The sequence below is a fragment of the Impatiens glandulifera genome, chromosome 1, assembly GCF_907164915.1.
Source record: "Impatiens glandulifera chromosome 1, dImpGla2.1, whole genome shotgun sequence".
In the NCBI taxonomy this organism is placed as follows: domain Eukaryota; kingdom Viridiplantae; phylum Streptophyta; class Magnoliopsida; order Ericales; family Balsaminaceae; genus Impatiens; species Impatiens glandulifera.
In genome coordinates, this window is record NC_061862.1 from 124,563,477 (window position 1) to 124,635,565 (window position 72,089).

Genomic DNA, 72,089 nt, shown 5'->3' on the forward strand with positions numbered 1-72,089 from the left:
GTCTAATAGTTATTAGATAATTAGACGTGTAGTCTAACTAAGTGAAAGTTAGACATAAGTCTAATTCTATTAGACTAGGCGGTCTAATGGACTCTGTTATTAGACGGGGATGTTTAATTTCTTAGACTGATTTTCACAATCCGTCTAACTAAAATACGTCTAATGCTCAGCTTAAGCAGTATGCTTGAAGCTAGTACCCGCCTACCCACGTGCTATAGCTGTACCCTATTTCTGCTCCACTTTCTAGTGAAGATCAGTACAACAACTATATGCAACCAACCAACGAATGCCACGTAAGAGAATTTTCCTGACATTACTTGTTTTGTAGGTACATCTCTGATGGAATATTCGGCGCACTACCAGTGGTGTACGGCCACAATCCTTGTGCTCAGAACCTGCTGTGTACAATGGAGGCTTTCCAATGGAAGAGTGCCACGTATCATTCTAAAAGATTCGACCGTTAGCTCCTGCTCAGTATTTAACAAATCTCAAGGACAACGGACAATCTGCCTTACAAACTGCCAGATTTTAAGAAGAGTTAATCTATATTTTCTCTTTGCTATTCCAGAGAGAGAAATTAAGCCTTTTACTGTGAAGCTACTTTCTGATTGTACTGTGTGTGAATCAAGAGAGAGCTAAAATCCAAAACACCTTTAGCTGAGTGATATTCTTCATCTTGTAAATTGAATAGAGTGTGTTATGTTCAATAGTGAGCTAAGTGTGTGTAAACTGTATTTGATTCGAATCATATTATAGTGAATCCTTCCGGTGGTTGGAAGAAGGGGTGACGTAGGAGAGTTTCTCCGAACATCCATAAACAAACTGTTGTGTTCTTCATTTCTGTCATCTTTTCATCTTTCATCTTGAGCTTCAAACCCAAGTAAACAATTTCGCCTTGAATCTGTTTCAAGTGTTTACAAGTGTTTGCGTAGAATAGAAAGTGAATTAAATCCCTAACAGGATTTCTTTCAAAACGTTTTTCATAAGCCTTCATCAATAGCCAGACCCCCGTCTCTATCAATAAAGCCGATCCTATCAATTGGTATCAGAGCCCTGTTTCTATTCTCAAACCTTTCCTGAAATATGTCGACCATAACCAAAGATGCCAGTGCTACAACCATTCCAACTTTCTCTCGAGAAAACTACATTGTTTGGAAGAAAAGAGTTCGTGCTCATTTTTCTTCTCTTCATGACGACATGTGGAGTGTTGTCATAGAAGGTCCTATCAAGATTGATAAGGAGAAGGCTGACTGGAACGCTGATGAAAAGAGGCAGAACAACCTCAACAACATGGATCTTGATGTTCTGTACAGATCTCTCGATGACAGCATGTTCAACTACATTATCGAATGCAATACTGCCAAAGAGGTCTGGGACAGACTCACCCAATTGTGTGAGGACAACAAGATAATGGTTGACACTCAACAGTTTGACAGCTTCAAGATGCGTCCTGGTGAAATAATGAATGATTTCGACACCAGATTTAGCAAGATCGTTTCATCTCTGTCTATCCTAGGCAAGACCTATAGCAACCGGGAGCTTGCTATCAAGGTCATGCGTGCTCTTCTAAGGAAATGGGACATAAAGACAATGGCGATGAGAGAATCTAAAGATCTTAACAAGATCTCTCTCTTTGATCTCTTTGTTGATCTCAAGGTCTATGAGTTCGAGTTGAACTGTAGGATGGAAGAAGATCAACCCACATCCGTTATCATTGCCAAGGCGCTGGTGACTTCTGAAGAGCCACCAACCGCTCAGGATGTGAAGATGGCAGCTCAGTAGCTGAGCAGCGATGCCATGTCTCTCTTTGTGAAGAAGTTTGGGGACTACATGAAGAAGAGCAACTCTAACTCAAACTCTTCAAATTCTAATGACAATAAAAAATCTAAAGCTAATGTTACTTGTTTTAACTGTGGTAGTAAAGGTCATTATGCATCGGAATGCCGGAAGCCGAAACGTGAAGATGCCAAGGATGATGGAAAAGAGATGAAGGCTCTTATGGTAGGTGACGGGAAGAACAGAGGAAGTAGCCATGGTTTTTTTTACTTTTCATCCAGTAAAAGTGATGAAGAAGAGGTGTCCTGCTTCATTGATAGAGAAGATGAAGAAAGAACTCAGAAGACTGAGGTATTTGACTTCTCTTCCGAAAGGTTTTCAAGGGAACAATTGGTAGATGCACTAGATGACATGGTCATCGAGTACAGAAAGCTAGCATAATCCCTAAATAAAACTAAATCTTCACCAGATATAAACAAACCAAATCTGTTTCAATTTTAAGAATCAAATGTTTTTGAAAAGAAGATTGAAGATATCTCATCTGAAAATGAGATGCTCAAAAAACAGATTCAAACCCTTTCATCTGAAAACAAAAGGTTAAACTATATTTTCTGTGCATGGACAAGGTCTGGAGAGGCTGTCAAACATCAGATCAGTATGTTGAAACCTGCTGGATCTAGATCCGGATTGGGATTTGATAGCAATGACCAAAACCTGTCATGCAAAAAGTCCAACTCATCTGACAAGCTTAAGTCAATAAGTTTTGTCAAAGGGAGTATGACTGACATTGAATCTGATCCTATTCATGAAGAAGTTGTTTTAAAAAATGAAATAGCTTATGTTCCGCCTACTATTAGCTAGCTTAAGAATAAGCTAGAAGCAGCTAACAAGCCTGGCAATTTAAAACCTGACTCTAAGTCAAGGAATTTAAAAAAAAATCTTCTTCAAAAGCTAAAGGATCAGTGGCTAGCAAGAAGTCATCTGCTAAGTCAAAATCTTATGCATTAATCACAACACAAAACGGGAAATCCATAAGAATAACTCAAATATGGATTCCTAAGGGACTAATTGATCGAGGACCCAATTGAGTATGTGTACCAAAATGTGTAAAAAGTTTTTTTGTAGGTGATGTAGGAGGACTGCAGGAAGGAAGCAAAAAGAATACTCTTTTGAGTACACAGTCTGGAAGATTAACAATGGCCTTTTCCATTCTAGTAGATAAATGTTTTTATTTGTTAAAAATGTTTTTGGTCTTTGGACCACAAAAACTGTCTATTTTACCCTTCGGTTCATATACATAATGAGAGGAAAAATTACTTTGGAAGTAAGGATACCCTCTAGAAGAATATTCTTAATCGGTCTATTAGACAAGTGTGTCTAAAAGAAACGGTTTGTACTTAGACGTATTTTTGCTCAAAATCTATACATCTAAGTCTATATGTTGAGGTGTTAAACCTACGCGATTAGACGGACACGTCTAATAGACGTTAGACGTTTTTACGTCATGAGCAAGAGGATGCTCACGTCTAATCAAACACACGTCTAATACGTGGTTTTTATGCGGAATTAGATGTACACGTCTAATAGACATTAGACGTATTGCTTTACAACACAGAATTAGACGTATGCGTCTAATAGACCCATCCGTCTAATAGACGTTTAGTTATATGGATTTTTGACTGTAAGAAAAACGTCTAACTACGTGCCGATTAAACTGATCAAGGACAGCTGTCCCACGTGAGGATATATCCGTTTTCCCGCTCAAAACATTAAACAGTCATCTTTTATCAACATGAAGACACGTGTCTTTCAAGTTTAGAGAAAATGACTGATATACCCTCATTTTTAATGATGACTCCTTGAAAAAGGACGTCTAACATTTATTGATGGGCCATACCCTTAAGAAAAAAGTGACGGTTATTCTGCGTATCTCTTCTCTGTCTATATAAGGACATTAGTGCATGAGTTTGAAAGTTTTTCATCTCTCGAAATCCTTAAGAACCCTAGTTTTCTTTGCATTTCTCTCTCTAAATCTCTCTGAAATCTTGTGTCGGTTCATATTCTTTCGAAAATGGTGAACAAGAAAATCACTTTGGGTCATTGTACTTTGTAGGTGGATTTTCCATCGGTGTACACTTTTGATCAACCGGAAGTGGTGGATATGTTTAGAACCCCAGAGTATTTTGGGTTGAGGAAGTATCTCGGTGGTCCGTTCATATTCTATGAGAAAGAAGTTCGCGAGTTCTTCAAATCTGCAACTATGGTGGGTGAATCCATCGTAGCAACCGTCAACAGCGTGGAGTTTTCTTTTGATGAAATCGTATATGCGGAGTTCTTTGAACTTCCGATGGAGGGGCACACTTTCGACTTGGTTCTTTCATCATAAGTCATGCAAGAGATGAAGAAGACCTTTTCTGTTGATGGTTCGATGATTCATGTTAATGGAAATAAGAAGGTACTCAAACCCCACTTCATCTTGCTGAACGACATGGTAGCAAAAGCGCTACAAGGGAAATCTGGCTCCTTCCATCTCTATAGTCAAGACCGTTTTGACTATATGTGCGCTATTTCAAAGGGAATCCAAGTAAACTGGGCATCTACCCTTTTCCAGAATCTCTGCTTTTCGATCTATCAATCAAACAAGGAAAGCATAACGTATACGGCTCAACTGAGTCGATTGATGGAGCATTTGGGGGTTCCCGTGGGTGAACCAGAGCAGATCAACTCTCCAAGGGTATTCCCTTCCCTTATAGTCGCTAGTACCCTAATAAGGATGAAGAACAACATATAATGTGTCTCTAGTGCATCTAGTTATCAAACAGGTGGCAAGCCATCTACCCGATCCAAACAACCGTCTGCTTCTATTATGTCTACAGGGGCAAAAAGATCGAAAACAGTGAATGAATCGGAGGCCAGTTCCTCCAGTCTGAAAAATTCAACCAAGAATGACTCCGAATCAGTCGATTCAAGGTTAAGGCAAGGTCCAGGCGTACTTGCTGCAACTCCTATGTCCTCTCTATCTACTCCATCAACTATTTTGAGAAAGCCTTCGAGATCCGGTGTCTCAAAGGAAAAGAAGACGAAGGCGCCCCGCGCGTCTAAATCATTGAAGGTAACCTCTTCTAAATCTTTGGCCGTTGTGCCTAAGTTTGATGTTCCTGTAGTGGAACAAGATGAATCCATTTTTCTCCCTTAAGAGAATCTGTTGAAGGGCCCGTTGTTGAGTCAGCTGGTCCAAATGATGAAAATGCTAACATGACTGTCTCTTGTTGTTCAACCTGATCATGTAGCCGCCGGTGCTACAGAAAGTGCTCAACCAGAACAAGGTGTTGTTCTCACCCTTGTTGATGGTGAATCTTTTGTAAAAGACTCTTTAGTAGCCGGAAAAGTTACTCGAGTAGAGCTCCTTGCGAGCTATGTAAGAAACCCCAAACGACATACGAACTGATGCGTTCCGCAAGACAGACATGTGGAATTGTGTTCAGTGAACTCAGACCTGCTCCAAAACCCGTCGAGGTTGTTGGAAAATGTAAAGATATTGCGACTCCAGTTCCTGAAGAAGTATCGGAGGCAACAAGCATTGTTGACCTCGTGTTGGATCAAGTTAAGGCCATTGCGGCTGAAAATTTGTAAATTTTTGAATCATGGTCCCTGGAAAGATTGTCTTCCAAGTACAATGAAACCATGTCAAATTCTGCGATAACCCGAGAGTGGAAGAAGTGTGTAGCCAATGAGAAGAAAGTTCTCAAGTGGGCTAAAACTTCAGAGGTAGCTGAGGCTTTGAAAAGAAAAGATCTCGTTGAAGCATGTCTATGTGGAAGAGTCCTTTTCCCAATTCTTGAAGCCAGAAAGGCTAATTTCAACCCTGTTGAGAAATGTTCTGAAATTGAAGTGAAAGTGTTAAAGAGGCTGGATGATATCATGGACAATTACGTCTCGGTTGCTTCCCGATACGTTCATGGCGCTAATTGCTCTGGTGCAAAGCCATTTGATGATGATGAACCGATGGACATCCTTGATGCTGATAATGATGCCGATGAGCTAGACGCTGCTCTTTAGATCGAATTCGAGAATCTTTCTGCTGAAGAGAGACGCATTCTAGATCAACCAATTCAAGAGAATCCTCATGAAGAAGAAGAGGAAGTGATTGTTCAAGAGCCGAACAAGCTCTTATAACAAATGAAGAAGAAGTTCTTGAAGAAGACGTGATTGAGGAGACTACTAAAGCTCCTTTTGAAGAAAATGTTGTGATATCCTCTGTTGTGAGAACAGAGGAAGCCCAAGAGAAAGTGGCTGAGGTAACTCAGCCAGAGATTATCAGATTTGAGGGGGGAACCTTCCAAAGATAAGAATGCTGAAGAAGAAAGTTCCTCATCTGAGGAGGAACATGATCAACACGCAAGTTTTGTAAAGCCCCGTTTATTTCCCAACACTATTGTGGGAAATGTTCATGAAAACATCAACATTCCTCTTCACTATTCTGGAAATCTGCTTGAGAGATTTCAAAGATCTGAAGATGAACTGTTAGAAGAGGAGCAGAATGAAGCTGCTAAGGTAGCTGAGAAGGATCAACCGGAGCAATCCATGCAGATTCATACAAACTTTGAGCCGATTCAGAGTATGGCAGCAGAGTCTCAAGAGAATTCATCAAATGAAGAATCCTCTACTGAAGGAAACAAACTGTTAAAGTCTATGAAGTATGTGCTCTCATCTCTTCAGAAGAGCATGATAAAGGCCTTGAACACCCAGGAAGAAGAAAGAAGGGATTTTGCCGAGGTTATCAAAGTCCTTACTGAATTGGATAACACCCTGAAGAAGAACACATATGAGACTCATGTCTCAAATTTAAACTTCTCCAAGTTTGAAAAGAAACTCTTCAGCCGTCAATCTGAAATGATGGACCTTGAAAGGCACATCAATGATGATCGTCATAGAGAGACTTTAGATGAATTCAGTCTGGTAAAGAATCATATGGTGGAAATTCAGGGCTGTTTAAGGAGAAATGATAGTGAACGACAGGAATTTGCTGACTCCATTGCAAGGAAGTTTCAAGCAAAAGAGAACGCAAAGGCTAATGCTGAAAGAGATCAACCTCGAATAACCCAAGGCGAGTAAAGTAGAAGAAGTGACGGTGTGTCAATCGGCACTAGATCCAGACGAGCTCCAAGCAACGATGATAATCCTAGACCAACCAAGAGAGGTGGAGGTCGAAGCGGTGGTGATCGTGGAGGCAGAAATAGTGGTGGTTGCCGTAGTAGGCTATCTGGTGTTGATCAATGAGGTCGTGCCAATGGTGGTGATCGTGGTGGTAGATCAAGTGGAAGTGGTCATGGTGGACGCAACTTTCCTCTTTTTCTCAACATGTTAACCGGCCAAGACATGAGCCCAACCGATCCTCGAGTTAAAAGGGAAGAACAATAATCTCTTTTCTTCTACTCTGTTTAAGTCCTTCAAACAATGTTTCTTTGATAATTTTCTGAATATTGGTGTTTGGAAGTTTGATGTAAGTGAACAAGGGTTTGTTTTATTTATATGATGAATGCATATTTTGGTATATATATGCAGGTTTTCAATTTCTTCATCAAAAAGGGGGAAATTATTGGGTCAAATTATTTTAACTAAGTGTTGAAATAATTTAACCATTGAGATTTTGATGATGAAATAACTTATGAGTTTTGATGCAGGTGTATCGAAATCACATTTCATAAGACTTGGCTCTAATGAGAGTCATTAGACCGATTTTGGCATTAGATGCAAAGAATTAGACGTGTAGTCTAACTCAGCGGAGTTAGATATGCAGTCTAATGAATGCACAGAATTAGACGTGCAGTCTAACTCAATGGAGTTAGACGTACAGTCTAATGAATTCCCGAATTAGACGTGCAGTCTAACTCAGCGGAGTTAGACGTGTAGTCTAATATATTTGCAATTAGACGGATATTCTAATGTATATGAAATTAGACGGATAGTCTAATATATTTGGAATTAGACGTGCAGTCTAGCTCAGCGGAGTTAGACGTGCAGTCTAATATGTGCGGAATTAGACGTGTGCAGTCTAACTCAGTGGAGTTAGACGTGCAGTCTAATATATTTACGGAATTAGACGTGCAGTCTAACTCAGTGGAGTTAGACGTGCAGTCTAATGGATTGTGAAAGTTAGACGTAAGTCTAACTCCTTCAAACAAGTCTGAGGTAGAACCAGAATTAAACGTGCAGTCTAACTCAGTGAAGTTAGACGTGCAGTCTAATGGTTATTGGATAATTAGACGTGTAGTCTAATTAAGTGAAAGTTAGACGTAAGTCTAACTCCTTTATACAAGTTTGAGGTAGAACCGGAATTAGACGTGCAGTTTAACTCAGTGGAGTTAGACGTGCAGTCTAATGGTTATTGGATAATTAGACGTGTAGTCTAATTAAGTGAAAGTTAAACGTAAGTCTAACTCCTTCAGATTAGTCTAAAGTGATTGTAATTAGACGTAAGTCTAATTCTATTTAGACCAGGCGGTCTAATGGACTCTGTTATTAGACGGGGAAATTTAATTTCATTAGACTGATTTTCACAATCCGTCTAACTAAAATACGTATAATGCTCAGCTTAAGAAGTATGCTTGAAGCTAGCACCCGCCTACCCACGTGCTATAGCTGTACCCTACTCTTGCTCCACTTTCTAGTGAAGATCAGTACAACAGCTATATGCAACCAACCAACGAATGCCACGTAAGAGAATTTTCCTCACATTACTTGTTTTGCAGGTACATCTCTGATGAAATATTCGGCGCACTACTAGTGGTGTACGACCACGATCCTTGTGCTCATAACATGTTGTGTACAATGGAGGCTTTCCAATGGAAGAGTGCCACGTATCATTATAAAAGATTCGACTGTTAGCTCATGCTCAGTATTTAACAAATCTAAAAGACAACAGACAATCTGTCTTACAAACTGCCAGATTTTAAAAGGAGTTAATCTACATTTTCTGCTTGCTATTCCAGAGAGAGAAATCAAGCCTTTTACTGTGAAGATTCTTTCTGATTGTATTGTGTGTGAATCAAGAGAGAGCTAGAATAAAAAACACATTTAGCTGAGTGATATTTTTCATCTTGTAAATTGAACAGAGTGTGTTCTGTTCAATAGTGATCTAAGTGTGTGTAAACTGTATTTGATTCGAATCATATTATAGTGAATCCTTCCGGTGGTTGGAAGAAGGGGTGACGTAGGAGAGTTTCTCCGAACATCCATAAACAAACTGTTGTGTTCTTCATTTCTGTCATCTTTTCATCTTTCATCTTGAGTTTCAAACCCAAGTAAACAATTCCGCCTTGAATCTGTTTCAAGTGTTTACAAGTGTTTGCGTATAATAGAAAGTGAATTAAATCCCTAACAGGATTTCTTTCAAACCGTTTTTCATAAGCCTTCATCAATAGCCAAACCACCGTCTCTATCGATAAAGACGATCCTATCAATAGCTCTCTGCAGTCTCTCTAGAATATCAGTCGGTTTCTTCTTCATCTAAACTCTAAGATGTCTAAGATAATTTTTTTCTCTCAAAACACAATGTAGGTAGATTTCGAATCGGTGTATTCGTCAGGTCTGTTGGCGATGGTGGAGATGTTCATATCTCTAGAGGCTTCTGACCTTAGAAAGTTCTTAGGCGGTCCTTTCATTCTTCACGAACGGGAAGTTCGTGAGTTCTTTGCATCCGCAAATCTGGTCGAAGACTCCATTATAGCAAAGGTGAAGAGTGTTGGAATATTTATCTCTAAAGATCTATTTTCCCAGATCCTTGGGCTTCCGACGGAAGGTCTTACCTCTTTTGACGAGATTTCATCTGGGGATATCTCGGAAATACAAGCTATCTTTTCAGACATCTCTGGTCCCGTCGCGGTTCATGGGAAGAAGAAGCATTTCAAGTCGGAATATTGTCTTCTTAGTGATATTGTCTCCAAGTCCCTTAGGGAGGGTAGGGTCGTTCGACGCCTACACCCAGGAGAGATTTGGGATTATGGTGGCCATATTAATGGGGATGGTTATCAACTGGGCGTACATCTTGTTTTCTATGTTTTGATTGATGGTTTCTGTGCCTAAGAAGTAAAGAGTGGGCTTCTCAGTCCAACTCAACTAAGTTCTTTGACACCTGCAGGTGCCTTTGAGCAAGGACTCCCATATCAACATCAACAGGGTGATGAACTGCAGCACATTAGGAAATTATATCTTATGGATGAAGGTGGTTAAATAAGCCAGGTCCACCACATCCGTCCCACAGTCGAGTGGACAGTCGACCACTCAGTCTAAACGCCTAACTACCTCTGGTCGTAAAACTCCAGCGAAGAGGAGAAAGTTGTAGTTGTAGGAGTCGACTGCAAGTACCACCAGACAGAAGCACACTTCTGTCGGAGAAACTGTTGAGGTTGCCTCCGTAGCAAAGAAGGCTAAACTGGCGGACTCATATTATGTAGAGCTTCCTCCCTTGGTAGTCTCCATCTTACCTTCGGACATAGCGCCTGCTGAGACGTCTACTGAGAAGTAATCTGAAGAACCTACATATGTCGAGCCTACTGGTCAGACGGTTGAAATTCCTACAGCAGAAGCATCTCCTAAGGTAACACCTACTCTTTTGGCCGTAATCCTTCTATTGTTCCCGTTGTGGAACCGACTGTTGAACCAACTGTTGATTCAGTTGGTGCTAATGAAGAAAGACCTACAGGGGACGTTGTTGTCTCTCCTACAGCTCCAACGACTTATAAAGCTGTTAGTCTAGTTACCGAGATAATGGTTGTTTAGTCTCCTGTTATAGAACCGACTACTGCCCCTCAGCCTAAAGCGGCTATCCCAACAGCATCAGTTCCTTTCTCCGACTTTTCTCTAGAAACTATTTTGAGAGAAATTCGAGTTGCACAGGGTATCGTCTTCAGAGAACATGCTCCTGCTCCCAAGCCTGTTGAAGTTGTTAGTAAGGGTAAAAGACCCTTGGTCATTAATGAAATTCCCGAATCTTTATCGGATGTGCAGCAATCTCCTAACCTCATCATGGAGGAGGTTAAGATCACTGCCTCTGAGAGAATAGAAGCTTTTGACCAATGGTGCAACATAAGACTTCTTACAAAGTTCAATGAAGTTATTTAGGGTGCCAATGTGAGTAAGCAGTGGAAGGCATTGCTCAAGTTGGAGAAACCGGTCCTCGCTTGGACCCACACCCAGGATGTTAATGAGGCTTTCAAGCGAAGAGAGCTCGTTGCTGCAGTCGCCAAAGGACGTGCCTTATTTCCAATCCTCAACCAAAGGGAGGCCAAATATAACAAAGTCAACAACCGTCTACAGTTAATCATGGACTCTTACAGCTCAACAGCTCTGCGATTTCTTTATGGCACAGAGTCGTCCAAGGCTGAAGAACTGCGTAAGAGGGTGTCCGATGCTGAGCTGAATAGCTCAGATGCTGAAGAGCTGTTCATTGAGAAATTACAACCTCCTCCTGCTCGGTCTGTTGAGGAGATTCATCTTTTAGATCTTCTCAATGTTGAGCAGCAACGGTCTTCTCTAGTTGAAGAGCAGACAACTCTTCACATTGCTAAGCAACAGACTCCTCTAGTTGAAGAGCAGGCGGCTCTTCACAATGCTGAGCAGCAGCCTCCTATCACAGCTGAGCAGCAGCAACTGTCCTCCATTGTTGAGGAGCTAGTCTCAAAAGATGCAGAGAAGGAGCCTTCCTTTGCTCCTGAGCAGTTCAACTGTTGAGCAACACTCAACTCTTGTCTCTAAGAAGGCCTCATTTGTTCAAGTTATCTCATCAAATAAGAAGACGTCGAGAGTGAAGCGATCTTCTCCTTCTTCATCCAAGAAATCCCACTCTAATAAAACTCTCAATTCTGAAGAGGTGTCGGGATTTATAAATGATATGCACGACGAAATTGAAGGTGCAAACGACGAGTCTCGAGCTATGATAAATATGCCTCGAGCCTCATTTTCAGATAAAGAACCAGAGTCGTCTGCCATTCAAGTAAGCCTTCGTCCCTCCCCTCTCTGCTATGTCCCTTCTGGTTCTCACATCGTTTTTTCGGCCCCCAATTCCCTTGAGGAGTCTTCTCGGGGAACCATCAATCTCCGCCACCTCATTATGGAAGCTCTTGTGCCTATGCAGCATAGCATCAATACAATCTTTAATAAGTTGGAGATTCTAGAAGAGCAAACTTCCTAGAACGCAAATACTACTATTGATGTAGTCATAGCTTAAGGAAATGCAATCAAAGAGTTATCGAGGATTTCAGGTGAAGTTTTGATGATCATAAACCAGATGACCAGGATGTATTTAACTTTGATCTCGACCGCCTTCGATTTGCACAATGAGACAAAGTCTTTAATGGGTATATTCGCCCATCAACTGCTCGAAATTTCTAAATCCCTCAAGATAGTAGAAGCTGAGCGAATCGAAGACGCTGATGCAGTCGCTCAACGCTTCCAAGATGAAGAAGATGTTGATGTTGAAGCTGCCAAAGTTGGAGCAAAAAGCGGACTCCCTATGGGTCAAATGGGTGCATACAAGATTTATGAAAGAAGAACATAGTATCTGGACACGAAGCATCAATGAAAGAATGATATGTTCATTGAAGAAAATCCTAAAACAAGAAAAGATGTCTTTCAAATGGTGAAAACCACAATTGGAAATGGAAGAGGGGTACTATTCTGGCATGATCCTTGGTTGGATAATATTCCCATTATATTCAAAGAATAAATGCAAGGAAACAGAGTTAGAAGAGAATACATCAAGTACTCATTTAGAGACGTCTATGAAGGTAAATGTGATTCACTTTTGAGGCGTATTCTAGAAGGTGATAGAATCCTAAACCTAATGAGGAAGAAGCAACTCAATTAAAAGTAATGATGAAATATGCTGGAAAACAGAAAGCAATGAAAAGTTTATTACAGGAAAGGCATGGGAAATGGTTAGAACAAGAGGACAGGAGGTAGATTGGCATAATGTGATATGGTCTCCACAGATTATTCCTCGTTGTCAATTTATTCTCTGGCTGGTATACAGGAAAATGTTGACAATAAAAGACAGAATTCGAAAATACATAAACATTCCTGATATCAACTGTGTTCTATGTTCATGAGTTGAGGAAATCATAAATCATTTATTTGGGGAATGCTCTTTTGTAATACAAATCTGGAGGATGTATGCTGCAAACATGAACATCATCAACTTTCCAGAATATAGGAAGAAATCCAAGAGTGGATGAAGAATAAAGCAAAAGGAAGATCCTTCTATGTAAGTATGTTGAAATGCTACTTTGGAGCAGTAATCTACAATATCTGGAAAGAAAGAAATTCAAGAACTCATAGTGGAAGAAGTAGAACCGCTGAAGATATTTGGAGAGATATAACTTCAAATGGAAATGCACTCATTCAATCCTGGAGAGGAATCGAAAGGAATGAAGAGAATAGAAAGCTCTGCCAGATGGGATATTTCGTTTGAGAAGGTCACAAGTAGAATAAAAGTAAAAACGTTGTAGGCTCTAATTGATTATTGTTATTGTTTGTAATTCAATTATTGTTTCATTGTCAAATCTAGAAATTGTCTAGATCTGATCTTAAACTTTTGTATTTTTTCCCCACTTTTGAGTCTTTTTTTTTAATGAAATGGCACTAAGCTGTTTTCCAAAAAAAAAGGTGTTGCTATCGCTCGTGATAATGTTAAAAGGGGGAAGGTAGAAATCATGGAGGAACTTGCGCTCGGGGCTCTCGTTCTAGAAGGAAGCCTGATCAAGGAGGCCGAAGAGGTGGCAGAGGAGGAGGTCAAGGTGCAGACTGTGGAGGATGTCGTTGAGGCTGGGAAAGATATCTCTACGATAATTAAAAGGGGAATTGCAAACCTTGTATATCTTGTGTTTTTCATATTTATACAAAGTTCTTATTCATTTTTTATTAATTAATTTTAACTTAGTTTTAACATCATCAAAAAGGAGAAATTGCTATATTAAGTTAAATAAATAAAAAAGGAAATTAATTATTAGAAAAATAATTAATTAAAAAAAATGCTTTAATTGATTTAAATGAACTTAGGAGAATAAGTTTAAATCAATATGACATAGTTTTAATGATGTGTTCATGAACAAAACTAAGTTGTGTAAATTGTTTTTATGCAGGTACGTCTGAAGAAGCGCAAGAAGACGTCTTGCTTCAACAGACGTGTTAGTCTGAAGAAACGCGAGAAGACGTCTTGCTTCAACAAACGTGTTCGTCTGAAAAAGCGCGAGAAAATGTTTTGCTTCAACAAACGTGTTAATCTGAAGAAGCGCGAGAAAACGTCAAACTTCAACAGACGTGTGAGTCTAAAGAAGCGCGAGTAGACATCTCACTTCATCAGACGTCCTAGTCTAAAGAAGTGCGCGAGTAAACGTCTCACGTAATTAGACGCCCTAGTCTGAAGAAGTGCGCGAGCAAACGTTCTACTTCATCAGACGTCCTGGTCTGAAGAAGTGCGCAAGCATACATCCTATTTCATCAGACGCCCTAGTTTGAAGAAGTGCGCGAACAGACGTCCTACTTCAGCAGATGCCCTAGTCTGAAGAAGTGCACGAGCAGGCGTCCTACTTCAATAGACGCTCTAGTCTGAAGAAGTGCGCGAGCAGACGCCTTGCTTCAGCAGCCGTCTGAAGAAGCGCAAGCAGACGCCTTGCTTCAGCAGCTGTCTGAAGAAGCGTCTGCCTATCTGCTTAAGCTAATCAGCACATCGAACAGCAGTGCTCGTCATCAGCCATCTGCCAAGTTAGCTTTCAACGCTTAACTGCCATAGTACTTGATTATTCCTTTAGCCCGCGTTGAACCTTCCAGTACACCATGATCTACCGAATATTCCACAGTACAATTCGGTACGCCACGATCCAACAAATATATTCTTATGTACGATCCCGTACACCTGGCATACATCCATCAGAAAGCTGACATGTATCCAAAAGACGAATTCGACCGTTGCTAGACTTCAATATAAAAGGTGATCATAGTACAACGGTGAATCTCTCGGTTCTCTTGCCTCCCTTAACAACCACACGAATTAAGAATCTCTTTGCGCGTTGTGATTACTCTCGCTCTAAGATCATTCTATAATTAATCTACTGTTTTGCCTGAGTGTATTTTTAGTACTGTACTTTGTCTGTTCAATAGAGTGTTAACTAGGAGTTCAGAAATAAGCAACGGTTAAGTCATGTGTTTCTGACTGGGTTTGTGTAGTTGTTTTACGAATCAAAGCTTCAAGTGAAAACCTTTTGGAAACAGAAGAAGGGGTGATGTAGGAGTTTTATCTTCGAACATCCATAAAACTTCTATCTGCCGCTTCAAATCGAGCGAACATTTCCACACTTTAATCCGTTCAAGTGCTTGCGAAGATTTGTGAATAATATAAACATATTTTCATCTCTAACAGGATTAAAATCGAATTGAAAGTGTCATATTGAGTTCAACCATATTAATCCCCTATTATTGTTGTACCCGATCCTAACCTTATATTTTAATAAATTATTATAACTTATTTTTTATTAAAAAAATAAGTCAATCACAATTCAAATAAAATTAAAAAATTTATACATTCATTATTTTATTTAAATTTATTTCATTTTATTTTATTATATTATCTTATTAGTTAATATTTTAATAATTTTTATTACTTTATAGTTATATACATCATTTAATATTATCTATATTATTATTAATACTATTACACGTAATTTACAGAATTTATAATATATTTATTAATTGATAATTTATAAAATTTAATAATTAGTAAAAAAAATATTATATTAATATATGTAAAATTATATAATTTTATAAATATTTATAATTTGTGTAATTTTTTAATTTCAAATATATATATATATATATATATATATATAACTTATATATCTCATTTTTTTATACTAATTTTATCTTAATTTTTAAATATATAATAGAATTTTAAATATATATATATATATATATAACTTTAAAGTTTCGAATTTGATTTAAATAAGATATAACTAGTTTATTTTTTTAATATTTTTTATATTGAATAAATAATATATAAAATAAAATTTTATTTAATTTAATTTTGATAGAAATTTTTTGTTTATATTAAAAAATAATAAAAAATATTATAAACTCATATATAAAATATAAATATAAAAAAATAATAAAGAAAAATATAATGAATTAAAAATAAATAATATATATATATATATGAAAATGACCTCCCACCTTGCAGCCGGTGGAAAAAAAAGTCACTAAATAAATTAATAATAATTGTTTTTAATTTATTTTAATCCTTTCTCGGTCTCTTTATTTTTATTTTTATTTTGGATTTCTGTTATTCTTATTTCTTTAGCGATTTTGTCTTTCTATATTTTTTTTCGCGATTTTTATTTTTTTCTTCTTTCTTTTGCGACTTCGGACTTTCGATGATTTTTTCTTTTTTTCGAGTGTCTTTTATAGTAAGTTCGAAAATGGTAAACCTTCAATGACGAACAATAATGTTACCGAACAACTTAAACCCTAAATTCATTTTACTTTTCAAGAGAATCAGTTTCTTTCAACTACATCCAAGTTCAACACTAACAGACGATAAGTTCTCAAACATGATCATCATGTAGTTAGGATTATCCCGAACATGAACATGCGGGAACTTGATTTAATGTTTGGAAATTTTTTTTTTATTTATGTTTCTAGTTTCTGGATCTATATCCATTTAAAAAACCTTAGTCACACATGTATAAACAAAACCTAAATAATATAATAGACCTACTGAGTATTGATACTACACATTTTAAGCAAGTTAGGTTTTTGTATCTGAATCCATTTACAAAATCTTAGTCGAGGGACTACTAAAACTACTCTTAATCACAAAAACAAAAACCTAAATATTATAAAAGATCTACTGATACTAGTGAAATTGTTCTTAGGGGTATTCATCGTTTCGAGGTCTTCGAATTTTTTATTTTTTTAAGCAAATTCGAAAAACGAACCAATTTGAATAAATTCGAATTCGGTGAATTCAAATTCGGTCGGATATTTGGTTCAGACCAAATATTAAACATCACATACCCATACAATGAATGAAATCTTCTTAAAAGAGTTTAAAAAAAAGTTGTTAGAGAGGGTTTATATACTTAAATTATAAAAAATATATAAATAACGCAAACTAAGCTTAGTGATTCACCGGTAATATTCGGTAATTGAACGGCGAAAGTAAAATAGTGTTGACGACGACAATATATGTCGTTGGAGAAATGTTGATGACAATGGTGATATTACTAGTGAAATAGCTAAATCGATGAATAATTTAGATGTTTTTAAAATTAGAGATGAGGTGGACAACTGAAATGATCACAAAGGCCAGGAAGGTGGACGGCTAGAGAAAGAAAAAAATGAATGAAGAATTATAAATTTACTGAATTATTGGGCTGAATATTAGGGATCTAATAGGAGGCTTATGATAATTTAATATATAATATGTAATAAATTATATAATATATAATAAAAAATAAATAATAAAAAAATGAATTATGTTTTCATGTTGGTTTTCGAGTTGAAACCTAAACTCAAAAACTAAACCAAAAACCGTATTTTAATTCGAATCGGTTTAGAATTCGATTCGAAAACCAAAATATTATTCGAATTCGGTTTATTCGAATTCGATCGAATATTCAATTCAGACCAAATATTGAACACGGCTAATTATGCTACACATTTTAATCAAGTTGGGTGTTTGTTTCGGTAATTACAAGTTAATGATAATAACTCTTAATAATAACAAATCTAAGTTAAAGTGGAGAATTTTAAACTAATTTGCATATCTGTCCAAAGTTATATAGATTCGCAAATCTAATTTTGTTATATTTTTAATTATATAGGTTTAAAAATGACACAAACATTTAATTTGTTGTTATATATGTTTTAGACATTTTCAGAAATATTAAATTTTGGCCATAATCGGGATCATTTCGTCCCGAACATTACCATGTTCGGGACCATTTTATCCCAAACATAACCATGTCCGAGATTGAGAAGCACTTAAATGATGACTGATCAGTGTGCGGAGGCAAGGAAAAGAGAAGTTTCACATGTTCTTTGGATAACGGCTGTTGAGACGATGGGCTTCCGGAAGACATTGAGGAGTCATCGTCGTAATCGAATTTGAGACTCAAGCTGAGAATGTAGTCCTGAAGCATATCGACAATTTCTTTAAAATGTCGAAGATAAATAAGATATATCTAATCCGCCTTAACAAATCTATCGCCTCCTCTTTCATTCTTCTCTCTCCTTTGTATTTGACTTTTGAGAGGGAAGAGGAAGAGACGAAATAGAGAATAAAGATTTGATAAATAAAAAAGGAAGAGACACAGGGAAGAAGAAAAGGGTCTGTGGGGGAGTCGTTGCCCCAGTCGGCTCCCCCTATCATTATCCGTATTTTAATCTTCTTACACACTTATTACTTTAATAAACAAACTAGGATTGGAAATAAAATACTGGAAAAATAAAAGTTAAATAAGTGGAATAAAAAATAATTGTAGAAAGTTGATTTGGTTTGCTAACTTTTATTTAGGGTAAGCCATGTATCTGCATTACCACTTGAATAGAGAAAGAATACAACATCTGTTCAAACAAAGAGTATTTATTTCAATGAATAATATCAAAGGATAATATAGTCTCTTCTTCCTTTTAAGCTTTACCAGAAGAGCCAAAAAGTCGAAACTTCTCTGTAATTACAACTTTCATTGCCTCCACCGCAGTTTCCATAACATGGACAAGGTCTTTCTTAGGATGGCTATTCAGCGACTCCATGTAAGCCGTTCTTACTTCTGTATTCACATTGAATTTCCTTACTCCCAGCTCTATGCATTTCTGATTCCACACACCAACCAACCAATTGGATCAAATTTTACTCATAACTCAAAACTGTATATATAATGAATAATGATGCTAGAAAATATTTTACATAAACGCTAATTAGCAGAACTGGAATTAGAAATAGAACTGGAATTGGTAGTCAATTTCAAATGATGTGTTTGTTTGAAGAATTAAAATATGAAATTGGAATTATAAAATGAATATGATTTTTTTTAAGTTTCAATTTCTTCATTCACAATTCTGAGATGGTAATTGGAAACCATTGTTTGTTAGTTTGATTGTTTGTATGAGAGTATGGTGTATCTGGAATTCAAACTCTACAAAAGTTGGAATTGAACTTTTGATTCTAATTTGAGTAACCAAATGTAGCCTAATGATACTTCAAAAGAATGAAATGCAAGGGAAATGTAAGGGAAAGGTATGAAGTAATGAACCTTGACCAGTTCTTCGGACAATCCAGAAGCTCCATGGAGAACTAGATAAACTCCCTTTTCTGAACACAATGCATAAAGTTCCTGCAGAAACAGTTACATAAAAATTATCATTTCTACAGACAAGATCTTTTTGTTTACTTGAAGTTATCCAAAAAACACAGTTTGTTCACACTTTAATGGAGAGATATAGATCTCTAAATAAAACAAAATAATTTAATCTATATCTTAAGCCTGGTTTGAAGTGGATTATTTGGGATTATTTCCAAATAACCCATTATCCAATCCACCATCAGAACATTCAAATCATCAACAAAATACCCTTCATTTAAAAAAAAAAATCTATTTATTTATTTATTATATATTATATCCTCCCTCAAACAATTCCTTATACCCCTAGTGTCGTTTTCCTTAAATAACCAGGTTATTTATACCCTCCATCAAATGCCCAAATATCAAACAAGGCCTATACTAACTCAGTTTACCAAAGTAAGACCAAATATATCTAGAGTTAAAAGAAACAATTATCAGATGTGTAACAATCTTGGCTCTATTTGAAAACTGGTATTTGGTCACAATCACCGTCCCATTGAAAAATCGGAAAAGTTAAAATTGAAAATAACTTTCTCGTTTGGTATAAAAGTTTCTTGAAATCATGGTTCAGATTATAATGTGTTTTATATTGCCTTATTTGATACATAAATTATTTTCTAGATCACAATCCAAATTATAGTTTAATTTTTTGTTTCATTTGGTATAAAGATTTTTTTTCCATAATGATCACATTCTTTTTTTGGATCATTATAATTTTGACAAACATAACAGATGTAGATTAACATGAAAAAAGTTGTTAACAAAACAACTCAATCTTAACTGCGAGAAAAAGGAAAAAGGAAAACCACACCTTAAGCAAATCGAGTCTGAGTTGTGGACCGCTAGCTGGGTACTTCCCATGCACATTTCCTATACAAACTGCCAATGCGTCTATGCTTGTTTGATTTATGAAATCTTGAGCCTGAAAATTAACATACAAACCAGATTTATTAAAAGATCAAGGTAAAACGAGAGTAACTTAACAACATGCTATATAATGAATAAAATGAAGGAAGAACCTGGCTTGGATCTGTTAGTTTTGCTTCATAATCTTCTACAGTCAAATCATCTTCTGTTCCTGATAATCTCCCTAATTCAGCCTCTACCAGCATGCCTTTTGAATGTGCTAAATTGGATATTAATTTTGTGTATGACACATTTTCGATCAGTGGGAGGTGTGAGCCATCCACCATTACTGAATCAAATCCCTGCCATGCTTTCAATATATAAGGGGTTGATCTTCACTTATATGTTCATATTTAACGAATACACCAAATTACCAGGTCTAGAACTTTCACTAGCTCTTGCTTGCAGCTTCCATGATCAAAGTGGACAGAAATGGGGACCTGCAGTGTGAAAAAGAGATCCTCTTTACACAAAATTAACGTTTAAAATTCGTGTTGTTAAAAATATTTTTCATCGTAAATATGAACACATCAAATATATAATAGACAAAATTAAATCAAAGTGACTCTATTATTACGACTATATCTAATCATATTTGTATATATGCATTAGCATGTATATTTCTTCATCATATTTCATGTTTTTATTAATAATATATATTTGTCATTTTACTAGAAAAATAATCAAAACTCCAAAAACATTCATAAATTAAACATAGACAGTTATTATATATATAATTTGAGAAATGATATATATCACGACTCTGAAAATCGCGAATCGCACAGCGAAGGGACCTCGTGTTATATATATATGAACACGTCAAATATATAATAGACAAAATTAAATCAAAGTGACTCTATTATTACAACTATATCTAATCATATTTGTATATGGGCATTAGCATGTATGTTTCTTCATCATATTTCATGTTTTTATTAATAATATATATTTGTCATTTTACCAGAAAAATAATCAAAACTCCAAAAACATTCATAAATTAAACATAGACAGTTATTATATATATAATTTGAGAAATGATACATATCACGACTCTGAAAATCGCGAATCGCACAGCGAAGGGACCTCGCTGTTATACAAAAGGGACTTCGCTGTTATACAAAGGGACCCTGAGTCGGCGAAGTCCCTTTTGTATAACAGCGAGGTCCTTTCGCTGTGCGAGTCACGATTTCAGAGTCGTGATATGTATCATTTCCCATAAAAGTAGATAATATAAAATTTAAATTACACTATTAAATATTTATATATACTTGAAATCCAACTAACAATAATGTAATAATTTAATATCCATAAATTTTATATTGTTTAAAATTATATTAACTTTAAAAAATATATTAAAATGACATTAAATTATGAAAATTAAATTGTTTCACTACTTACACTGGCTTGTTCTGCAGCTGAGATACAACATGCAACCAAGGGAGCTCCTCCTTGCTTAAACGCACCAGGATGGATCTGATCAATAGAGAGACAGTCAATAAATTCAAATGCTATCTGAATAAATAAGAAAACTTAATCATCAGAAGTAAACATCTTGGCATCACTTAAATTATGAAAGCACTTCATTAATTTGCAATTCAATATTTATAGATGTCACTTTGCTTACTCTATTATCTACCTTAGAAAAATGTATTAAGTAGTGGATAAAGATTAGACTTCATTTTTTATTTGCCTGGAGCCATAGTACAGGAAAAAAAAAAGATAAGCTATTTTGTCATTCAATATAACTAATAAAGCTTACTCTTCTTCTTCTAAGGAGTCACTTGAGTAAGAGCCTAAGAGGGAATTGTTAGAATCCAGATAATGAGAAAAAGTTCTACCTACTATTATATCTTTTCCAACTTTCTGGGATTTGACATGAACAGAATTTTGAAGTCATTAAACAGTGTCTTGAATGATTCTAACATTTTTAATGGTTGTTTGGGTGCATATTTAGTTTTAGACCTGTAATATAGCAGGACTCTTTTCTGCCTCTGCTGCCGCAACAACTGCCTCAACTCCTTCCAGGTTATACACATTGAAAGCTCCAACAGCATAACCACCATTTTCTGCATTCTTTGGAAAGAAATGATAGTAGTCAGTAATGGCACAACTTCTATGATCAAGTGTTTATTTTGGGGATTCTTACAAGAAGTAGCTCCTTAGTTGAAGCACGACTGAGTTTACGGGCCCATGATTTCACAACATCTGCTAGAGCTTTATTATCTCCAACATTTCCTGATAAAAAGTGTATCATGCAGTTTGAGCTATCAAGAAATTTACCTTATGAGGTCATATGTTAAAAAAATGGATGCGTTACCTGGGAAAACAATGTATGGAACTCCTGGATGTCTACTTTCTGGACCAAGCTGCCACAAAGGAACACCAGCCAAAGCTTGTCCTACGACTTTGGCATGTTTTGCTTCTAGTGCTTTTGTAGCAATGTCAGACGAGGTGATTCCACCCTAAGGAGAAAAGGATAAACTGGTGATCAAACATTGTGGAAATAGTCAAACTAGGTTTATTTTATTTTATTCTATAAATTAGTTAAGATATTTTAGGACTTCTGATTTACCTTAATTGAGTAAAAATTAGTAGTGATATTTTAGGATTCTGATTTTATCCTAATTAAGGAAAATTAACTCCTCCATTTGTATAAATAGATATAACCTATTATGAGAACTATCAAAAGCATCTCTTTTTCTCTCTATCTAAATATTCCACAGGGAAAAATCTCTTACCTGCCAATATTTGATGTCACTCTTGTAAGGACAAATAAAAGACAAGAAAAACCAAAATCTTCCTACTTGAAGAAAAAGTCCTATCAACTGTATAATGAAGTTCGTCATTTTGTTGACATTTATTCAAAAAAAAGCTTCTTTGTATGTAATGTGTTTTTTTTGTATTGATAAAAAGTTCCTTGATGAGAATTGGTCTCCCAAGTTTGTTGTCATTGTTGCGCAAAATCCGAAGAAAGGATATCAGAGCAACCAATTCTATTGTTAGGATAGTAAAAATATAATAATTTTTTTCTTTCTGATAGAATTAATACATGTGATTGATTCTTCAAAAAGATGTAATTTCTGCTTTATCAGATAGATAATCCTACAACCCGATCTCCTCAAACATCACAAGAAAGTGTACTTCTATGTCTTGTTAGTATAAGATAAGCAAGAAAAAAGGTGTTAACTCCATCATTCAATAAAGTAGATATACCTTTGCAAGAATGTAACGAGGTCTGACTGTTATTCGCCTAACTATTTCCACCAATGCAGAGCTCACTTTGAAGTTAATCTCCAGACTCTCAGAAGGAGCTGCAAGGAAGTGGACAAAGGTTCAATTGGAAAACATATTTCTCTGCAACATTCAGTTTTTTTCATTCAATTATATTCTTTTGTCTGAACCTAATCGCAAACTTATTGCTCATAATCTGGGTTTAATTTATTTCACATAATTTGTAACATAGATGAAATGAGGTCAAACTTCCCACAAATATCATGCCCAGATAATATAGTTTTTATGGTGCATCATAGTTTCTTTTCTTTCTTTTTATAAGATGTGCAGTATAATTTCTTATATGTATTATCTATTATTCTATGTGTATTGACAACACTCACTTTTCCCTGTAATGAGTTCTCGGCTGGTCATTATAAGTGTATCTTTACAAGCTCCAAGGAAAATATCTGCTATCTCAGCTGTCTTTCTGATTTCCTCCTCCCTTTCTTCTGATGATTTCATGGCAAGCTTATCAACAGAAACCTATTTAGTAGAGAGAGAATCATATTAGATCTTTGTTGAAATGTCAAATCGTGCAATCAAAATAATCCAAGTGAAAAGTCTGAATGATTATAGTGAAAATGAATTGGTTTAGTGACCACAAAAAAAGTAGTATTACCATGTCAAGCCATGATTTAGCTTCCGCTGTTTTGTTTGATTCAAATCTAGAGTTTAAAAAATACATATACTTATTTAAAACATAAGACAGTAATTCTTAATGTACACATGAATTCTTAACTCTTCTATTTTAAGTGGGTGAACAAGGAAACATGAAGAACCAAAATATTGACTCCTAAAAAGCAAGAACACATTGTAACATGGTCTATAGAGTTAGAACAGATTAAAAGAACTCCAAGAAAAATATTAAGGACTCCAAGTAAAGTGTTAAATAGCAAGGCACGAGAAGGCTTAACACTGACAATCCGACTATTGTACTATTTCTCCACATCCTAGGTTATTTCAGTTCAAGTGTTACAAGATCAAGACACTAGAAGACTTAATGCTGACAAATTGTATCATTTTAAAGATCCTAGGTTTATTCCAATGTTTAAAGCTCATATTCTCAAAGGCTTCCAGAGATTATGCATATTCTAGGTTTTTTTTCCAAATAAAGGAATCACGTTATTCATATCCAAGATAAATATTCTCAATAATAGATTTGCAAACATTCTCATGATTTTATCCAAATGGTTAGAAATTGAGAAATTGATTCATCAAATTTGGGAACATATTTAATTGGATTTGCCTAACCCTGATGAAACCATTGTTCTGTTGATCTATACCATTATCAAAGAAGATCTGTAATTGTAATTCCTCAGGAATGAAAAAAATAAATCAAATTATTTTCATATAATATTTTGGCCTAGAAAATTCCTTAAAAATCTTAATAAACTGGACCAAGATGCATACTGATGGCATTACATATGTTTGCCCAACTTTTTTTTATATGTTATAAAGTTTATTAATAACAAGGTTATTGAGGGAATAAACCATGGTCTCAAAAAAAGTGGATGTGAATGCAACTTCTAATATACAAACAATGTCTATACCAGTCTTGAACACATGCCATTAACATCGTCCATTGAACAACTCAATAATCAAGTCAAATTGAACTGATAAGTATCATGAATAAATAAATATGACGTGCCCTTAGCAAAATAAATAAATTGCTAAGCATCATGAATAAATAATGGAATTCATCGTCTAATCACCTCAATACTTCTTAATATATGCCCACACTCGGATTTAAGCTCTGCAACCTATCCATAACAAATAGGTAAGAACAAATAGATGGAATCCCCTGAAAACATAAACAAGAAAATGATTCCTCTACAATGTTGACCAACCTGTTGTGTTGTTTTCGGGACATACGAACCGACAACTATCAGCCCACCATTACAGTATTTGTCTATGCCAAGATCCTTAGGTAGGATTGGAGCTTTGGGGATTATGCCTATGCAAGAAGAAACAAAGCTTGCAGCAGTCCGGCATAAGAAACGTCTTCCTTTCTGTTCAGCCTGCTTGGACAAGAAAGGGTCATTTAAAATACACTTCCAACTTATTATTTTTTTCTTTTCCTCTTTTTTTTTTTAATTTAAGAAGCTAGCACGATCCCCCAAAGTTATGGCCCCCCACTTCGGCGTTCTTAAACCATGAAAGAAAAAAATTAATGTGACTATACGGAAATCATGAGTTTTACCTGGATCATTCCAGCCGAAAACACAGCCACGTCTCGTTCACTGGCTGCGTTGACTATACAAATACTTCCCTGTATTTAAGGAAAAAAACAAAATTTGTTAGCTTTGTATAGTAGGTGGTTTACGTTCATCTTCAAACAGTGAAATTTAACTTGATATGCGTAACACATGGTTACAGAAGGCCACAGTATCAGATCTCTTCAGTTAATTACTTCCAATTTGGAATAAACTGAATAGTCTGCCATTCGAGATTGCCTGTTCTCACGACTATGTCTGAAGGCCTTGCATCTTGGTTTTTGTGTTTCCTTAATTAGTATTTTTTTATGTTTTCTTAATTATTATTTTCTAATTACTCCTTTATGAGCCTAAAGCATCAAAGCAATACAACAGAACCTTTCTCTTCACTAAATTCCTACATACTATAAACTAGAATACTTATCTTTTTAATAGAAAATATACATTTTTATTCTATTTTACAAGATAACAACCAAAAATGTCAATGTGAGCCCTTTTATACTTCCTATTTATATTGATTCAAGAGCAGAGATTGCAATATTGTTAGGGTCAATTTGTCATTAGGTCAAATTCAGGTTAGCAATTATTTATTTCTTCTGTATCTCTTCTTATAGCCTATAGAAGAGCATGGTTAAGATCATTATAATTACTTATAATATATAAACTATTAAACTATCTAGTGCTCATACAACTAATCTTTCTTCAACTTTGGGAAATAATTCAGACCATGAACATGTTTATTTCTCAACAAGCAATATGCTGTCAAAATAACAAATGAGACATGTAAGATGCAGCAACACATTGGGATTTCTACAATGTTACGATTCTTAGGTTTAGGGTTTTGTAATAGATAAGAGTATATTGAAGAAGAATATGAGAAAGGAATGGCCTAATCCTTTAGATGAGGAGTATGGAGAACCTCCATAGCCGAGGGAGAAAGTAAACTCAATTGATATTTCATTCAAAATAATCTTTCAGAGGTCACCCGATATTTAACCATAAGGTGCCACCTATTAAAACAACTAACAACCCCTAACAACTTGGGGAAGTATTATTAACTAATACAATAAACTTAAGGGTCTCTTCACTATTTAGAGCCCTAACTAATTACCCTAACCCTACTAAAACTTTGCAATAGGCCATTTCCAAATGACTCTGACTGGTCATGAAATTAGAAGATTCATATGTTAGGTTAATGAAACATATAGAGAACAAACATAAACTAGGAATCCAATTAGGCTAAGATCTGGATGAAAACAAAAAATAAACAGTCCTCCAAAATATTTGCAATCTTTAAAAACAATAACTTGGGCATTTTTTCTTTTGCTAGAAAACTTAGGCAGTTACACCATTCTTCATGTTGCTACACTCAACCCATTCATGTGTTGGGAAACTACTAGGCACATAGAAAAATAGAAGATAAATTCAAAATCTCAAGAAGAAAAACTATTAAATTGACATAAATTAAGCATACTCCTGATTATCTTGATCTTTTTTATTCTAGTCAGCTTACAAAATTTTAACAAATAATGTAATAATTCAACTAAGATGCTTCACCTTTCTTGTATGAGCAAGTATACCAAGTAATATGGAACCATAATTATAAGAGCAACCATAAATGATGGACCAAATAAGTTGCAAGGAATACAAATTTACTATACATGAGTACATATTATGTTTATGTCATATATATGTACCTTCTGCAAACTGCAAAGATGCTCAGACACAGCATTAGGTCCACCCTTTCGCAGTAGCTCAATTGAGATAGATGCAACATTGCTGGCTTGTACTCGACCTCTGGTTTTCTCCTCTACCCACTAGAATTAAGCAAAAAAATTACAACTGAATTTAGTGATCTTTCAGAATCTAAATGAAAACACTTAATATTCTTCCTTATCGTAAAAACTAGACTATACCTCCCGAAGATTTGAAGATTTATAACCAAATGAAGCATCTTTAGCAAACTCTGTTTCCCCTGCCGGTACAAGCCTAAATACAAACATATAACACTTTTAGGATTTAAGCACATGGAATACTTTTCTCTTTTAACACAAACAGGGAATAATTACCCTCCAGAATACTCAACATAGTGCGTATCCCCAATGGTATAACGGCCTCCTTGCAGGAAAAACGGACAAATAATCCATGCATCCATCTCACCCAAAACAGAAACAACAGCATCTGCTTCCTAGATGGATGGTGGCATTTTTATCATAAACATTAGCACCAGTAACAACTTCTATATCATTGCAGGAAGTTATTTATCACTGGTAAATATCAACTTAATAATTTGATCATTAAGGAGGTCACTTCTATACCTCTGGAAAATGCCCTCGTAAAGTTGAATCTCCTCTCAAGACTACTGTATAGTCGACATTTTTTACTGATTCTGCTGCTACTCGTATATTTTGACAGATGCCTTCAATCAGTGCAGTGGCCTGTATGCAGTCAAATCTGGTTATATTTTGAAGTAAAAATAATTTAAAATTCCCTCGTAAAATGAAAAGCAAACTGCCAATTGTATCTCAGAAAATGTGTCTTCTACATAGAATAAGATTTTGTTTTATTTCCAGTGTTTCTATGTGAAGCTTTTCTACCTTCTCAGAGCTCAATGCACGAGAATTGGTCAATATGAAAAAACAGTTGGGCTTTTTCTTGAATTGTTCTACAAGTGATTCTGTACTCCTGAAACATGATCATAAAACATATCCAATTAAGCTTTATCGACCATAAAATGATCATGTAAACATATATAATGTATCAAGATCTGGAAGGAAGAACATAAAGTGCGTGCAGCCTGGAAACTCACCACTCCGTCAATACTTCAATATCATGAACAGTCTGAGTTCCAGTTGGATCATCATCCAGAACAATTAATGTTTTTGAACTTTTCTGGTTCATCTTCTGTATATCGCCAATGAGATCCTCTGGCCATTCAGGTGGGAGAGACTGTATCACGACTTCCTTCATAAGAACTGGAAGCTTTCCTTCAACCTTCACACCTGTTAGGGTCTCGTACACCTGAAAAGCATGAAAATATAGATTTATTGACAATAAGTGATGTTAACTTGCTCTATCTAGTTGAAACATAAATGCTAACAATCTTTATATGGACTAACTATGTTCCACATTGTTGACTTTAGCTCTTAAACTCATCATGACACCATAGTTTAAATAAATACTTATATACAAGCCAGGGTATCTGATTATAATGGGATGTTTTAAACAAATACTATTGGACCTCCTTCTCAAATTATTAAGGGAGGATATAGTTGTTGAAGTCAGTGCTTAGCCCCTGAATTCATTTATATGGGATTTAGGGGCCTCAAGTTTACACATGTAGAAGATCTGTGTCTAAAGCAATGTAATAACCTCAATATTTTACCTTGACCACTCCAGCATCATCTATCCGACCCCATCCAGCAGCAGAACCTGCTCAATAAGAAAAGTTTATGTAGAATATTCAATTAGGATAGAGAATATTAGAATACACCTAGATAGTGTGGCTTTTTTTACAAAAAAAAAGAGTTTATTCCCTAGAGAAAGCTAGCACGACCTCCCACAACAATGACCCCCACTTCCAACAAGGCGTTTTTGGGAATCTATGTTCAATATATTCTGATATATACTCATCTAAATGATAAACACTCCAAGGTTCTAGGGAGTACGAGTTATCTTAAGGAAACACGTGTAATGTCTTTTTAAAGGGAACCCATAAAAAAATTACACAAGTTATTATTCCAAAAATCTGCATGGTATAAGAGCTACATTTGTAGTAAGAACATCCTATGTAAAAATAAATAAATTCAGTCGTGAGTCTCAAAGACAGCTCGACCTCCTCTGAATCTCCTCTCCAGAATATATACCCATGCACCCCAAATCATCGTCAAAGTGTAAAGGTGGAGCAACCTTTCAAGGGTCCTCTTCAGAAGTCATATCACACAACTATCACCTCTTGTGATATATCTGAATCCTCCCAAATGCTGAACAATTTCTACCAGTTGAATGGGACCAATTACCTACAATAGTCTCAATACGCTCTCATGGTTGTGCCCGACAAGGGGAGGACAATTATCTCATAGATGAGATAACAACCCCAGTTAAGGGAGATCCGTTGTACAAGGAAAGAAAAATTAATGACCATACGGTTATGTCCTGGATGGTCGATTCAATGACCAACGAAATAGGTGAGAAGTTTCTCTTAATGGAACGGCAAAGGAAATCTGGGATGTTGCCAACCAAGCACATTCAAATGATGGATCTCATCTTCATAATATTATGGAGCCTTTCCTGTATATTGTTAATGAATCAATAGACAAACTATTGAGGACTACTGTCAGCAAGCCTTCTTCTAATGTAATAGCCTCCTTATGCATATTGACCCTTTTCTGGGTGGGAAAATACTGATTATCTCTAATTGCTATAATTAAATGTTCTACTATAGCTTTCTGCAAGACGTCTTCAAAGACCAACTTTTATATAGATTTTGATAATAATAACACATATTCGTATATAGAGATCATGATAAAGGATGTGGAGAATCATAAATAAATAAATAATGTGCATAAGTGTAATTGTACCGGACAAGAAAAGCTGATGTGCAACAGTAGCAACACGCAGTGGAACTTTGCGAACTGAGCATTCCTTATAAACAATGCCCTGCGGTCAATTATAGCATCATTTGGAGTTATATAACAAGACTCAACAGAAAAATGTTTTCAGACAATAGGAAGTAAAATATATATGACTGACCAGATCCTTGACAAATATATCAATGGCAGACAATGGTGTATAATCATTGTCCAGCATGTGCGGAACGCGATTTTCAAACATCCTGTGGAGCATTATATGATCAGTCACTAATGGATTCACAATATGAAGAGATTTATGTAATCCATGATATTGTTACATACAGAGTCATCAATAAGTGCAGTAAAGAGAAAAGTATCGTAATGATCACAATGAATTTGGATTAGGTTGTATAAACAAAATGTTTATTGGGTGGTTTAGTATTCTGCATGATAGACCACTCGAAAAAATACATCAAACAGCAAAATAGACAGTTCTGGCAATGGAAATTTAACTGAAAAAAATGAAGATGCAATGCTGCCCAAGCTTCAATTTTCTTTATGACTTGTAACCACATATCCAATAAAATTGCTTAGCAAAAAAACATATCCAATAAAATTAAGCATGATCGTGTATGCATCAGATCCCCAATCACGGCAGAGAGTTTGATCAGGCAATACAAGCAAGGCTGCCTATACTTAATCTAGCTGTTAGGGAAATATATTATTGTGAAAGGGCTAGATCACATCTCTTCAAGTACTTCATTTGAATATTATCCTTTACTGTATAGTCTTCTAAACCTTTATCTAGCTAGCCATATGGTTGTTTCACCGACTTACAGAAGCACTCTATATAGGAATTTGCAGGGGCATTTATGTGCTATGAAACTTTGACTTAACAGTCTTAAAGCAGGAGTTATTTAGATTTTCTGATAATATGTTATGTTATGTTATTTTATAATAGGATGATTGCAAAATATGATACCTGAAGTGCCTTTTTATGGGCTACAAAGGAAAGAAGAGAAAAAAAAAGACCCTTTTAAGTTAAACTACTACAAAGACAAATATATCCCTACAGTTAATCCTAGTATGTTCCTGAAGGACAGCATTATGTTGCTCCAAGTGGCATAAATACAATTAAAATCAAGACCTTTGACAAATGCAACCATAGGTTCCATATATCGCACTAACAGTTATTATTGTAAGAGTGCCTTTGGATCACATTCTCCAAACAAAATTAAACTTATCCCTTATCCATGCTTGACAACAGTTGATAACAATTCATAATTTTGATGGTTAGATAAATAAATAGCCTTGTTTTGCAGTTTATATGACACACCATGATGTTCCTCTGCTGTTATTTATGGCATCAAACAGTGTGCGTGTATTAAGGCCCAAACGAGCACCAAATGCCATTGCTTCAGCTGCTGATGCAATATGTACTCCAGCAAGCAGTTGATTTCCCATTTTCACACCACTGCATGAAAACAAGCAAACTGATGATCTTCCAAAGTTATGCTTGTATTTCATAGAGCATACACTTCAATCTATTCTTATTATTATATTTCTTTTTAATCAAGGAACCAGTGCAGTCATTCAAATGAATAGTAAAGAGAAAAAGAACATTAACGAAAAGGAAGAGAATGCAATTTTACCTTCCAGCTCCACAACCTCCTTTGATTATGTAGAGCTTCTCACTTAATGCTGCTCATAAGCAACAGTCAACACACCATTAAAACATTGATCATAGAACTTAAGCCTAAAACTCATTCTAATTCGTCAAGCACATAGTACCTGATAAAACTAAACCAGCATGCCTCAAAGCTTCGTCAGTGCCTGATGCCATTATCTATTAAAGAATTCAAATTCAATTAATCAGTTCGTTGAAGAATAGAAACCAAGAACTGGTGAATCATGAAAAGGTAAGCTTTTCAAACCGTAAGTGTTCCATTGGATGCCCTAATAACGCCACCAGAAACAGGAGCATCCACCAACTTCAAGTCCCTGTGTTCACCTTCAATAATTGGACATAAATCAATTATCACAAGAAGGGATAAAAGCAGGAGAATCCTAACACTTATGTATGTCAAAGTGGAAGATGAAGATAAAGAGGTGGGACTGGTGATGGAATATTTTCTGAAATGCGCAAGTAAAGGTCGAATCAGCAACCTTCCTCTTAGGAAGCATACTTGGTAATGGATTATTAAGTTATCATCAAACTGAAAACAATTATATCCAGCTGGTCCCAGTGACTGAATACACTTGTGGCCCCAATTAGATAACAACTTGTGTTGTAATTTGCTCAATGACACATATGAGGGGCAGCAAAGGCCTTAAGCACACATTGCATACCAGCTCCAAGATGAGGGAAAGTCCACAATGAGAGTTTGGAGGAATCTAGATAAAAGGGAAAGTCCTTGACGGTTCACATGTACGCTCCGACTCCAGTTTTTATGGGCTTGTGAAGATGAAGATTTTGTATAAATGTACAGAGGAAACGATTGTGGTGGATTCCAGTGACCGACTGATTCACATGTGGTAGAAACATTACTCTTATTCAATTGTTACAATCTTATGATGTAGGGATTTTGAGAATTCAGGTAAGAAGAAAAAAAATGAGAATCACAAGAAGGGGAGATAAGAATCTTGAGAGTTTTGTAAGTTCTAGTTAGTGGTTTCTTTCAATTGATTGATCGTACATTATTATAATATGTTATTTATAAGACTACTAACATCTTATTTACAACTTTGTATCAACTACATTTACAAGAATACACTAAACCTAATCTACTATTTACAACTGTAACTTAAATATCCGGTTTAGAGTAATCCCCTTGACCTCTATCATGCCTCATATCCAGTTCTTAACCAAAACCATATGAACCCATCACTTCATACAGTTCAAAATATTCCTGAGTTCTCCAAGGTGGATTCAAGGATAACAATCACTTCCCAAGTGGAAACAAAATGAGAATCTGAAGGTTAGAATACTTTTAGTAATTTAGAGGGCTGAAATTTGTAATTGGGATGGTTATGGACCTGGTCCAAGAAAGTCAAAAATATTAAGTAGATAATATTTGTAAAATAGTAGATGATTAGTTAGATAATATTAATATAATAGTAGGTGATTAGTTAGATAATATTAGTATAAATAGTAGAAGAATAGTATTGTAAATCTGTGATCTCTCTCAATTCGAGTAATTCTTTGGTTATTCGAATCGGAATCCACCTCCAAGTTTGAGAATGAACCAAAATGAGACCTCAGCCAACACAACCTAAATCTTCCAATTGCTTTTAGAAAAAGGTATTAGAGAATGCACAAAAGAAGCATTTTATCCTTTATCCCACTTTGTTTCTATTAATCATTTGCTACCGCCTACCAGCCTAAAAAGTATTCATTATCAGCCTAAACATCATCACCATATTTAATACTATTTCTAAGGCATATTCAAAAAGAAAATGGAGCAAAATGAAAGAAGAAATGAGTGCAGTGGAAAAGAATCAAAGATATACCCAAATGAAAAAATATTATGGATTGCAAGTGGATTTTTCATTAAATATAGAGATTATGGATCCTTGTGAGATACAAAGGCACAACTAGTGGACAAATGGTCCACTCAGACCTTTGAGATTTAGTTACGAATAAAATTTTGCTCAAATTGCAAAAATGAATATCATGAGATTTTATTATCATTAGTAATTGTTTCACTTACCAACTCCTATAGTATGACCTCAAAAGGCATTTTTTCATAGTGACTTAAGTGAAGAAATCTACATTAATATCACACAAGGATTGAAGGGAGCAGGAATGACAAGGTGTGTAAGTTAAATTGAGGTTGAGAAAGCAACAGAGCTTTTACAACAAAACCCTAACTGAACATGCCTTGGGTCAATATACAGCAATCAAATTGATATAGATTATAGAGAAACTATCCTGGAAGATGTGAAGATCTATTTAAGGCGAATTAAATGGATTGTTAACTCTGGTGAGTCATCAAAAATGGTAATGGACAGCCTGAAAGGCTCTCTAAGCAATCCATTTTTACTTAGAGCTTTTGGACTTCATGGCACTAAATCAAGAGCTAGTCTTCTAAGAATATTTTAATTATCGATAATTAAGAGAGAAAAAAAACAACAATTTCTAGTGTTGAAGTGCTCTCATACCATTTTGGAATGTGGAGAGTTTGGTATTTAGACATGCAGTCAACTAACTAAACCAGTACATGAGACTACAAGAAAACATATTTTGTTGTTACTCAAGAATCTATTAGAAGAAGAAATAAAACAATAACTACGATTGTGTAGAAAATGTATTTTCTTAGTTGATTTATTTACAATGTATGGAAATAGAATCAAAACAACATTAAAAACCCAAAAATAATTTCTTCAGAAGAAACAGAATAAACAGAATAAACTACAAGTTAAGGCGGCATGTAGGCATGCCATGGTAATCATATCTATAAAATATTATAGCATACATTCAAACATATATAAATGGAATAATGTAAATGTAGTCAATCAAGAACACATTATTTGTAAGAAGCATAAAAAATTGTAGTGTGTAGACAAACATACTTTGTAAACGATGCTCTAACTGGCTAACAAATGCAGGAGAAACAGTGGAGAACAGAACAACAGATGCTCCATTTGGAAGGGCTGCCATAGACAGAAACTACATCAGTAAATGCTCAAGAAAATCAATCTACATACTTTCTCATATGTTATACCTGCCACTGCACCATGTTCTCCATATAGAACAGCTTCAGCTTGAGTTTCATTTGCAACCATGAGAGCAAGCACATCCACATCTGAAAGAGAAAAATTTCCGGAATGTTTGTTACTAGTTTACAAAGTATCATTTGCTTTTTAAGTATATCTGGTGATTTATCATTGCATTTGTCAACATCAGCAGATTTTCAACAATAGATGGTAAATTAACATATTGAGGTTGTAACATGGCCCTCTCAATCAGGAAGAGCTGATTAGGACGAATACATTTCTAATTTTCATGCTTAAGAACAGTTAAGGAAATTTTACAGATTTAATTGAAAAGTAAAAAACAGAGACATGATAGATATTCAAACAGGAAAGGAAGATGATATATTCTCATCTATATTTGTTCCAGTTTATCTCATTATTAATGGAAGAAAGCAGGCGACTAATGGAAGAATAATGAACTCCTGAAAAATATGAGGGCGTTGTCTGTATCAGAACTAGCCATTCTTCGATAACCTATCATATACAATCATGCCTAGTTGAAGTAGTTCTTTTACCGCCAAGGAAAAATCTATATTTTACAAATTAATATCAGATCCCTCATCCTTAAAGCTTGTTGAGAAAACCCTAACCATGTGTTGGTTGTTTAATTTATCTAATACAATAATCTTAGAAATATTTTATTATCATGAAAAACTTGCACCATGTTACGCTTGTTGGTTCATCTTAAGTATCAAATGGGTATCCATCAGCTACAACTTGCTCATGAGGAATTCAACAGGAATTGGAAAGAGCCCAGCAGAGAGTAAGATATAGATAAAAATTCCAGCATCTGATTCATGTGCAGTTCATTATGAAAATTCATGAAAAGTGCAGTTTTAAAAATTATTTGATAATGGCGTTGTTCAAAGATGAATGAGACTAGAGTAGCAGTCACTAAAGCCAAATACAAGGACAGTAGACAAGTATTTGAGTCAAAAGGATATGAAATGTGTAGAGATAACATAGAATAAATGAGATTCAATTTCATAAATATACAAACTACTAGTAAAGAACTTGCTAAAATTATATTTTAAAGGAATGAAGAGTATAATGTGAATACTTGGAGGCCATTGCTCCCAATCATCTGGTGGAGAATTTGGAAGGAAAGATAGAGAAGAACATTTCAAGGAAAACGTGCTGCCATTGGGAGAATCTAAGGGTCAATGTTACAAACATTCGCCTCCATCAAGAAGAGAGGAAATTGTACGGAATGGGACTACTCAGATCTCATTGGAATTTAGAACAGTTTTTATTTCAGCTTTTCAATTGTAATCATTTCAATTTCCCTTCCCTGTAATTAGATCGCTTCTGGCGATCTCAACTTTCATATATTCTAATACAAAGTTGACCTTCTCAAAAATAAAATAAAATAAAACTATATGTCCTAGACTTGTACATAGAAGAAAGTGATACCATACATAATAATACTAACCACAAAATCATTGAACACAAAAGTTGTTTTAAACCATCAGGAATGATGAATAAAGTCAAAATATGAGATCTATGAGATATATATACAATGGAGTTAATGGAGAAACCATTAGATAGAAAGGCAAAAACAGGAAGAAGGAATATTATGAGAGTTTACTTCTGAGACGTATTCCAGAAGGTGTTAGGATTCTTAGCTTCATGCAAACAATACACTTTAATGACAATATCGACTCGCGGGTTTGGAAGGTGGAAAGAGACGGAAAGTTCAATTCTAATCTATCTTGGGAGTCTATTCGTGAGAGGGGGAACGATGTGGGTTGGACTCATGCTGTTTGGTCCTCCAAAATCATTCTGAGACAACAATTTGTGTTATGGTTGTTGTTTAGGAAGAGACTTTCAACAAGGGATCGACTTAAGTGGTTTATGAATATCCCGGATTCTAAATGCCTACTTTGTGATGACAATGAAGAGACGATGGATCATTTATTTGGTGGCTGCCCATTTACACTCAAGTTATGGAGACGGTTTACAAAAGCTATGGAGTTAGTTTTTTTCCCTTCGGATTGGATTGATATCAAGGAGATGGCCATCTTGAAAGCTAAAGGTAATCTTTTTCATTCAAATATGTTTAAATGTGGTTTTGCTTCTACAGTTTACCATATTTGGATGGAAAGAAATTCAAGAGTATTCACGAGGGTGAGAGGTGGTGTTAATGATGTTTGGAATAGCATAAAGTTTGATTGCAATTCCCTTGTTTGGACTTGGAGGCGAATTCCCAAAAATTAGCAAAATTGGTGTTTATGTCAAAATTGGGGCATTAACTACTATGAAGTCACTCAATCTAGCAACTTCAAGGCGAGATCATAAAACTATTGTTGTTTGTTTGAAAAGTTGTAATTCATTTTGTGTTTACTCATTTGGTTTCTTATTCCAGTTTTTTTTTTAAATTAAAGCAAAGGTTTGTTTTGCTTTAATTCATGAACTCATGTAGGTTTTTTCCCCTTTTGGGGGGTTTTTTAATGAAATGACTATGTCGTTTTCCCAAAAAGAAAAAATATTATGAGAGTTTGACCAATTGCATATTTGTGAAATTCCCTCCAAGAAATATTAACTTCTCTTGTTTTCTATGAGAATTTGAAGGAATCTAGATATAGAGAACATGGATTTCAACTGGGTAATAAGCTTTGTCCTTAAGAAGAAGGTAAGAATTTCCATTAAAGTAGAACAGGCCAGAAAGATGAAATCAGACCACTAGAAGAACTTGAGCACATGCTGTGAAATGACAAAGAAGATACAGCCTCTATCTATTTATTTATTTTTGGGAATTAAAGAAGAACTAGCATGACACCCCACCGCCATGGCCCTCCGCACAGCCTCTATCTATGAGCATGACCAAAAATGTACTTGAGTTTCTAATGAACCATTTTTTGTACCTTTGGATACATCAGCTGGAGAGTCCCCAGCTATGCCTCCTTCATTTGTAAATCTGGTTACTGTTGGTTTATAGACCTGGAACACAAAGACATTGATAAATGTCAACAGCTGAAAATTTAAGGTATTTTTCAGCTTCAGGCAATCTATATGTAAACTCCAGGATCCAAATTACTTAGGTCCAATACTGCCTTACACGTATCAATACTAAACTGAATGTACAAAAGTTCCAACCTTCTTTTTTTGTATGAGGTATACATCCGGACATTTTTTTGTGTAAATGACAGAAAAATAAAAAAAATATAGAAGCCTGATGATCCTATGCTAGACTTGTTTGGAAACTCTATTATGACAAGTATATACTCAAAGAAATATCAAATCTATTTGTATATTTGTTGGTGTTTGAACTATACTAAAACTTTTAGAATTCAGAAATTGTTAAAGGTACCACCTCAGTTCAAGCAAAACCACAATCACCTGATTCCAAAAATGTTAGTAAACAAAATATAAGCCTTTGAGGGAATTTTTTGTATGGAATAAAAGCATGCTTCAACTAAACTCAACAAAACCTTCTCCAAATTGATAGGGATCAGTCATATGAATCATGTATCTCCATGAAAATTTATTTCTTAATAAGGGTTCAGCATAGCAGGGAAAAGAATACGCAAAAAGAAAATTCAGGAAATTTTCTCTAGGATATGCAAAAATAAATTGACAACCCTATCATGCAATGGTATCTATTGGTCCTTGGAGAACTCCAGGGTGCATTTCTTGCAGCTTTTGGAATAGCAGTTCAGGTATAAAATTATGTTCCATGCTTCAGACAATTAAAGAATTAGAGTTCTCATTGACACTCATCAAACCTTATCACTAAGTGTCCAGATAATGTTATCAACGGCAAGGAGAAAATCAAAAAGGCAAAGTTGGTGCATTCCATTGTAATTCAGCACAAAACTGGAGAAAGAGTGTAACATCTAGAGAGAAAATATATATCGGCTAGAACAGTTCAATTAGATATCGAGCTTCATACAAGTGAAAAAGATAAATTTTGGTTAGGAATATTACATCATATCCAAGAACGCAGAAATTGGATTTGACGAGTTGAGTTGACATGCCAAACCCCATTGCCCCAAGACCAATAAATCCAATTTTCTTTATAGGAACTGCTTCCTTTGTTATTTGAACTGCCAATTGCTCAGGATAATAAAGACTTGTACTGGCTACATCAGTAACATCCACTTCATACACCTTTTCCCAAACCTACATTCAGATAAGATCACAAGTTTAAATGTTTATAAGTTCACGAGAGAATTTGCAGAATGATATTTGACTTTAGAGGAAAGAAATGTCTCATATTATAAAATGATACTAAGGGATCTCAATGTATAAGAACCTTCATCACCGTCAAATCATTGTCAATGCCATGGCTGGAGATGGAGCCTGTTAAAGTATAATTTCAAGGAATTCAACAGGTCATTAATTCAGCACATGTATATATATACAATTTAGAAAGAGTTGATGATACCTGCAATAAGTTGTTGATGAGCAATTGCAAGAAGTGGAAGAGGAAAAGGAAGTGACTTCGCCGTATCCAGAACAATCCCCTTTGCAGTTTATAAATCCATACACTTAGTCACTAAGAGATATATTTTAATACTGTAGAAATTATACAACTACTCCACGTAAATTTATGTATAACTAAAAACTGAAGTTGTTAAAACAGGAGAAGCATGCTGATATCAAGCACCCCTGTAGAATTTGAGCTCCAACTATCCATAAACTTTTAAAGATTCGGGGTAGTAAGATCTGCTATATCTTGTTGTAAGTGAGTTTTAACAAGCTCTTCAATTGCTTATCTTCTCAAATGTGACCTTTGACCCCTTGGAGATGCATAAATTAAGGCAGCCTAGGCATTTTTGTTTTCTTTCGCAATACTGAAGATATTCTAGAGAATTGTTCAGGCAAAAGAGTTTTACTACCAAGACTAAAGGTTAAGAAGATATTCTGATAACTTATAAAAGTGAATTAATTGTATGTTCAAGAATATTAGATTAGTAAAGTAAATGTTTTTTATTAGGCAGGACCTCTTGCTCTATCAAAAAGAGAAATCAAAGAGAAAAAAAAAAAACAGTATTAGCACATTGAAATAGTAAAAAAGCAGGCATTGAACATGAAAAACAAGTCAGACGTATTCATAAAGTTGTGAGAATCAAATCAAATAAAACACCATAGAAATTTCAGAAGGAATAAATAGTGAACTTATTAACCCAGCATTGTTCCCAGTGCTTTCATATGAGGCCAAGTTCCAGCATTCATTACTAGTGACTAAGGCCAGCACAATCATATTTATCATTATACAGAGAACATGTGTAAGTCTACTAGGTCGTATACATACCAAGTTTTGGACTAAAGAGCTCAGGAAAATGTGCTTGCTTTTATTATCCCTCAGCAACTTGGGAACAATATTCTTGAAAACCCTACAAGTTACAATGCATCCAAAGAATATCTTAACAATAGTGAGATGATCATAATCCATAACACAAGACCTGGCTAACCATATTAGAAATGATCATACTCGATTATACAACATTCACCCTAACAAAGCCTTATTGTTATTAGCTCATTAACCCTATCTGTTTATTTCAAAATCAATGTGTAATGTGACATTCGACCCATACGAGATCTCTAAAGACTTGACTCCTTCGGGGACTTATACGAGATCTCTAATAAAAAGAAAGCTAGAGTGGTTGACTGCTATAGACCTACTTCTGGCCTCACTGAATGGAGAATCACATCGCATCGTCGCTTTTAGCTCGCTGAAGAGGACAGACTGGCTAGCTTAGTGGAGAGCTTATGCAAGTTTCAGTTCCACCGGAGTCTGACGATAGTTTATTCTGACTACCTCCCCAGATTGTAAGACTTGTGCCATCTACCATGCGACCATCCAAGGGGCGCCAACTCGGTTCCCTTGGAAGGAAGTGTGGAAAGCCAAAATCCTTTCTAGGATTTTTTTTTTTGCGTATGAAGCAATCCACGAGAGAGTTTTAACTACTGTCAGACTTAAAATGAAGGGGATGCATTTGGCTAAGAGGTGTTGTCTTTGTAAGAAGAACGAGAAAACTACCGATCACATACTTCTCCATTGCGACATTGCCGGAGACATTTGGGCCTTTCTACAGAACATTCTCAACTTTCATTGGGATGTGTCGCTGGAAAAAATGGACAAAGGTGGGGAGCAAGCAATAACATCAGTGACGATTGGAAGCCTATATCCCTCATCTTGTGGTGGACAATTTGGAAAGAAATAAATAGAAAAACATTTCAAGAGAAAAGTTTGGGAGTTGAAAGAATCAAAGGCTTTATGCTCCATGCGTTTGCTTCTGTTCGAAAAAAATGGATTTTGTATGGGTTGGGAATTTTTTTTGATATTATTGGCCTTTAGCCTTTTTTTTCTCCTTTTGTTCTTTTGTTTTTGTTTTTGTTTCTCTTCTCCCTTTCATCTGTAATTCATTAAACGCATCTTGCGTTTTCTTTTTAATATAAGGTTGACCTTTTTAAAAAAAAAATAATCATTTTAGACCATCTATGTTATACACAAAAACTTACACATGTGGAAATAGTTTCCACAATTAAAGCTATATATGTTCACATGAAATCTTCCTATTTTATCTACAATTAGTTAAGATTCTAGATTACTAATTATTGAGACCATGACACAAATTAACAATTAGGTTAACAAAAATCAATGGCATTTGGGGTAAATAATATTTTGAACTCGGTTTTGAACCAGGATTTATACTTTAAGATTAGTATATGTGAACTCGGTTTTGAGCATCATGTTGCTGTACTGTACTACAACTTTCTAATGGAAAAACACAGATAAATTCTAGGTATGTAGAGACAACTTGATGTCAGCCGAAACTTTAGATCAACACACTAAAGTGTAGGTAATTTAACTTACCACGAATTTCCAGCAGCATTAGCAATGATGTCATAGAGTATCCATGGATGAATCCCCGCTTTTGCACCAAGACATAAGGCCTCTATTGATGCAACTAAATGAATTCCCTCAAGTAGTTGGATTACCATTTTCATTTTACTGCAAATAACACGTGGCACCATCATTGAATTAGAATAAGAAATGAGTAAAAACTGGAAGAAAAAAAGTGGATAAGTTCACAAAACATCTCAATTGGAGCAGATAATCCATTGTACTATATAAAGGTCAATATTACTCTTACATTAACTATTCAAGAGAAAATTAATCAATAAAAAATCTGTTAAAGTTTTTTTCTGTTTGAAGTCTAGGCACACACGCGGAATATAAAAGCTGTTCGTTTCCCTTAGTTTTCTCTCTCTCCTCTCGGAGATCAACGAAAGGAAGACTGCGACAATCTTCTTCCCAGTCATCAGCAGAAGTCACTTGTCTTCCTCCATTGCAGGAAGTGACACAACATACATGCATTGTCAGAATCATATCACAACAATCTAAAACCAGAATCTGTTTGAAGGAGAAAAAATGTGTTTTAAGTCCAGCGCGGCTGCCATTTCTGTTAATGAAATATTCAGTGGACTGTGTTGTGCCTTCACCCTGTCATTACTCGCTAAAGTGGTAGAGAGAAAGAGAGAAGAAAATGCAAATTTTATAAAATTAAACAGAACTTGTACTGGCTAATTTGTTCTTTAATCATTAGTTTAATGGTAATCTTGCCTTTCCAAATAGTAAAAAGCTTATCCACTCCAATTGAGATAATTAGTGGGGTTTTCTTTTTTCCGTCAAACTAATACTTGCTCTAATATTTAGAGAATAAAAATAATCATGTAATGAAACTTTCTTCTTCCATATATGCATACAATGTAAGAAACATTATACAAGTATGCAGGTAATTCATACAAATCTCTTCAATGTGCTTAGCAAAACAATTGTGGACTATCTATTTATAGTAACAAGTTATATTTATAAACACAAGGCGGAACAGTAAATTAGTAAAATCACATGTTTAAACTTGAGAGCCCATAAAAGCAAGTTTACCTTCCAGAACCAATATCTCCCCCAGAAATGTAAAGCTTCTCAGATATGGCTGTTCAAGAAGCAGCATAGATTATACAAGTGACTTGTAAAATAGACGATTGATGAAAGCATCATATATTAAATGGATACCAAAGAGTATTGGCCGAGCTTTTGAAATGGAATCTGAATGTCCCCAAGAAATAATCTGAAGAAAGGTGAGAACAAGTAATAAATCAATACTCCACCCCTCTTCTTTGTAATGTTCAAAACGCTTCTTGCGTTTTCTTAAAAAAGGTTTTTTAATAAATCAATATATATATATATACATATAATTCATTAGATTAAAGGAGATGAGAAAATTCTGCATCTACATTTATCATTTGGTTGTTTAGATTTATGGATGTTAATTTAGTTTGTCTGGAGATTATATATATCATCCACTTATGTTGGGAGCTCTGTTTTGGAACCAGAGACAATCAGACTTTTATTTAACCAAAACAAATTTTGAGAAAATTGATTTTCATTCAAATCTAATAAATAAACAAACCAAAGATTTTTTGTGCAAGAGTCAACTATAGAAGTCCTGTAGGAAATACAGCAAGCAAATTAATTTACCCTAAGTTCGTCCTCAGAAGTATCAGATATCTCCTTGTAGACATAAATATCAACAATTATATCCCTTTTAGAGAGCCCTGCAAAATGAAAAAATAGAATGTTACAAGGAGGTAAAAATCTTCAGTGAAACTGAATTTTAGATTAAGCAGATTTTTCACCAAGGTCTCCATTTCCACAATAGAGGCTCAAAACAAGTTTAACTGGTAGAAAACAACACTTGTTAGCCCATTTGTTTTACTTAAAGTTCAACTTTTTATTACAAAGAACAGAAGATGCGTTCAAACGTTAAAAGGGGGAGGGAAAAAACAAAGTAATAAATAAAAAAACACTTGTTAGCTCCTGATACAAGCTTACAGTAACAAAACCCATAGCTTTGTAATAAGTCATTTAAAGGACAAGGGAAGCTTCCTAGTGGCTCAATGGTGTATTAAAGTGGGAGATACACTATCATAAGACATAGTTTTAAAGTAATTCAAATGAATCAGAACTTAGTCAGATGCTAAGTGTGACAAGATGATCTTTGAGAATAGCAGTTCTTTGATTGCATATTTATTACAAACTGATAAAGACAATGTCATTTCATTGCATATTGATCAAACAAAAACATTCAAGATAATTAGAGAAACAATGAAAATCACAAACGAAAAAGAAACAGAACTATTGAACTGCTGCTGCCGCGCAGTCAGTTCACTATCTACAATCTACATATATTAAAGCCATGTCCAAGATAAAAAGATTGCATTCAGTTAAATCCATAGTTAAATGCACAGAGAAAAAGAACAATATTTCACTTACCTGCAAGGAAAATTTCCAGCTTCTGAAGGGATATCGCTGACTGGAGAATGATGACTGTATCTTTTTGTAGCTCTGCACAAAAAGAATAAAATATGCCTTCAATAAAACTAATAACTTTTATAGAGTTCAAAACTTGAAAACTTTCTAAACCTTTTAAAGCATTTTCATGACCCAACAACAGTTTAGTAATTTGATCCATGTCAGATATCAAAACAATTAGCGCCGAAATCCCTGCATTCACAAAAAAAAATATTCAAATTGTTAACAAGAGAAAGTAGTAGCCTGTAGTCTTGGGATAGGAGCATGTATTTTGCATATGCTCCTATAATAAACCAACTTGGAGATTGTTGATTTACGTTAAAATTGGACCAAACCTTAAAATTTCTTTACAACATCTCTTGTGGTCAATATAGTCAGGTTAGATTCTCCAATGTAAACATTCCTTAGCCATAAATAAATTACCTTTATATTTCTACACCATAACAGAGCTATGATCTAGGGTTTATTCTTAGCCTTCATTAGGGGAATGTCATTATTTGCTGTTAGCATTTTAAATTCATACTGATCATACTTTCTTCAACAGGTTTGCATCCTTTAATTGTTTCATATTTTGTGCTTTTGGTTTCATCCATTTTCCTACTCTTCAAAGTGTTTAATTTTTTTTTATCTAATTTGTTGGAATATGAGATATTGTATATTTCTAGCACTAGTTATGCTGTATCTACACTTCAAAACACCTCTTGCGTTTGTCTTTCAATAAACGTTGACCTTTTCAAAAAAAAAAGTTATGATGTATCTACACGTTGTTTGTGGGTGATCTTGTTTTTGTGATGGTTTCAACTAATTTCCTTTAATTTTGTGGATTCCTGGCTAATGATAGTCTCTAGTTCTTAGTCAATGATTCATGTGTTTATTAGATGGTTTATAGCCAGCAGTTAACATGGTTTCTTCCCATTTATTGGATTAAATAGCTTCCATAAAATATTTCCAGATCTTGGTTTGAATTTAACTGGAGTAACCTTCCAAGAGAGGAGTTATGGCACCGAAAGAATAAAAAAAATTATGCTTCATGCGATTGCCTCTATTCGGAAGAGGGGTTTTTGTACAGGATGGGATGTTTTTGACTTTATCGACATCTAGCTCCTAATTTAGCCTTTTGCTTTGTTTTGTTTTCTGTTTTCTTTTTCCCTCCCCCTTATGTATAACCATTGAACAATTATTGCGCTCTTTTTATCTAATGAAAGTTGACCTTTTTCAAAAAAAAATAATTATCAACCTTTACTAATAATAATTTTTCATTTATATTGGTCTCGAGACTTTATCTTGTCAAGCATTTATGTAATAGAACTCAACATTGAAAACCAAATATGACATTTAAACTAATAAATAACATAGGAATTGGGTCAAAACCATTTGATGAATCAGAGAGGGAAGCATCAAAGAATCTATAGAACATAATTAATAAAGGTTCAGTTCAAGTGAGTTTTCCAATACACTTATATAGCCATTTTCATGTTACCCTTGACCATTTCCCAAAAAACAATAAATAAGAGAATATGTCTTACAATATCATATACTATTATATTTGCATCTGGCAACATTTTTTTATTATTGTTATATTTGCATAGTATTTGAAGCTAGTACAGCATATTCCATTTATTAAGTCTTTTTCTTGGTTCCTGTCTACAACAGCATTATAGAGTATATTCATGTTTTCTGGTTATCCAAATAACGAAGAGAAGATATTTTTGTTCCTTGATTTTTGGAGTCTCATACCTGGAGTACATTTGAAAAGGTCATTTTTTTAGTTTTTGTGTGGCATTAACAACCTGCTTTGGATCATTGTTAAATTAATGCCAACTAGACAGAAAAATTAACAAGTTGAATTCCAGGAACTGTTCTTGATACCTAGACCTCTATCAAAATGGCCATATTGCAAAATTTGAGCTCGGTCAAGGATGGTTAGTTGATTACTAGCTTCCATGAGACATGTAAGAGCGTTGGAAATACAACATAAGCCCTAACCTAAGAATAATGTCTAATTCTGGGTATCCAAACTGATAGTGATTTATTCAGATAAATTAAGCAAACACTTGCCTTGTGTAACCTCTCCTGGAGATGCACATCTAGTTCCTCCTTGCTTGATGAAACTATCCATCAATGGAATGTTTATCTGCAAAAGGCATACATATGCAAGTAAATAAATAATTATAAACATATACTGCTCTGAAATAGGGCAAACACAACCTTCTCCTGTTCTATGAAGGTAAAATAGGCTATGGTGTGCAATCATTAGTACAACAAAAGAAATACCCACAGTTTACACTCAAGTGGGCTCAACATACAATTACATGTTAAGCAACAAAAATTCATTTAAAAATTAGGATGTAGCAGGAGGGAATGATTATACATCATTTACTTTCTGTTCTTTTCAAATTAGATACCACTAAATGATTATACCTTCTCCTGTTGATGTATGTGAGTTTTTAAATCTGAATTTGAGGAATGGCTACTACAAATGATGTTAAGATATGTTGAGGTCAATACCCTTAATTTAATTTATTAGTCTCAATAACTTGTAGCTGACTGTAAATAGGAATTTGTAAGAGAGTGAGTACTCCATTTGCCTGTATTGAGACCTCATGGTAACAACCATTGCAGATAGATATTAACTGGCAAAAAAAACAGTAAATGCAGGATAGAGTAACCCAATCACCAAATTATTTCTCAGATAAAAGCTTAGTATGTTAGTGAATTGATCCAATGGAAATATGGAGCTAGCATTGCCCTTTCATGTTCAATCCCCACTGGAACACAAAGAGATGAAGTAACATAACATGAAATAAATCAGGACGTCTCATCACAGACTCATAGAATTCAGATCATGCTACCTGATTATTCAGTAAAAATAATTACTATGTAGTCATAACTGTTTTAATTAATATGGATTTAAAGAATACATTATTAGTCACAAGTTACTATAAATAGAACATTGCAGCAAGCATCCTATAGCATATCCTTTTCATTACAAATTATAAATATTTTAGTGAAATAAAAAGTAATTTCACTATTATCAAAGGCTAAAACTCGATCAATCTCCAATACGTAATGAGGTCAAGTAAAACTTGGGCTCTCAATCAAGTTATAGCGCTTTCTTTCTCTTACATAGCACGAATATTCGGCTATTGGATTTGAACTCAATTTTAGCACCTAATATACAGGAGATTCGGCATATAAGCTGCTCTAATAACATGTTTTGTCACCTTAACATAAGATGAGTTGTTTTAAAATGGTATCAATTGCAAGCACAAAAAGGAAACAAAATCAATCTCTCTGAAAAAATGCAAATACGCAAACACATTTGACAAATTTCATGATCCCTTTGCTTTCAGTCTGAGTAGATTTGTATAAAAAGGACTGTTCTGTAAGCATAGATGAAACAGGACACAATTTTCCTGATTCTCTAGCTTCAAACAACAAACTTATGATCAAATAAATAGTAGAAAATATTTCTATAATTAGAAGAAAGATTGTCATTAAGGAAAACAATTTATTTTGCTAAGAAAAAACATAACACATTTATGTCATATTTAAACTTCCTAAAATACTCTTCAATCCACGGATGATAATTTCACTGTTCTCATAAATTATAATCAAGATAGTGAACAAAAAAACCTATTAACCAATAGAAGTTAGATTGTTTGCGATGATCCAATGTTTTTCAATGACAATCAGCAGGATTATCGATAGTAACTCGTATTATACTCCTTGAGAAATCGGCATTTTGATCATAAAATCGATTTAAATGTAGTTTTTAGCATAGTCAACCGAATGAGTAGTGGAATGAGAAGGACCTCAAAAGCTTTAACGGCGTAGCCTGAACGAATGAGTGAAGCCGCCATATCCAAGCTTAACTCGTCTAACCCGATGAATCCGACTTCGCCATGAGACGCCATTGGAGGATTAGATTTCTACCTTCTTCTTCTTCAATGAACTGGAACTAGTAAACAGCTCCAAAGAAGCGTACGCAAACACAACAACACAAAGAGAGAAGGTGCACTACGAGCTCTCAATAAAATTAATTCTCCCTTACTCCAACTTATATATTATTATTTCTTTCTTTTATTTTATTATTATTATATATAAATATTTATGTTCATTATTTATGTATGTATGTTTACTAAGTTTACAAATATACTAATTTTTAAAATAAATAATTAATTAAAATTTTATTATTTTAATATTTTAATAATATTAAAATATCAAATAGAGAAGTTTTTTTTTTTTTTAATTTTTAAAAAAATTAATCCAAAATCAATTTTTCAATCCATCACTCCTTAACAATCATCACTTGTTTCATTAATTAAAATACTAAAATACCTTTTATTTTAAATTATTATTTTTTATTTTATTCATATATATATATATATACCCTTTAAGTCTTTTTATTAAAAATAATTATTACATCCTCAAAATTATTACCGATCATTATTTTTTTCTATCTGTAATTTTTTTCAAAAACTCTAATCCAAACAAGACCCAAGTTATTTTGATATTTATATTTAAATAATTAAAATATTATACATTCTTATTAAAAAAAAGTTTTGTTTTATGTCAGCTAAATTAAATTATTTGAAATTTTATTTTCTGAAAATGTAGATAGTTGGTATGAAAAAGATGTATTTTTTTATTATTTATTTTTTTATAATATTTTAATTAATAAATATATATATATATATATTCTATCCTATGTTGATTCTATTTATGAAATTCAGCAGAAAAAAAATATTGTTCTAGTTGTTTGTTTCTTTCATTTAAATGGTTATTATAAATGCAAGTTGGCTCAGGAATATATTTTAATTTTTTGGGGGTGGGGGAGAGACAGACAAACACGTGAATCATACCGCACTTGTTTGGTTTTGAAGTTATTAACCAAAATTTAGTAAAGAGGAAATTTCATTTTTTTTTTTATATATAACAATATTATCTTTTAGTTTGTTTTACTATTATTTTTTTTAATTCATTTTAAACAATCAAATAATAATTGACAAGATGGATTATTATGATAACAATATTATCTTTTAGTTTATTTTACTATTATTTTTTCATTCATTTTAATTAATTAATCAAATAATAATTGACAAAATGGATTATATTTTTTTTAATTATATAGGATATAAGTTATAAAAATTTAGTAACATTATATATAATGTTTAAGTTTAAAAGTGTCCGGATTACCGAGTTGAGAGTTGTGGTTAATTTGGATATATATATATATATGAGAGTAAATGGATATTTGGGTCGGATTGTGATTGACCCGCCCATAAACTTAAAACGGTTAAAAATAAAATTAAAAATGTTACATGCATTTTTGAATTTGCAACCTAAAAATACGAGTTCAACCATTTAACCAACTATGCTAATAAGATTTTATATTTTAAATTCAACACTGAATTTGTTGAACTGGACATTTTAACAATATAAATTCAACTTTTTAACTAATTAATTTATATATAAAGTGTTATTAGTCTAGATGGTTAAAGTGTTGTACTTGTTTTATTAGGTGACAAGTTCGAAACATACATATAATATTTTTAATTTTATTTTTAATCATTTTAAGTTTATGGGGGGGTCCACATACAATCCGACAAAAATGTTCATTTACTCTCACATATATATATTCAAATTAACCACAGTTCTCGACGACCTGGAAATTCAGACATTTTAAAAATTAAGCATCATTATATATATAATTTATTGCCTAGTTGGTTAAAATGTTATATTTATTTTGTTAGGTTGCAAGTTCGAAACATAAATATAACACTTTTATTTTATTTTTAACCGTTTTAAGTTTATGACTGGTAAACTCACAATCCGACCAAAGTATCCATTTATTCTCACATATATATCTAAATTAACCACACCTTTTAACCCGACAATCTAGACACTTTAAAAATTAAGCATCATTATATATATATTTGTAATTATGTTTAGTGAAAAACATTATATTTTTTATATTTTTATGATTTTGTATGACCCATTGATATGAATGATCGAAGTTTAATCTATATTAAATGCTCCAAATTTCTAGATTGAGTTATTTGGATCTCCCTTTTAGGAATATCTAGTACGTAATGAACATTCTCTTCATCTATTTGAATTTCTTCATTATTCTGTAGGATGAACGCACTCCTTCTGCAGTCGAATACCCTAACGATGATGTGTCGAAAGAATTTCACATGGCATTTTGAGATACCAAGTGACAAAAGCCCACAAAAACATATGGCTTTCACGACATCTTTTTGTTCGTCCAATAGTTGTCGAACGAGATTCTAATGGTCCATTGGCGAGGTCCTCGTCATAAAGATGTTTTTACTTAACTTTCGTCTTTTGGGGAGTTTCACACCCTTTAGATTCAACGGCAATTGTGGCCAGCGATGCCAGTGTTGTCGAGGGTCTACGACTCCTTTCATATACTAAACAAAAAAAATAGATAAATAAACATTAAAAAACAAATAAAAATTACAAATAAAACAATATCTTGGACACGACTTAGTTCAGCGCTGGACCTGACATTCAAAACTGAAATTTCAAGTTTTTTTAACATAGAAAAACGTTGGACATTACTTAGTTCAGTGTTGGACATGGCTCGCGCTGGACATTGCCTTATATCGCGCTAGACATGTCTTCAAAATTGAAATTTCAAATTTTATTAACATAAAAAGCGATGTACATGGATCAGTTTAGCGCCGGACATGACTCTTATCAGCACTATACATTACCTTATACCTCGCTGGACATGACCTTTAAAACTGAAGTTTTAAGTTTTTTTAACATAAAAAGTGATTGACATGGTTCAGTTCAGCGTTGGACATGGTTTTGTTCAGCGTTAGACACGACTCTGTTCAGCGTTAGACATTGACTTCAAAACTGAAATTTTAAGTTTTTTTTAACATAAAAAAATGTTGGACATGGCTCAGTTCAGTGCTGATAATGGCTCTGTTCAGTTGAACATGGCCTCATACCGTGCTGCTGGACATGGCCTTCAAAAATGAAATTTTAAGTTTATTTTAACAAAAAACAGAGTCGAACATGGCTTATTTTAGCGCTGGACATGGCTCAATTTAGTGTTGGACATGGCTCTATTCAAAGCTAGAAATGACTTTAAGAACTTAAAATTCAAGTTTTTGTTAACATAAAAACAAATACATAAATTTCAACACATCTTTAGAACATTTTTCAACACATAACAGATTCAACATAAATTTGAAAACATATTGGTCTAAAATTTGTTTAAATAGTTATAACTTAAAACCACAACACTAAAAGCTAGAAATACGAATATTTGTTTTCGACAGCTGTAGCAAAACAGTAAAAAGATATAAATAACTTACCTTTGAATTTTTTTTCAAAAGACGAGTTGAATGTAGTTTCAGGAACGATATTCTCTTGAAAAGTAAAAGAACAGAACATTGTTATTTTGCAACAGAAAAATAGGGTTTTGAATGGAAAAACACAAATAGTGCTGAAGGCTTGCGATGTTTGAACGACGATAAAGGCAAGAAGACAACAAAAAAAGAACGTTGAACTAGGATTTCGTGGAAAAAGAACAGACGAAGAGAACTTCTATTATGCTTCTTTAGTTTTAGGCAGTATTTTCTGAAGTATCTTTCCTCTTAACACCGGAAGCACTTCACCTTTTCTTTAGTCTTCAACATAGACTTAGAAGTCTTACTGTTCTGCCTTCTTTCTCATAATGTTGTTTACCTCTTGTAAATATGTCTTCTCCATTATCTTCTTGTCTACAATCTGCCCTCTTGGTTTGTTCCTTGGACATCTTCTTCCACCTCAAACCTGACAGTCATTCATACCAACAAGAACTACAACTTGGACATCTTTTGGAAACCTCCTTAGAACTTGTTAAGAACCTTCGAAGGTGCCTCCAAGCTCTTAAGCTTCCTCTCCTCTCGAATAGCCTCGCTCTGATACCACTTGTTGGGATACCAGGAGATGAAGTATCCCTTAATTCAAGAACAACAACATCGAACAATTGCGGAAATGAAATAAAGCAAACTAAAGAACGCATACACAATATTTATAGTGGTTCGACCAAAACAGGCCTACATCCACTTTGAAGCACAAGAGGCCCTCAACTTTATTATCAAGAATGTTATATGAGTATTACAATGATTCTCTATAATGAAATCTTACACACAACTCACAAAGAAGCGATGCTCTCAAGGCAAAGACTTGGCTTTCTAAAGTGCCTGACTGCACCTTTAAATAAGCCTCAATTAGGTCAATATCAATATCTTGTGCAAATCTCTCAAAGAGCTTCCAAAATATTTTTACCATATTTCCTAATTATATTTCCATAACAAAATATCTACTTTCCTTTTGTGTTAATCTTATTTCCTAATATCAAGATTATACACCAAAAGATATAGTTTCCTTATACCATTTCCTTGTACTAAGATTGTGTATCATGAATATACCATATTTGTAATATTTGTAAATCCATTCTCAACATGGTATGGCATTAAAGACATGATAGTATGTATAGACTATAGATCCTCCCCAAATATTGTAAAAAGAGTTAGTGCGATATTTGAAAATTTTATTCGAGTATTTATTAACAAGTGTATATACTCGTCGGTATAGATCTATCAACACCGACGTATGGGTTTCTGACGGCTAACCTCAAATACGAATAGACTTTCATCCCATCGGCATTCACCCTCAAATACTGATGATTTTTCCTCCAGTGGGTATTTGTGGTCATTATAAAGTGATTTTTATTAGTGTTTTGGTGGTTTTAATATTCTATGATTCAAATGATTTTATGAAACTAGGAATAAGAATTGTGCAGCTCAAGAGAAGAAATATTAGTGAGCAATTAGATGATGGTGGATAATTAAATGTTTCATTTTAATGCATGTATTCAAGCACCTTCTTTAAAAAGGTTTAATAGGTAAGAGGTTTTAACTGGATAAGTATGTCATTTATTTTTCTCGCAAATTTACATTGTTTTCTGATTTTTTTTCATACTTATTTATTGGATATATTTTATTTATTTGATTTTACTCAAAGGCAATCTATATATAGGTTGTACTGGTTTAAGTCTATCCTAAATGAAAATATTATCTATCACATTTTTATGTATCTAAGTCTTTTAAAACTTATAATAGACTAATTACTGCAAGAAGCCTGGACACCGTATTTCTAAATGTAGGAAATTAATCAACAAAAATGCTACACAAGGGAATTCATCCAAGTATTCATCCAAGTCTTTCAAATCTACATTTTCTACTGTTGCTGCTGCCACAAAAACTCAATTAGAGAACACCGAGAGTACTTCTCCCAAATTCTCTCTTAAAGACCTTGAATCCCTCTTCCAACACCTCCAATCAGATCATGGTACTACATCTTCCTCAGTTTCGTCTGTCACACCAGGTACTTCCACCTCATGGTTTTTTGATTCAGGATGTTGTAATCATATGACTTCTCAATCTTCTATCCTTACATCCACTAGAAAGCCTATTTTTCCACATATTGTTCATACAGCTGATAATACTACTTTTCATGTTTAAACTATTGGTACCGCTCAAACTTCCATATTATCTTTACCGGAAACTTTTTTTGTTCCAAAACTTTCCTTAAATCTTATCTCTGTTGGACAATTATGTGATTTAGGTTTTAACTTATCTTTTGCGAGTCATGATTGTATTGTGCAGGATCCTCAGACAAACAAGATCCTTGGAACAGGGCGTAAGGTTGGACGATTATTTGAACTAACTTCTCTATCTCTTCCATCACAATCCCTTGTAGGAGCTGTCACTTCTGAAATCTGGCACTCTCGATTAGGTCATCCATCTACAGATCGTTTGAATTCCTTAATTTCTAGTGGTTTTTTAGGCTCTATTAAGACCGAAACTTTTGATTGTGTTTCTTGTCAACTTTCTAAAGGACATGCCTTACCTTTTTTGTCTAATGATTCTAATTCTTTATCACCTTTTGATATGATTCACTCTGATATTTGGGGTCCTGCACCACATAATACTATGGGTGGTTTGAAATATTATGTCATATTTATTAATGATTTTTCTCATTACACGTGGATTTATTTGATGCGTAATAGATCTGAATTATCCTCAATTTACATTCGTTTTGCTAATATAATTGAGACTCAATTTTCATCCAAAATTAAAATTTTGCGCACTGATAATGCTATGGAATATAAAGACACTAAATTTACACAATTTCTAGCACAACAGGGCACGATTATTCAGAGATCTTGCCCTGAACCTCTCAACAAAATGGACGAGTAGAACGAAAACATAGACATATTCTCAATGTTGTTCGAGCCCTTCTCATCTCATCCTCTTGTCCCGATAACTTTTGGGGAGAAGCAGCTTTCACTTCTGTTTATACTATTAATTGTATTCCTTCTCCTATCATAGGTAACATTTCTCCTTTTGAACGTCTTTTTAATCGAGCTCCTAATTATCAAACTCTCAAAGTTTTTGGATGTACCTGTTTTGTTCTATTACAACCTCATGAGTACACAAAATTAGAACCTCGAATTCGATTATGTTGTTTCTTAGGTTATGGAATTGAACATAAAGGATATAGGTGTTGGGATCCATTGTCTCAACGTCTTCGTATCTCTCGACATGTTACATTTTGGGAACATAAGATGTTTTCAACTCTCTCTAAATTTAGAGTTAATGAGCCTTCTACTCAATTTTTCTGTGATCCTACCATACCATTGTTCCCTGATATTTCTTGTGTATGTTCATTTAACAGTTCATGCAACTCAACTCCACCTGCATCTTCTACCTCGGCATCTTCTCCATCTCAGGATCCAGTACGTACATCATTTGATCATATCATCCAAGAATCTCCTCATTCACCACAATCACCACTACCGCCGCCACCACCACCACCATTACCTATTCGTCGTACCAATTGTGTAAGTCAACCTTCTATTTGTCTCCGTAATTTTCATGTATACTCAGCTATTGTCTCTCTTTATGAACCTCGAACTTTTCGCGAGGCAACTCTAACCCTTTGTGACAGCAAGCAATGTTAGAAGAATTACAAGCACTTACCAAGACAAAAACTTGGGACTTGGTTGATTTACCTTCACATAAGTCTGGTGTTGGTTGCAAATGGGTTTTTAAAATTAAGACACGAGCAGATGGTTCAGTTGAACGATATAAAGCTCGACTTGTTGCTAAAGGATACACTCAAGAATATGGTGTTGATTATGAAGAAACATTTGCTCTTGTCGCTCGTTTGACCTCGGTTCGTAGCCTCATTGCAGTAGCTGCTAGCAAAAGATGGCACTTATTTCAAATGGATGTCAATAATGCATTTCTTAATGGTGAACTAACAGAAGAAGTGTATATGCAACCTCCTCCTGGGTATGATCATCCTCCAAATAAAGTTTGTAGACTTCGCAAAGCACTTTATGGTCTCAAACAAGCTCCTAGGGAATGGTTTGCCAAATTTAGCTACACAATTGGCAATCTTGGTTTCAAATTTAGCTCTTATGATCATGCACTATTTCTGCGCAAAACAGATTAAGGTTGCACATTACTTTTACTTTATGTGGATGATATGATAATTACTGGTGATGACACAAATGACATTAATGATCTCAAGAATTTTCTACATCAACACTTTGAAATGAAAGATCTTGGAAATTTAAGTTATTTCTTGGGACTTGAAATAGCTTCCGACAAATCTGGTTACTATTTGTCACAAGCTAAGTACGCAACTGATCTTATATCTCGTGCCGGTATTACTGACACAAAATTTGTTAGCACACCCTTTGACTCCACAGAACATTTGGCCGCCACTAATGGTACTCCACTAAGTGATGAAACACTTTATCGACAACTAGTTGGTAGTCTTATATATCTTACTGTCACTCGACCAGATATTGCATATGATGTCCATATCGTGAGTCAATTTATGTCATCTCCTCGTACTACTCATTTCTCTGTCGTTCTTCATATATTACGATACATTAGAGGAACTTTATTTCATGGACTTCATTTTGCTCACTCTTCTCCTCTAGAGTTACGAGCATACTCTGATGCTGATTGGACAAGTGATCCAACTGATCGTCGATCCACTACTGGCTATTGTTTATTTCTTGGCACATCTCTCATTTCATGGAGAAGTAAGAAACAAACTGTTGTTTCTCGTTCTAGTATAGAATCCGAATATCGTGCTCTTGCAGATACTACCTTTGAGCTTCTTTGGCTACAATGGTTACTTCAAGATATGGGTGTTCCTTCATCTGCTGCTATTCCTCTTTTCTGTGATAATAATAGTGCAATGCAGATTGCTCATAATGATGTATTTCACGAACGTACCAAACACATAGAAATTGATTGTCATCTGACACGACATCATGTCGTTAATGGTACCATACAATTGATTCTCATTTCATCGCAAGCTCAGATTGCTGATATTTTTACCAGATCTCATCTTTCTCAACGTTTTCAAGATTTAGTCTCCAATCTCAAGATGTTCAATGTTCTTCCACCTTGAGCTTGAGGAAGGGTGTTAGTGTATATAATATAATAATATATTATATTAATATATTATTATATTATATCCTATAAAATATTATATTTTATATTACATTATATTATATTATCTTTATTATATTCTTTTTTGATATGTAACTCAATTATAAATACTCTTATTATATTAATAAACTATTATTATTCTCTTTTTATCTATCCTTACACTGATAAACTATTGATTTTTAAGATAAACTGTATATATTTTGCCATAGGTTCAATTCTCTTCTAGTATATAGTTGTTTTCTTAAAAAATATTCATACAATAAATTCGAACTCCTTAAATATTTTAATTATAATTTTTGGCTTCATCCATGATTGTACTATTGTGATTGATTTAAAAATTCTTTGTTTTCAAGAGTTTGTTGTCTATGTGTTTCTTAGCTCATTCTTTAATATTATGTTATATGTCTGCGCATTATGTTTATTTTAGATACTTTATAGTTTCTGTTTAAAAGGTTAACAAACATACAAAATTTAAGGGGATGTTTGAAAACCCTTTGTTTTCAGTTCAGATCTTCTGCTACCGATTGCCGTGTTCCCCTGTGGCGGACCAATCAGATTGCAGCATTATTATTTTAATAATAAATCAATCTGGGCAGGAGACGGAGGGAGGGAATATCCGGAATCCGGGTTTAGGCCCGGGTTCACACAAGACGCCGTTAACGGAAGCGCCTGTTAACGCCAGGAAATAATATAATATTCAGATGATAAACAGATAAGATATCTTCGCTCCGGGACCGTGTCAGAGGGAAGGGTGAGATACGATGGGAGCGAAGATCTACACGCCCGTTGCCATGACCCTCATGTAAACCCCCCATACCCACCCATGAGAAGACCGCCTGCCGTTCATGAAAATACACTTACACGTCTATGTAAAGACCGAATTGACAGGGATATTATATTACGTTTATTAAATATTAATTTAATTTATTAAAAAACACATGCAACGATATAATATTCGCTTCAATTAATAAAAAAAATTTTTGTCAAGGAATTTTTATTTAATTTTTGTATTTAATTTTTTTTTCCTCGAGACTCTCTGGAGCGAAGATATATTTGCTTCAATTAATTTTAATTAAAACCTCATGTAAACCCCCCAACCCACCCATGAGAAGACCGCCTGCCTGCCATGGAAAGACACTAACCCGTTTATGTGAAGACCAAAATGACATGGATTTTATATTTCCATTTATTAAATATTAATTCAATTAATTGAAGATGACATGCAGCAACCGAACAAATCTTCGCCTCAATTACTTTTCTATTTTTTTCCTTTTTTTTTTATTTAAGTTTTTTTGGCTTGAGACCCTCATGAGCGAAGATATATTTGCTTGAATTAATTATAATAAAAACCTCATGTAAAACCCCCATACCCACCCATGAGAAGACCGCTTGCCTACCATGTAAAGACATTTACTCGTCTATGTAAAGACCAAAATGACATGGATTTTATATTTCCGTTTATTAAATATTAATTCAATTAATTGAAGATGACATGCAGCAACCGAACAAATCTTCGCCTCAATTACCGGCTAGTTTTTATTTTTTTTTTATTTTTTTCCGTTTATTAATAAATGTTAATTTAATTAATTTAAAATGACATGCAGCGATATAATATTCGCTTCAATTAATTCATTATATATTTTTTTTATTTAAATTTTTTTGCAGGAAGAGAATATTTGTTCGCCTAGACCATGTTCCATGTAAAATGGATTGAATAGTCGCTTCTCGAGAGAACACTTATTCGCCCCTAGTCCCTGTGTCATGTTACATCGAATGAATAGTCGCTTTTCGAAAGAAGACATGTTCGCCCCGGTTACATGAATATATATACCCCCTAATATGATTATTTTATAATCATTTCCGCCCGATTCATCTCTCTCTCTTCCTGCCTCCTTTTCACGGCGATTCGTAACCGGCTCCCCGTCGACCGAACCTGAATCCACATCTTCACGACTCCACAATGGTACGTATTCCTGAATAGTAACTTTTCATATTTAGGATTATGGAACTACTACACTAGATTCTGTTATGTGATGTTGTTGTCTCTTTAATCTTTAGGAAACCCTACTCTCAAAATGTCACCTTCACTGTAAATCAATGTTATTTAGGAAAAATTACCTAGTGTTAGGTTTTGGGATATTATTTCCATGAAACCCTAGTACATACTAACAAAGACCGTATTTTTTTCATGCACGTGCAGGCAACCGCCTCAGCATCCGTCCAAAACTTTGGCAAAGACTGGATTTTATGCCCAAATCAATTAACAAGTGAAGAGATAGGACTCTTCGTGACATTTCTCCCTTTTTTTTCCATATTGTTTATGTTTTCATCCTGTTTAACTGAAATATTTATGATTGTTCTTAAACAGCACTTGATGCAACAATATGCTAACACATGTGGTGCCACGGTGACAATGAGGTGGCGAGACGATGTGACCCACGTCATAGCATCCACCGATTCTAATGGTGGATGCGGTCGCACTATCAAAGTATTGAAGGGCATATTGAACGGGAGTTGGGTCATTACCATTGATTGTGAGACTCTGTTATTCTTAACCCTTTACTGTTAACTCAATATTCATTTTCACATATATGAAACTAAAAACACCTATTGCTTTTATACAGGGATAAAATCATCAATCAGATTTAACTGTTACGTGGACGAGGAACCATACGAGGTGCAGCGAGATAATCATGGGACTGTGGGCGGTCCAAGAGCTGGCAGAATGCGGTATTTGAACAATGTAAGTTTTGTCTTATTCCTACTCCTCCATATGATATTCAATTGACCATGATTACTAATAATGTTTTGTATTTTCTTTCAGCTGCCGAAACTCTTCGACAGTTACACCTTCATATTTGCAGGGGAATTCATCCCGGCTTACAAACTGGATCTTATGGGGTTTGTAATTGCTGGAGGAGGTACAACTAAAGAAATGGAGAATCCATTTGTCGAGCCCGAGGACGACAAAACTATAGTTGTATACGACAAGTCTCGGCACGATGTTAATGAACTTGTTTGAGTATTTGAGGCAGAGAATCCTCTGAAGACATATTTGGATGTGTTTGGTGTTCCTCACACAAGCTTGCTAAAATCCATTGCTGCTTGTGATTTGCAGCCTTTGTTTTTGTAATAGACATGTGTTGGTTTAATTTGTTACTTAATATTTGAATATTTTGCATTCTTGAAAATTCAATATCATATTTGATTTTAGATTTATCTTTTTTGTTATTCGAATTGTTTTTTTTAAAACATCAGCCTTATATTTAACTAAATCTTGAAACATTAAGAAATAATGTATAACTTGAAGTATAAATTTGATAAATAATTAATATTTTTTAAAACTACTGTCAAAATAATATTTCTAAAACAATTGTCAAAATAATAATGTGAAGAAATCTTCGCTTACTGATTGATTGATTGATTAATTTTATTTCATAATAATTTTTGTCATTTAATTATGAAAATGAAATAATTTTTTTAACAAGTCACTTCACCGCCACCTAACACCTGCCACCTTTTCATTAAATGTTGCATGCAGCAAGCCATGCTGCTAAGCTAGACAAAGTTTGTACTCTTCTCTCTCTCACCTGTACGACCATTTCTTCGCCGGAGTTATACTACATTGTCTACCATCGACCTCTCCTTCGCCGGAGACTTCATTATAATATCAATCCATCTTCCTAAATTATAAAATGGTATGTTTTTGAATGTCATCTATACCTTCTTTACTTTTCGTCCCAACCTTTTCTATGTTTTTTGAATACTCAACATGAAATGTTCTGTTCTGTTTGATTATCAGGAAGGAACACATATCAGCGAGAATGATATGGACGAGAATGATATTAATGATTTAAGGTAACATTGTTTAACTTCTCCAATTTTTTTAGTGCACATGTAAGCGAAGATCTCTTCACTAATATATTTTTAGATAATATCTTATAAAGCGAAACTATATTCGCCTAATATTACAATCTTCATAATGTTGAAGTGAAGCTTTCTTCGCTTATATTGTTTTCATTTTCCACTAATCTACAAGTTCTGGTTAGTTGAACCTTTATTTTCCACGTGTTCAAATTGAACAGCGAATCTGCTACTTGTCGTCGTCAATTGAATTTCGATGGAAACGGCCAACCTTTGGAGGACATCGAAGCCAACTTAATTCCACTTTTAGGTAGAGAATTTGAGAGTGAAGAAGAAGGCTACGTATTCTACTTAGCATACGCTAAACTAATAGGATTTGGTATAAGGCGCAGTTCAAAACATGTAGACAAGGAGGGTAAAATACTGGATAGAGTTTTTTGTTGTAGTGCACAAGGTGAACGGGGAAAGGACAAACGTGATGTCTATGTGAAACGTAGACGTTCTGTGACTCGGTTCTGTTGTGAAGCGAAATTGAGGATAAAGAGGGCAAACAATGGAAAGTTCCAAGTTGTAAATTTTATTAGTGATCATAGTCATCCTCTTGCAAGTCCAAAGAAAACTCACCTGTATAGATGCCATAGGAATATTTCTGCAGTTGCAGGCTTACATATCGAGATGGCCACTAACGTGGGAATTCCTCCTAAGTCATCACATGCTCTAATGTCTAAACAAATCGGTGGAAGGGAGAATCTAGGTTTTCTTCCTGAGGATTACAAAAATTACTTGCGCACGAAAAGAACAAGAGAGTGTAATTTTGGGGAAACAGGGGGTGTATTAGAGTATTTGCAGAAAAAACAATCCAGTGATCCTGGTTTTTATAATGCTTTTCAACTTGATGCGGACGATTTGATAACGAATATTTTTTGGTGTGATTCCAACATGCGGTCCGATTATTCATACTTCGGAGACGTGGTTAGTTTTGACACCACATACAAGAAGAATAATGAAGGTCATCCAGTTGCCCTTTTTGTAGGTGTCAATCATCACAAACAATCAATTATTTTTGGAGCAGCTCTATTATACGATGAAACTGCGATGACTTTTGATTGGTTGTTTGAGACTTTCACCAAAGCTATGCATGGGAAAAAACCAAAAACCATTCTTACAGATCAAGACGCGGCCATGGCTAAGGCCTTGGCGTCTACATGGCCCGAAACAAATCATCGTCTCTGTATTTGGCACATATTTCAAAATGCAGCCATACATCTTAGCTCGGTGTTCCATAATTTCAGAGATTTTTCTAAGGATTTTTCTTCGTGTATATATGATTTTGAAGAAGAGATAGAGTTTGTTGAAGCTTGGAATCAAATGTTGACAAACTACGGGCTTGAAAACAACGATTGGTTGAAACGCATGTTTAGCATCAGGCGAAAGTGGGCATTAGTCTATGGACGACAAATGTTTTGTGCTGATATGACGACAACACAGAGAAGTGAGAGTATGAACAGTATGTTGAAAAGGTACTGCTTCTACAAACACAAGTATTTAGAATTTTTCAAACACTTTGAAAGACTACTCGATGAAAGAAGATATGATGTGTTGAAGGCTGATTTCAAATCAATTACCAGCCAACCAAGTCTTAACTATCCAGTTTTGATCTTAAAGGATGCCTGCAAAGTTTACACCCCAGAGGTCTTTAAGTGCTTTGAACAACAATGGTTTATGTCGCATGATTGTGGTGTAGAAATGTTAGAGGATGTCGACACACACAGAAAATACAAGGTAACACCCCACACTAGGAGATGCTCTCATACAGTTACAGTTCATAAGAATGACGATAAGAATATCGAGTGTAGCTGCTGTAAATTTGAATTTGGAGGGATTTTGTGTGCTCACATCCTAAAGATTTTCACAACGATTGACGTGTTGAAGATTCCTCCGGCGTTGATATTGAAGAGGTGGACAAGAACAGCCAAAGATGGAATATTTGGAACTGATCCAATCGTGGACAGTACTAATGTTGATCCGAGTGAGCTTCATAACATAAGATACAGAGATTTGTGTGGGTTGTCCATGCATTTATTTACCAAGGCAGCCGAAAGAGATGACACTTACAATCATGTCAAAGAAATCATGCTGAGCCAGTGCACGTTTGTGGATAAAAAATTGCAGGAGAGTATGAATATGCAAACTCCACCAACCGGTGTATCACGTTCTGCCGAGGGTGCCCCTGTTCAAGCAAAAGGAATGAAAACTAAGAAGCCCACAAAGTCTGGTAAGAGAAGGAAAGGTGGACTGGAGAAGAACTCAAGAAAACGAAAATCAACAAGAATAACTAGTGAATCACATATTCCGGTATGAAATTGCTGACTTACCTTCTTTACTAATAATTGTGTTATTAATATTCATATAATAACATACTTTTAAATAAATTTGATATCTCTTTCCAGCCATCAAGTGCAATGCCAACGACAACTCCTCAGTTCTCAACTCCTCAACAATGGGACGAAAGTTTCAGCATGGACGCCAATACTCCGTTCACTGTTCTTTTGTCATCTCAACTATCGAACTCCAGTTTCATGTGAAATCTGATATGTATATAGTATTGTATGTATGTTGTATTTGAAACCAAGAATAATGTCGAATGTATGCATGCGAAGTTTTATGAAATACCAAATGAATGACCACACTAATTCATTTCTAAAAAATTAAAAACACCCAAATCAATCGAATATTTATTCGCCCCCAGTCAACTAATATTAAGTATCCTCTTAGTTACAAATGGAGAAAATGAAACATAAAACTGAGGCGAATATGTGTTCGCTTGAACCTCACCACGTGTCTCGGGCGAATATTTATTCTCATTATATTTGTTTGTATAAATTGATATTTATGTTGAAACTGGTATTTACATGTCGGGGTAAGTGCAGTGACATGACAAGTCATCCCGCTTCTCATGGATGAGATGGTGGCTTTACATGAACAATAATTTGAGGCGAATATGTATTCGCTTCAGCTTAAATGAGGCGAATATTTATTCTCTTCATATTTTTTTCATGAAATTCAAGGCTTCACATATATATTTTATGAAGAAAAGGTATTTGAAGCGAATATTTATGCGGCTCATGTTTCTTTCACTTAATTTATTCATTTAACACATAATTGAACAAGTGTTTGAAAATCAAATTTCATAAAAAACAATCTGAATGTACACATCTTCACATCTTTAATAGTGTGAATATGTGAAGTAAAAATTTTTGAGAATTGAAATTACACAACATATTCTTTATTGTAACAATAAATCATTACAATTATATGAATAGTTTAATTACACCATCTGTCTATGAGTACATTATTGTACTCATGTGAACTAAAATTCTTTGTAAAATTTAATTACACAATATGTAAACAGTTCCTAATTCATTGACTTATCCATTTACGGCAGGAATTGTAGACCTTGCTCCTGGCCTTGTTGAGCTCCGATCCAATGACACGCCAACAATATTCCATCCTCAATGTCTTTATTTGGTTCCTTACATTTCTTTTAACGCCAAAGCCAGTTTTCCACCCCTTCACCTCACCTTCATACGTCTCCATGTGTCTCATGCAAAAAATGTCGCAGTCATTGTAATTCTTTGAATCTTGCCATGGCAATTTCAAACAAATCTTTTCCAAACCGCCATACTTTTTAGCAAGAACGGGGTCTACGTCGTTCATATATTGTTGAATGTAGTCATCCTGATACATCATTACAAACAACATTATGTAATGTATTTTATTGCTACTAGAATTCCAAAATTGAACTATTTTAAATTTTAATTGTAGTGTCATACCAAGATTTGTGCATTCTTATATCTTCTTTCGAAGGGCGATTGCATAGGTGCCTGCCGGTTATCAATTACTTGAAATTGCCTTTGTATGAAGTTATAGCAAACCAGGTAGAAATGTCTGTCATCAATGATTGGGAAAAACAACTGTGGATAGAATTAAAAAAGATTAGATTTGAACTGAGTGGTAAATGATATTATAAGGTATCACACCCAGAGATGTACTTACGAGGTCCACTTCCAAGAGGTCCATTTTCGAAATTTGGAAAGCCCGAGCTTCTAGACAGAACCTGTCATTGAATTTGTCTCGGGTAGTTATCCCACCTTCACGAAAAATCTGTTTACAGCAGTCTTTAGTCTCACAAGAATAACATAATTGATAAATAACAGTGCTAGTACAACTTACTGTGAGCACGGTTGTGTAGAAAATCTTCTTGTAACGACGTTTTACATTTTTCCTAGAAACGTCGTGCAAAATGTATGACCAAACGTCAATAATCATACTGTCTACCCATGTTTGATCAGCCATTGTAAGCATGTCCCCGCGCGTCACGTGTAGACATAGGTTTTCCGCAATAAATAACATTTCACTGCATGAAAACAGCAAAACATGTTTCAAAATGGTGTACAATTCCTATTTTTTATGAATAATTAAGCATTTGCAGGAAACATTACCTTGGATCAAGTCCTCCAGCAAATACGAAACCCACAAAAATCTTCTGAAAGTTTGTTAGTTTCTTTTCATCCCTAAACATTTTATTGAAATGTGGGGTTTTCAAAGCTGGAGGCAACTCCAATGCTTTAAGCCATTCTTTCGTTTGCATGTTTGGACGAGAAGAGCCAGTTTGAAGTGGCAGTAGTAGACTGGAGATGCCTTCTTCAAGTTCATTCTTTACTATCTCCAAAGAAGAGGCCGTTTGAAGTGGCGGTGGTAGACTGGAGATGCATTCTTCAGGTTCCTTTTTAACTATCGCCAAAGAAGGGGAGTTTTTGTTGGTTTCGGTTTTGATGACATCGGTTAACCAATCAGTTTTCAAATTTCGTGGTGCTTTTCTTTGGACATTTAAGGCCTTTGAAGGTCCTGCTTCCTCTTTTTTTTGGATAATTTGGGTAGGAGGCAAGGCTGGGGTTGTTGGAGTGCTGGTGCTCGTGTTGGTTTCTGTTTTGGGAGTAATTGGGTGGGCTTTGGGTTTGGCTTGTGCCATTGGAGGGGGTGTGGTTTTGAGTGGAGGAAGGGGGTTGGCTTTGTCTTGTGCCATTGGAGGGGGTGTGGTTTTCAGAGGAGGAAGGGGGTTGGCTTTGGCTTGTGCCATTGGAGGGAGTGTGGTTTTGATTGGAGGAAGGGGGTTGGCTTTGTCTTGTGCCATTGGAGGGGGTGTGGTTTTGAGAGGAGGAAGGGGGTTGGCTTTGGCTTGTGCCATTGGAGGGGGTGTGGTTTTGAGTGGAGGAAGGGGGTTGGCTTTGTCTTGTGCCATTGGAGGGGGTGTAGTTTTGAGAGGAGGAAGGGGGTTGGCTTTGGCTTGTGCCATTGGAGGGGGTGTGGTTTTGATTGGAGGAAGGGGGTTGGCTTTGGCTTGTGCCATTGGAGGGGGTGGGGCTGGGGTTTTGGTATCTGTTTTGAGTGGAATGGGGTTCTTGTGGGATTGGGGTGTTGGTGTGAGGGTGGTTTGTGTGTGGTCTAGGGTGTTTAGAGGATGGGTGTTGGATTTGGCTTGGTTGTCTGCGTTGATATTTTATTGGATGTTGGGAGAAAGGGTGCTCTTGTTGGATGGGGCCGTTGGTGGGTGGTTGGCTTTTGTCTTTGTTTCGGTGGTGGGGGTGAATGTGTTATTGTTCGATGGGGCAGTTGGATTGGTGTTGACAGGGTTGTTGGTAGGAAGGGTGTTGCCTTTCGCTTGGGTGGTGGCTTCTGTGTTGGGGTTAATGCCACTTCCTCTGGGCTGCTACTTTTTTTTTGGTCCAGACTCCGCTGTAAGCCTTCCCTCAGGATTGCATTGGAGTTTAGCACCGTGGCCAATGGCTCAAATGCAGACTGTACAAGTTCCATGGCGTTTATCTGGTGCATCTCATTCAGATATTTAGCCCCTTGTGCCAATTCTTCGGCAGCGGCCGCAACCTTCCTCAAACATGACGCCAGGTTTTGTGTAATTGGAGCATGCTCAGTTGGATGGTCATCTCCAGTTTGTGGTGGTGTTGGCTGCACATTTTGTTGCATCGGTGGTTGCTCATTCGGAATGGCTATGCGAGCAACCACCCTACCATGTCCAAACCCCCCCTGTGCAGCCTCATACTCAACCCTTTCGTACATCTTCTTCTCGTCCCAGCATCCTAGAATAGGAAAACTCCTTGAGATCTGACTGTTTACCTTGAACTCAACCACACGGTCCAAGTAGCACAACTGATACATTAGCATGAACAAATATATGTTACGTTCAAAGTCATCAAAAAATAATGAATGGACAACCTCCAGCCAATAGATTTCTACACTCACCAAAAGAAAGGTTAATGGTCCATGGAAATAGGATGTCTTCTTTGCTTTCCACTTATAAACACTGTCGACTAGCCCGTCTAACGTGAACTTGCACCAGTTGTAGTCTTTGATTTTAGATACATCCTGGAGGGATTTCAGTACTTTGAATCTGAAAATAAAAAAGTAGTGACTCAAGCCATGTAAAATGATATTGAAGTTCTAAATGAGATCACAGAATTAATGCTAGGTTCTTTGGGTTTACCTACACTGTGGATTTTGGGATGTCCACAAAAAACTGGATACAACAAACACCACGAAGTCCATCTTGAAGTTACTGTCTCCTTCTGTGTTCTATAGAATTTTGTCAGGCATTTGGTAGGTTGAAGGACCTCCACTGTTCTCGAATCCCCATCTCCTTCTCCACGCCGTGAGATGGTCCTTGTACACCTTGTCGTCCGTGTGATTTCCTAAACACTCTGCCACAACTAATTCACCTCTGGGTATGTTCAATACACATTGAACATCCTCTTCATCAATCTGCATCTCCTCTCCACTGTGTAGGACGATGCTCCTCCTTCTGGGATTGAATAGACTCACAATGCACCGTGAGAATTGAAGTGGGCATTTTGATATGCCAAGTGACAGAAGGGAACCAAATCCTATGTCCCTCACAGCCTGCTTCTGTTCTTCAGATAACCTGTTAATCAGGTGATGAAGGCCCGATGGAGAGGTTCTGCTCTTGAAATCGACATCAGGGTCACGAGTCCTTCTTCTTTTCTTCTGAACCTGGTTCTCACTAAGTGCTTCATTCGCCGCGTTGGCCAGAATATCCAGTGGTGTCGTGGGCGTGCCTGATGCATCGGGTTTTCGTTTCCTTTGTTGAACACTACATTATCATTAGCAAATTGGATTACTTACCTAATCCAAATATAGTCAAATTTTAACAATTGTAACATTCGCGTAATTACCTTAGTGTGTTCACTTCAGTCGTGGATTCAGTATATGGAACTATTTGCATATCGGAATCCTGATTCTGAGATGTTAAAGTCACATTTAGATTCGAACGACCTAAACTAAGAAAACGAAATAGACACAAGCATGCAACCGTAAACACTTCTTACCATTTTCGCTGGAGCCGAAGATACTAACCGGAAGAGAAATGGATTCGTAGTCGAAATGCCGGAGACGACAGCGCTAGGTCAGATGGTAGAATAACCTGGGTGTATTACGGCCGGATTCGGGCTTCAGATGTTTTACAGTTTTACTTTGCAAAGTGCACTGTTAGTGTGAATGTATTTTCATGAGGCCGTATCGGTTTTCACAAACATGAATAAGGAGTTTCTCATGAACTTCGTACGAGTCGAAGCGATATTCGCTTTTGTAGTGTGAAAGGTAATTATGCATTATGAAAAGTAACATACTACAATAGACGAGGATGTATTCGTGCAGAACTCCGCAATGTACGAATATATCTTCGCTTAGTACATGTCTTTCTTGTTTCACATTATTTGAAAAAAAATTCCCACAAAATGAACAACTATTTGCTTCTCAATGCTGAATAAGCGAACAAATCTTCGATCTGCCAATCTAACAGATCGTATCCAATCTAAAGGAATGACATTTGATTCGATGGTAGCGATTGACTGGCCGTCGTCACAAAGCCTGAGACTTTGTGACAGTTGACTTGACATGTGGAAAATTTTTTGGCGCTTCATTGTACTAATTTCCTTTTTAATTGAGCTGTCAATTAAATTTAATTAATTTTTTATAAATATAAATGACAATGTATATATTTTACTTTGACACTCATGTAATAAATATAAGGTTTGTTATGTATGAATAATTTAATATTTCATATAATGTTAATTATAGTAAATGTAATTTTTTTATTTATGACCGTAGTATTCAGCATTTATTAATATAAATTTTTGGTTTCGATAATAAGTGTAACAAGATAAGATCAAACATCACCTAAACTTTTTAATTAACAATATATAAATTATGATTGATGTTCCCTATCTAAAATAATGAAGACTGGTCCGATTCGATGTATAATGATTACTTTAAGATATGATGGACCGTACAAAAATATGTCTATAATGAATTATAAATAAAAATGAAATGTGATCCAGGGGATAGAAATTGAAAAATGGTTTGTAGCGAAGATTTATTCGCGGCGTGTGTTTTCCACCCACATTCATTCATAATTTTGGTCTTCACATACAAGCGTTGGTGTACTTACATCAGGTGTACAGAGTCTTCTAATGTAAGGGTTGTGTGTTTCACATGTACGTCAACTTAGAATTCATTCAAGCGAAGATTTATTCGCTTCATATTAGTTTCTCATAATTTGCAATTTTCACTGAACACGGATATATGTTCGCTTCTTTTCATCTATAATTAGATGAATGCATGTGTTTAAAAATAGAAAAATAAAATTAATTTGCAACTGTATTAAAATATACTATTTTTTACTTTTTGTGATGTGACAACAATACTGCACACTGTTCCGATTTGACATGTCATGACAGGCTTAATACTTTTACTGAATCCATAGATATGAAATGATTTCTTTATAGGGTTTTATACAAAAACACACTTCTTTTTCAATGATGACATATAATTTCTGCATGATGTGACAAAACAAAGGACTGCCTACTGATCCGCCAAGTCATTTGAGCGAATATTTGTTCGCTTAATGTCAGTTATAATAATTTCATATAATATGAAATAAATGGAAATTTAAAATACATTTAATTTGGGTCTACACATACACGGTTTAGTTTCTTTCCATGACAGACAAGCGGGCTTCTCATTGTTGTGTATGGGGGGTGTACACGGGGGACAAGTCGAAAACAATTGTGGCGAAGATTTCTTCGCTTATGGAGTTAGTTTAGCTCAGATCTCTTCCCTGTTCGTATAGCAATACTATTATAGTATTATATTGAATATAATTTTATAATTATTCATGAAAATATTTTTATTAATGTTGAAATAATTTATTATCTAATATAATGTGAATGACAATATTGAATTATTTCTTTTATTTAATATTATTAAGTGTTATTACTTTTTCGTGAATGAAATTACTTTTTCATGATGTGACAAAGTGACTACACACTGTTCGGATTTGATATTTCATCACGGGAAATTTACTTTTTCTGAATCAATAGATCTAAATATTTTATGAAGAAAACAGATTTTCTGTTTGCTATAAATGTAGGGATTACATGAACAATCTTCGTCGGCAGCATGAAATATCTATTGAGCGTTTTTGTTGAGAGTGTGTGTTTTTTTCATATAGTTTGTTGGGATGTATCATTTGGGAGATTCTCTGTGATGGAAAACTTGTACAATGAAGATCAACTGGTGGAAAACATCTTCAGTTACCACGAATGCTTGGTAACTCAAGTAGAAACTACCGATCAAATGAAGATCATTCGTGTACACTGCTGGTGGGAAGCGCCAACTGTGGGAGATTCCCTGGGATGGAAAACATCTCAAGAGATAACTCAACAGGTGTATGACCCCAGTTATGCGTGAGAGATCCGCTGTGGTTGCTTCAATGGAGATGCCTTGAAGCTGGAGATGCAGATGAATATTGTTAAAATGTACAAATGTTTATGAAACGGGGAAATGTTTATGAAACTTGTAATGAAAATTTGTACGTCGAATTATAATAATTATTTGTTATTTATATTTTCATGCAAATGTCATTAAACATTAATAAAATAACGAATTTGTTAGAAATAATAAAGTATTATCATATCTACTCTTCTGGCTAAGTATACGTTGCCCATAAGTCATATCATTGCCATAATTAAATGTAAGTTTTGGTCCGATTCGATGTGTAATGATTATAAATAAAAATTAAATGTGATTAACGGATAGAAATTGAAAAATTTGTTAGAAATAATAAAGTATTATCATATCTACTCTTCTGGCTAAGTATACGTTGCCCATAAGTCATATCATTGCCATAATTTTAAATGTAAGTTTTCGTCTGATTCGATGTGTAATGATTATAAATAAAAATTAAATGTGATTAACGGATAGAAATTGAAAAATTGTTTGTAGCGAAGATTTATTCGCGGCGTGTATTTTCCTCCCACATTCATTCATCATTTTGGTCTTCACATACAAGCGTTGGTGTACTTACATCAGGTGTAAAGGGTCTTCTCATGTAAGGGTTGTGTGTTTCACATGTACGTCAACTTAGAATTCATTCAAGCGAAGATTTATTCGCTTCAAATTAGTCCCTCATAATTTGCAATTTTCACTGAACACGAATATATGTTCGCTTCTTTTCATATATAATTAGATGAATTCATGTGTTTAAAAATTAAAAAAAAAACATAATTTACAACTTTATTGAAATATAATATTTATTAATTTTTGTGATGTGACAACAATACTGCACACTGTTCCGATTTGATATGTCATTACAGGCTTAATACAGTAATCCATAGATATGAAATGATTTCTTTATAGGGTTTTATACGAAAACACACTTCTTTTTTCAATGATGAAATATATTTTCAATACATTTCCGTTCAATGTGGTCGACCTCAATTATGAAGATCAAGCGAATAGTATTTCGTTTCGTAACAATGTTGTGTTTAATATAGAAACTTACAGGCGAATGATTCTTCGTTTTCAAATTCATTAGAGTATGACATGAAAGTGTCAACAATAATATGTAACTTCAAAGATTGGATGCGACATCATCTTCGTTTTCAAGGGTTTTACAGGCGAAGAAATGTCCGTTCAATTAACTGATTTGATACTGTGTAAGGAAGCGAGCAACCAATCGATGGATCAATCTAAGGGGTTTACATGAACAGATCAGTTGTTTTACATTATACTTTGAATTGATCATGACATCCAAATTGCAATCAAAGAATCAAACATAACGACAATGAGTCGATTTATATCACTCCAAAATAAACTCACTACATAATGTAAAATATAACTTCAGACTATAATCAAACATAACTTCATAATATTGTTGAATACACAAAAACATTCCATAATCCGTTTACATAAGTACTGCACAGATTAACCAAAAATATAGCTGTTCAACAATACAAATGAAGCTCTAGTCTGATTCATGAGAGGATGACTCGTCTATCGGTCCTGTCAGCGACACG

General features: G+C 34.8%; 1 protein-coding gene across 1 annotated transcript; it reads right to left on the minus strand.

Moving 5' to 3' along the window:
* Positions 1–18,267: 18,267 nt before the first annotated feature.
* LOC124919708 lies at positions 18,268–48,221 on the minus strand. The gene is made up of 42 exons (XM_047460027.1): positions 48,028–48,221; positions 46,271–46,346; positions 44,324–44,404; positions 44,174–44,245; positions 43,379–43,455; positions 42,914–42,968; positions 42,785–42,833; positions 41,714–41,851; positions 40,148–40,229; positions 39,278–39,356; positions 39,146–39,192; positions 38,818–39,012; positions 37,755–37,830; positions 34,860–34,940; positions 34,708–34,788; positions 32,070–32,146; positions 31,927–31,981; positions 31,788–31,836; positions 31,472–31,609; positions 30,317–30,398; positions 30,145–30,223; positions 28,950–28,996; positions 28,374–28,585; positions 28,162–28,249; positions 27,883–28,002; positions 27,634–27,752; positions 27,481–27,553; positions 27,262–27,381; positions 25,552–25,620; positions 25,199–25,369; positions 25,064–25,111; positions 23,693–23,834; positions 23,292–23,389; positions 22,396–22,540; positions 22,225–22,313; positions 22,041–22,151; positions 21,477–21,551; positions 20,453–20,518; positions 20,192–20,380; positions 19,984–20,094; positions 19,083–19,163; positions 18,268–18,642 (listed from the first exon to the last, which is right to left on the minus strand). The coding sequence occupies exons 1-42, from the start codon at positions 48,127–48,129 to the stop codon at positions 18,460–18,462; spliced, it is 4,128 nt and encodes a 1,375-aa protein (XP_047315983.1). The 5' UTR covers positions 48,130–48,221; the 3' UTR covers positions 18,268–18,459.
* Between the last annotated feature and the right edge of the window lie 23,868 nt (positions 48,222–72,089).

Excerpts from the sequence above, each read along its gene's own strand:
- LOC124919708 (XM_047460027.1), bottom strand. The coding sequence starts at position 48,129 with ATGGCGTCTCATGGCGAAGTCGGATTCATCGGGTTAGACGAGTTAAGC. Across the intron at positions 28,250-28,373 it reads ATTGAAGTATTGACGGAGTG|GAGTACAGAATCACTTGTAG; the intron begins GTGAGTTTCCAG and ends ATCATGTTTCAG. Across the intron at positions 22,152-22,224 it reads CAACTAAGGAGCTACTTCTT|AATGCAGAAAATGGTGGTTA; the intron begins GTAAGAATCCCC and ends TTCTTTCCAAAG.